Genomic DNA, 69,830 nt, shown 5'->3' on the forward strand with positions numbered 1-69,830 from the left:
TCAGCCCTCCTTCCTCGCACGCTGCCTCTCCTCACATGCAAAGAACAAAGTCTAAGACCTATGACCAAACTCTGCCTTGTTTTTTAACCTTGTGTTGAAGTGGAGTGGAGTTGCCAAGGCGTAAACAAGAGCAGAATTTGGCTTTGTATGATTTATTTTTCAAAGGATTTCCTGTTAACTTCCGTCTTTAAACAGGAACCAACAGCTAACGTTGCCCCACAACCTGCCAACGCAGAACAAAGCAACCACAAATGCCTCCAAACTCAGGAATCCCATCGCTTTAGAAAAGAACAGTTTCTAAGTAGCAGATAGAGAAAGGAAGAACAGGGAAGGCCTGGTCTCGGCTCTGCACTGACTGGCAGCAATACCACAAGCTGTAAAGTAAAAGGCCTCAGATCAGATACCCTGATAATCTCCTCCCTCAGTTCATTCTCCGTGAAATCTGAAGGATTTTTTTTCTCTTTGCAATGCTGCAGACAAGGAGACAAATTTTAAACCAAGATGACTGAGGGCAAGAGAGAAAGCCAAACAATCAAAGAGACTGTGGGACTAATCCGGTGACTTGGCACAACCAAACATAGATTTGTTTTCCTAGTGGAATGAGTTGTAACGAATAAAGGTTCCTGATTTTCAATCAGCAGGGACTCCTTGCTTTGTTAAACTCCCAACTCGATTCTTCCCTTCCCATACGGTTTCCTGTTCCAGATACAGATTGTTTTGAGTGGCAATGGTGAGAATCATGGAATCATAGAATCGTTAAAGTTGGAAAAGACCTCTAAGTCGTCAAGTCCAACCATCAACCCAGCACCACCGTGCTCACCATTAAATCATGTCCTCAAGCACCAAATCCACGTTTTTTTGAACACTTCCAGGGATCGTGACTCCACCACTCCCCTGCGCAGTCTGTTCCAATGTTTTACAACCTTTTCCTCGAAAAAACGTTTCCTGATATCTAATATAATCTCCCCTGATGCGACTTGAGGCTCTTTTCCTTCAAGATTGTGTTTTTAAGAGAGCAGAGAAAAAAAAAAGATTCAGACCGCCCCTTGAGTTCAAGCAGGGACATGACTGTGACATGAAGGATTAGATCTCACGCCGATAGGCATCAGGAAATCCCCTGTCTGAGCTTTTACTTCCCTTCTGGCCCCATTCCTTGATATATTATGATTGCAAATCCTGAAAGGCATCTGCAGCCCTGCTCTCGGGGTGGAGGGAGGATGGAGAGGGCCCCACATGGGATATCTGTCTCCCCCTAGGTGGGAAGGTGGGCCTGGAACAGCCATGGAGCGTCAGGGTCCACTGCTGACCCACTCCTGCACAGGAGTCACAGCGTGGGAAAAGGGCAACCACAGAACCACAGGACGGTTTGGGTTGGAAGGGGCCTTAAAGATCACCCAGTTTCAACCCCTCTGCCATGGGCAGTGACACCTTCCATAGACCAGTTTGCTCAGAGTTACATCCAGCCGGCTTTGAACACCTCCAGGCATGGGGTATCCACAACTTCCTGGGCACACTGTTCCAGTGCCTCACCACCTCACAAGGAAGATTTTTTTCCTAATATTTATCTAAACCTGTTCTCTTTTAGTCTGAATCATTCCCCCTTGTCCTGTCACTACATGCCCATGTAGATAGTCCCTCTCATGTTTCCTGTGGGCTCCCTTCAGGTACTGGAAGGCTGCAGTTAGGTCACCCCTAAGCCTTCTTTTTTTTCCCAGGTGAGGCAAACCCAATTCTCTCATAGCAGAGCTGCTCCATCCCTCTAATCATCTCGGTTGTCCCTCCTCTGGACTCGCTTCAACAGCTCCACATCCTTACCGCTACTGGGGACCTCAGAGAACGGTGTTTGTCCTTCCAGGAGCCCACCTCGATCCCGGGACTCCTCCATCCCTGGGACAACCTCACATCCCTGGGACACCTCCATCCCGGGACACCTCCATCCCGGGACATCTCCATCCCTGGGACATCTCCATCCCCGGACACCTCCATCCCGGGACACCTCCATCCCGGGACACCTCCATCCCTGGGACACCTCCATCCCGGGACATCTCCATCCCTGCGACACCGCCATCCCCGGGACACCTCCTTCCGTCCCCCAGGCTGGCAGGGGGTGGTTTTTTGAGGGGCACCCGCAGCGCTGAGTCTCGGCAGGGGCCAGGAGCAGGGTTCAGATTCCCACATTCCCGCCGCCGGGATCATTCCCATTTCCCCTCGGGGGCGTCTCCTCCCGTCAGGGGGCGGAGCTTTCCCGCAACTTGCCCCGCCCCTTGTCCTGGCCCCGCCCCCCGGGGCAGTGCCCCGCGCGCCTGCGCACCGCGCGCGGTGCCGGGAGCGGGGCGGGCGCCGCCATGAGCTTCCTCATCGACTCCGGCATCATGTTCACCTCGCAGGTAACACCCGCCGCCCCCACCGCGCCGGTGCTGCTGCGCGGGGAGGCCACCCCCGGCCGGCAGAAGGGCGAGGGAACGCGAGGGTTCCCGCTTCGCCCCGGGGTTCCCGCCTCGCCCGCCGCCCCTCCGGGAGCGTGAGGGCGGTGCCTGCGGGTGCGCATGCGCAGCGCGCGGCGCGCGCGGGCCCCCCCGCTCCGCCGTGTGTGTGTCGCGCTGTCGCTGTGTCGCGATATGGACGCCCCCGAGCTCCTGCCCCGTCCCAGTGACCCCCGCGCTCCTGCCGCGGCCAGGTCAGGGCTTCGGTGCATACGAAAAGGTTCAGCCGATAAAGGTCGTAATGGAGCTTTTTTTTTTGCGTGAGTGGAGCTTTTCCTGCGATACCGCTCCACTTATCGAGCCGAGTGTAGCTTTGGTGCTGTTAGCAATTCACCCAGCGCAAACATTGTCCTGTTTTGTTTTTTCTTTTTTCCTTTGGATTCCTAGTTCTGACTTATCTAATTTAGCTTTTCTTTCATTTCTGGTGGCGGCTTTTCATCTTCTCATCACTGTATACGTTTCACATCAATATACACTTCCCTGTGTTTTAAAGTTTCCTAGTTAGTTCAGGCAGGGGAGTTCGTCTTGCTGTTCTCTCTTTAGCACTTGGTTGTTTTCTGGTGTTCCTTAAGGAGATTGGATGTATGCAGTTAGACCAGCTGCTTGTTTACAGCTTTGGAAGGTTTTTTCGTTGTCTGCTTCCAGGAATTTAAAAGGACGCCGCCGTTTTATCCCAAGTGCCTCCTTCTCCGTTGATCCCTCTGTGGTTCAGCACTTCCTTCAGTTTTCTCTTTCTGCTGCCATCTTTCCATTAATCCTTGTTTTACCCCAGCTGAACTCACACAGGAGCCCTTTAAAGCTTTTCATGTTGTCCTGCCTTTATCATATGAAGTGGGTTGTGGGTCTTGCATACTTAAAAGTGTCATGTTGTTTTGTGTGAGGAAACAGTACCTTCTCCTTCCTTAGCCTCCTTTGCTAGGAATTTATCTTGCCACTGTGTTTTCTTTTACCTTCCACTCCTGCTCCTCCACTGAGTGAGCATCTAAATGCCTCTTCTTCCTGGCTGCCTCTTTGGCAACTGAGGTGGTCCAGCTGTTTGTTTCTGCCAAAGGGGGAAGGTTCTACTCCCTCTTTGCTTCCACAGTCACACTCTCTTTGTGCTCCCACCAGTGTTGGTAAGATGAGTTTAAGCGGATCGCAGAGGGATCCGATGAGCTGCTGAGCTGGTGTGAAATTTTTGTTCTGTAGTGAGGAGGGATGAGCTGAGGAAAGAGAACTTTTCACCTCTCAGCAGCAGCTGGTTGTCCTTTACAGGCTTTAATGCACAACCCTAATTCCTGACAGTTTGCAGGACAGGTTTTGGTTGTTTCTTAGAAGTGCAACGTTCTCCTACTTGATAATGCTTTGATTTTTACTCATAACATGCTTTTCCACAGCTTTGACAACTGTTAACAATTCACCCAGAACAAAAACTTTCCCCTTTTTTTTCCTTTGAATTCTGAGATCTAACTTATCTAATAGCTTTTCTTTAATTTCTGATGGCAGCTTCTCATCTTTTCATCATCTTCAGCAGTATCAAGTGAGGTGTTTAAATCACTGCATGTGTTAGATGTTCAAGATTTTGCTGACTTATACATCACTTTAACCTGATTAGATTGTGAACAGTTACAATAATGTCTTTCTGTGCTTTGTTACAGTCCCTAACAGAAGGGAAACCTAATCATCTTCTGTAATTTTCTCTGTTATTATTGCACTTATCTCCTCATCTTTTCTTTTACTCATTTCTTTTTTAAAGCGTTCGACTCTACCTTTTCCCTCCTTCCCAGTGTAAAATGTGGGAATTACTTTATGTAAATCTCATTCGCTATCTTGCTTCTCTAACTTATGACCTGTAGATAGGAGGCTTGTGGAATATCCTTCCTTTTTGCAAGCAGCTGCTCTTAAAGTCTGAAGTCCTCCTCCAACAAGTTTTGCCAGCTGTTGCCAATCATTAGACCTCATTCGACCTCATTCCTATTTCAGTTTCCTCTTTCAAGGCACCTGTGTTTGATCTTCCTTGCCCAGCATTCCAGGTATTCCTCGTCTTGTAAGTCATGTTTAGTCTGTTACCTTTGCCACTGTGGTAACTCCTGATGTGCAGGGAAATAATCCACAGGCATTTCTTTGGTTTTGTCTTTGAAAGTTTCCCATCTCCACCAGAACGCTCTGTCCTTTTCCGTGTGCTCTGGGGAGATAAACTGACTTTATTCCATGATGTCTGACATATTCTGCTCTTTGCCTTGGTCAGAGCTACTTCTGTAAAAAGATACTGAATATCTTCTGAATTCTCTTTTTGCTTGGGTTCTTTTAAATCATTGCACTCACTTTTTCAGTATTATGAGGAGTAGATGGAGCTGCCCACAGGGGGCCTGACAACACAGTCCCCTTTTGCTCTCTGCAGCTGTGTAATTGCAGTTTGGCCACCTTGCTCAATTTGGTTTGTTTCATTTAAGTCATCTGCAAAATGCCTGTGATGTTAAGTTGGTCTCTTCAGGCATGTGCTGAAACTTAAAGCAAGTTTTGTAAAGTGCTCTGACAGCCACAGAAATGCAAAGTGTTATTGTTTTTTCCCCTCTTCACCTGCCTTGTCCATGTGGCTTTCTGCAGCTCCAGACTGTGGCTTGAGGCATTCAGCGCTGCCTTTTCCCTGCCTTAGAGATGCTTGTAGCACTTTTCACTCTCTTTGTGTCAGTGAGTGACAGCTTTGCTGTAAAGACCCCTCCAGAAAAGTCAAATGCACTTCTAGTCTTAAGGAAACAGCAGATATCTTTATAAAATTTACTCATCTCTAGAAGATGTGTACGTGTCAGACATTCAGGTGTTTGCTTTGCCTTCATTACTGTGTTTCCTGTAAAAAAACTGTGGGCTTTAATTCTGTAGATTAGAAGAGTGAAACAAGAATCAACAGTGCAAGGGATCCTGGCAGGTGAGGAACTAAGGAATTCTGAGAATTTAGGAATACAGAACTGGGTTGTCTTGAGTGGATCCTCCATAAGGCCATAGCCTTCTGTATCTGCTACACTTGGATATGTAAAATACCCTTTCTTCCATGGTACTGTGGCAAGTTTTAGTCTTTTGTGGCTCTTGGGTACTTTGGCCCAGCTCTTTTCCTTCCCTCTGTTTCATGTGCGATCAGCAGGGAAGGGGCTTTGTGTTCTGCAGGGTGTTCAGTGCTCCATCTCTTCTGCAGGTGCTGTTCTTTGGAATTTGGGTGGCTGTTCTTCATGCGTAAGCTCTTCAAGGATTACGAGGTGAGAAGGAACCTTTCGTTACAAGTCTGTGTCTTAAAAATTACTCCCAGTTACAGGAACGTTTTTATAAAACTGCATTTAGCCTTATTCCTCTCTTTAAATCTCCTTTTCCTTATTTTGAATTGTGTCGGCAGTTCCTTTCTTTTGATTTTCCTCTTGTGCTTCTGTTTGAAAGGCTCCCAGATATCTGAGGAAACGGCTTCTTCTGGGGCCAGTGAAAAGTTTCCACATTGGCTACTGTTAAATAAAAAGAAATATGAAGGATATGCAGGGGTAATAGGAGACTAGTTTGCTTTTTGCTTGAGTAGGCCTATCTTGTACAATTGTAAATTTTTGAGACAAAATGAATTCAGGGGTTAACTTTAAACTAAGTGAGATGGGTCCATTGGGGCTGAATTAGTTGTGAGGGTTGGATGGATAAAAATGCCACATTCTCTTACTCCTAGACGGGTATGAGAGTGTGGTCTAGGTCAGAGATGGCTTAAGTGCGAGCCAGATTCAGACCCAACAGTTTGTCTGACGTGGGGTTTTGTTTTTAAATCTCAGGTTAATGCCTAAGAGCTCTGTTAGCTTATGAGTTTTCCCTCTGGTTTCCAACAGGATTTTGGTTTCACCCTAATTAGATAAAAGGAAGGGTGCAAGAGACCTGTTTGTGGGCCATCATCATGCCTTGTGATTTGTGTTTGCTACCTGAGGGATATCAGGAAGCCATTCCAGGAATGGAAATGCCTGATGTCTCTGGATCGTTTTCTGCATTGCAGGTTCGACAGTATGTGGTCCAGGTGATCTTCTCTGTGACTTTTGCCTTCTCTTTGTACCATGTTTGGCTCATCATCTTTGAGATTTGGGAGGTGCTGAACAGCAGGTGAGTCTGGGAGCCCCCTCAGGGACTGGCCTACCTTGTGTTCTACACCATCTTCAGGCTAACTTCTGAACTAATGGATTCGTCTTGGATTGGGGGAAACATGTGAGGAAACTGCCAACAACTCAACGAAGGTGTCTGTGCAACAACATCTGTTAATTTGGCAGAACATGAGACTAGAATCCGTAAGCTTCTGATTTTCTATGCAATTACTATTAGTGTGGTCTAGATCCTTAATGCAAGGCTTTGACTTTCTCCATTTGTGAAGTTAAAAGGAGCAGTTTCTTTTATGGGAGTATTGTGAAGCTTTAGGTCATTGCTGAAGAGCACTTTTTACAGATGTTAGAGGACCACAGAAACTTTAAGCACTAGTTTTCTGTGCTGGTCAGAGCAGGGAACAAGATGTGAAGCTGACTGTGGAGTGAAAGCAAGGTCCTGTAACAGCAGAGGATTTGTGAATCAAAGGTGCATCCTCCCTGGACCACAGGGTGAGGACTTCTACGTAAGGAAGGATGTTAAAGACTGTCTGCTTCGAAAGTCAGTAGGAAAGAGGAGATAGAACAGTAACATGTACAGGCCAATTTGGTTTTCTACTTATTCTGTCTCATCATACTAGTATAAGAGAGCAGTCAAAGGAGTTGAAAGGCAAGAAATACAGAGCTGATAAAAAGGTAATATTAGCTCTGAGTGTATGTTATTAGTATGTAGGCCTTGCAACCAGAGAGGTCACTTAGGAGAATGTTTTTATAAGCTTCGGTAAGGGGATAGATGAAAATCTTTGCCTGAATTAGTTAGGACAAAAGTGACAAGGATCCTCATAATTTCTTCTTCCCTGAGGCACAAAGAGGATATGAGTTAATATTGGGAATGGGACATGTGTTTTTCTATTCGAGCAAGGTGAAAAGTTAGTTCAGCCCAAATGAATCTCGTCTGCATTTGACCAATCTCATTTGATCAAAATGATCAATACTCTTTAAAAATCTTGCTTTGCAAAGTCTTGCAGATGAGACAACTCATTCCAAAGGGAAACATGTTGACTTATCAACATTAAATATTTTTAATCTTTTCAATATTTAGCCCTGTTTTGACTCAGCCATTCATTAGAAAATTAATGGCTGCTTATACTTAGTTTGATTTACTGTTCAACTAGATGAGCAGTCAGTCACATGAATCATGCTGGAACCAGCATTAGTCACCACAGAAAATACAGTATTTGATAAAGTAGCCCAATGTGTTTTTAATGTTGAAATACCCATTCTTGAGCTCTGTATTTAAAAAATAAAACCAAACAAAAACCCAAAACAAACAAGCCCCCCTCCCCAACCCTAAAAAATGAAAAAAAAATCCATTAATTCTATGTGCTAGGCCAATATTATCCCATGCATGATGCAGTTGAAAGGATTGTTTGACATGTGATTTTCTTTGAGATATGTTGTATTATGATATGCTAATCAATACCTTGGCTTTATTTCAGCTCTCGATATTTTCACTGGAAGCTGAACCTGGTGTCATTTTGCTCATCCTGGTCTTCATGGTGCCCTTCTACATTGGTTACTTTGTTGGAGCAATATCAGATTGTGTGAGTATTTGGTTTGTGGCAGTGGCACTGAGAACTTGGGACTAGGGATACAAGTGAGAATACCTTTTCTGGGACAGAGAGATATGTTGGTCACTATCCTCATTGCTCCCTCCTTCCTCTGGCTTTCTTCTGCCTCTATAGCTTCTTTTTGGAACTTTATGCTTTAGCCTGAACTGGTCATTAACAGTCAGGAAATGCTTTACATGACCCCAACAATGTGGGCACTTTTAGAGTAGTATTACTGGAATTTGTTCCTTTGCAATTTTAAGCTTGCAGCCAGACTCTGGAACCCTTGACAAGGCTTGTTGTTCTGCTAGGGGGCAAAAGAAATGAGGCAGAGGAGCTAAATAAATCAGTCTTGACGGCAGAAAAGTTCAATAAATTACTTTTTTTTTTTTCTTTTTTTTGCTTTCTACTGTCTGGATGAGGCTTTTTCCATGCTCTAGTGGCCACTAACCTTGAGCTATTGATATTCATTGCTCTTTTGTGTTAAGCTTTGGCATGGAGGGTGTATTAAATGTGTAGTTTTTGCCATGAAGATGAAATATTTAAGTCACACAGCATCAGAAAGACTGGTGGAAGTGAAGGGGTGTGCACACTGTGAGCTGTAGCTCTGTCAGTTCTCACCTGCTTTGTCCACCTGTGCTCAAAGTAGCCTTTAGACCAGTGTGGCAGTTTTGCAAGCTCTAAGAAAAAGCCCAAAAGGGAAAACCTGTTTTAAATGCTGCTTTTTTTTCCCCCCTCCATTAGTGCACAGACAGAAACTCCTTTTTGCTTGTGTTCTGTGGTTGACGTTCATGTATTTCTTCTGGAAGTTGGGGGATCCGTTTCCTATCCTCAGCCCAAAACATGGTGAGTTTCATTTTCTTACTGATTCCTTCCCTCCTGCAAATAGGCTTTGTTATCTCTTTTATCTTGGAGCTATAATTATCTCATCTCTACAGCTGGGACTGTACAAAGTAGTTCTTGAAACTGAGGGTCTGCTCTGCTTTGAAATCTGCAGCCTGAAGGTCGTCAGACTGGCAGAAATGAGTGGATACACCTGGATTATTTGCATGAGTTTTCTTTCGTTACCACAGGAAAACCTGAGGGAAGTGAGTGAGTCCTTACTGAACCTAGACTATGAAAGGACACTTTTTGAGGACACAAAAATCTCCACAGAAAGTTGATCACAATTTTTGTTCACTTATTTCTTTTATTGTGGACACCAAAGCTAGTTTATTTAGGAAGGGAATCATCAACCACCCCTTCACCTGACTTTTTTTTCTGTCAGATTATTGTTTCTTGGGACTTAAATCAGATCAGGTTTATCGTGGATGGCTGTCCAGTTGACAAAACATGTCAGGGCGGAGCCTGAACCACCAGACTGTGGCCAGCAACAGGCCTGGCAGTGTGTGCTGGCTTTGGTACAGATCCATGTACTGCCTGAGGCCAGGGCAGTGCAGTTGCCTGGTGTTAGAGGGTGAGCTGGTGAGTCCTGCTGGGTGCCAGAGCTATTGTGTGCAGGAATTAGCTTGGGCATAGCTGTGTAGCAGTCATGGAACCAATGCAGTGTGTGTGCTCTTGGGCTTGTTTGGGTCCAACAGAGCTTGTTAGCACGTGCCTGGCTGTGCTGAGAATCCTTGAGGCACCCAAGTGTGCCGAAAGACTGTATCACTGAAGAACTACACTATTTGTCACCTGTGTTTCCTGTGGAACTTACATTCCCCTTAAAGCCTGGAAAATCGCTTGTGTGTTGTTCTCAACAGGTGAAATTCACCCTGTTTCCCTCAAATTGTTGAGTTCTGTCTGCATACATAATGGTCAGCTTAGTCTTTCTGTTCTCTAGGAAGCTGCTTCATTCTGTACTAATCTGTAAGAGAAAAAATCGAAGGACACCAGTTGCTGTAGGGGCTGCTCACCCCTTTCATCTGTGATCCTAAAACTTTTCTAAGATGGGAGTGTGTATCCGTGTTTTGTAATTGTGTCATTTGCCTCAGAAGTACAGCAGGTAGTGTACAGTGCAGATCCCCCTGCCCAGTGTTCCACTGCCAAGGAAAAGGTGCATCCACTGTGAGCTGCAGAAGGTGCTTGAGTTGGCCAGAATGGGATAACCAATGGGAAACTTAGCCATGGGGTTTAGGTAGTCCTTTTCAGGTCTCTGAGAAGGTTCTGGGAGGGTACCCAGCATGTGAAGATTTGCAGAACTGCTAGTGGGGTGCTTTCTGTTTTTACTTCTCCTTTCTGGGATGATAACACAAACAGTTGCACAGTGCCTTATCCTACCAGGTGTAGACATAAGGTCAGAGCGAAGGATTCTATGAGCAAAGGATTCCCTGCTTCACTGCCGTTGGTGCTGTGCAGACAGGGCAGCGTGCTGCAGGGTTTCATCCTGACTTTGGGAGCTCATAGTAGAAGGAAGGTTATGCTTAATTACATACTAGTATTCTGATAAAGCTCTTACCTTTGCCTGAGTTGATAAAACATTCACTTTATCTGGCCTGATCACAAGAGGGCTGCTGTGAGTGTTGCGGGGAAGCATTGCTCCAACCAGTGGAATGTCATGTCATTTTGAAGGCACCTCTCTTTTAGCTGCTGTGGTCTGACAGTGTGTGGGGCAAAAGGCCAGTGTATTGTAGCACATTCTGTAGCTCGTGTAAATCTCTGTGCAGCTGCACATGACTGTGTAGTCTCGGTTTCCCTTTGTGAAGTCTTTTTGCCTTGTTTTCATCATTTATTCCACTTCTCTGAAGCATGAAATCGTGGCTGGCGCTTGGCCATCTCAGCTTTGCAATCGTATAAGCTCCAAATGTGCTGTGTGTGGCAGCTGCTCTGTAACTACCTCCCTCAAAAGTGGCTGCTGTTTACTAGGACGTGGCACCGTATCCCGAGAAGGCAGGTTGAGATCTGTGTTGAGAATATATGCAGCTTCAGTGCTTACAGCACTGTGGTTACAGTGGTTACAGCACAGGCTTTGATGTTCATGCTGAATTACGTGTTCCAGAGGTCCACTTGGTGCTCAGGTGGAATACCTTGTTGGCGTTCACCTCAAACAACTGTGTGTGTCAGCCAGATGAATACTGAACAGCCAGGAGCAGCTCAAGCTTCCCCACACTGTCATGCCTCCACTCTGCTACAAGCACAACTTGGATCTGATGTGGAGGGGTCACTTCTAAGACAGTTCACAGAATAGGGATTCCTCTCTGTCTCCAGGCATTTTTAGGCCAGTTTGCCAGGACCAACTGGTTTGGTGACTCTAATCCTAACAATTGCACGAAGTGTCTGTGGAGGATGTCTCTTTCTAGTGTCTGGTGGGTGATCCATGTTCCCACTTCAGCAAAGGGCAATCATAATGTTTATTAATTTGGAACCGAAATTTTGACTGTTACTCCTCTCCTTGTATCTGTCTTAAGTTTCTTCATAGCCAGGGTTTCCCATCCCTGTTCTAAGCATGGTAACATGATTTTTGAGAGAGACTTCCTTTCCTTTCACAGTCCCTGTCTGTCCTTCCCGTTACCTGTGGTGATGGCAGGGAGAAGGCAGTTGGATTAATTAAGGAGCTCTGTACTGTGTTAGGGAGGCACCAAGTGTGGAGCAGAGTGAAGAGAGCAAGGTTACTAATGCCATGGTTTCCCTCTCTCAGGAATCCTGTCTATAGAACAGCTCATCAGCCGCGTTGGTGTGATTGGGGTGACACTCATGGCTTTGCTGTCAGGATTTGGGCTGTCAACTGTCCATACACTTACATGTCCTACTTTCTCAGGTAACTTGCAGCCTTATGAAATATTTGTCCCGCTTTTTGATATTATTCTTCTGCTTTTCCCGTGTCATTGCTTCAAGTTCCTTTGTTGCTTTTTTCCTGAATCTAGCTATCGCCATGTCTGTGTGCTAGAACCATTTCCACTGCTGAAGGATATTCTCCTTGTACAGACTTCTCCCTTCTTTGTTTCATGGGCACGTGCACGTCTCCTCTGAAATGGATAGCAGGCCTGATTGGGGTGCTTCATTTTGCAGGAATGTGACAGATGCAGATATTCTGGCTCTGGAGCGACGACTCCTTCAGACTATGGACATGATTGTTAGCAAGAAAAAAAAGGTGAGAACGCAGCAGTAGCATGAAATTATTTATTTCAAGGATTTTCAGTCAGTATGGTATAAGATGGTTCTTGAAATCACCAAAATTATTGGTCCTGTCAGGGCTGTGTGTTCCAGTGAAACAGGTGACTGAATTGGGGTGAGCTGTGTGGTGTTTTGTTCTGGCCTGATACGTGACTTTGGTTTTTTCCCAGACGTGCACAAAATAGTGTCCTTTGTGAGTGCAGTGGCACAGATTAGGCTTCCAAGACAATTTGTAACTCTCTGGTGGCAGAGAGTAATAGTCTGTAACTAGTAACTAGAGTAACTAGTCTGTAGGATGGGCAGCTTTCTCTCTGCTGAGTCAGAACCCTGAGGCCACTGCAGCTGGCTCTTACTGGTGGTGTCAGGACAGAAATGGTCCATACATAGGGGGCAGTTCCCTGCTGTGTGGATCTGGTGGTTCTGGTCAAAACTGAAGCAGGGCAGTGAGCTGCTGTGGACACAGCTATATTCTTGCAAATGGCAAGGTTTACATTAGGTAAGTTTTGCAGAATTGCAAAATATTGCTAATGTGAATATAGTGTAGTACATAAGTGTGCCCTCAGAACTCTGCCTGTGCTGGTTTGGCTATTCCAGGTACCCCAAGCTAAAAAGCTGCTTTGGAAACAGTACCATTTCATTTAACACTGAAAAGGTTTTTGTCTGCCATTACAAATTACGTGTTGCATGCCTTACTAATTGTGCAGAATAAATACAATTGCCATAGTCAATTCAAAGGTTTGGCTGTCTGACACTGAATTCTCACAGCAGTCCCCATAACTTTACTTTGGTGCCCTGTTGTTTTAATGGAACCTTTTAACATAAACAGGGGAGCTTTTAGATAGTCTAACCTTGCTGAATTTATCACCAGCATGTTTATCTGCTAAACATTATTAGCAGCTGAAAGGTAGTAGTTAAAGCATAACCTCCTTCTTCCCCTTGGAAAATGTTAAGTGGTGAACAACTGTAACTGCATATTTGTGGTCATGTGTGAGATGGTAAGTAGTGAGAGAATTTAATTACTCAGGTCTAATTGATCTAATTGACTGGAAGCATACTAAAATACCAGCTTTGGACTTAAAAGAGGTTGTGTAGTGCTACTTCTGACTCTGTGCTCTTTTGTTTGTACAGTTTTTGTACCTCTGGTCCAGGGAGAGTGATATTGGAGTAAAAGTAGGATGTCTGGTACTTTCAACTTTCTTGCCTTTCTATGGCCATGAAATATTCTGCATATAGCAATTTTCTAACCATTATGAAGAGCCATGTTAACATTATCACTTGGGAGTTATTCTGAAGTTCATATATGTGTTTAAAAACACCCAAACAAGCCCCAAAACTATGTAGTCTCAGAAATGTGCAAGAAGTAGCAGAAGCTGAATTCTGTAGGGTTTGTTCTCTTTTTGCTTTGACAGGGAACAGTGGCTTGCATAATTGGACTGCTCATATAAAGCAGAATTTGAAAAGTTAGCTATCTACCGTCCAAATGCATTGCAAATCATTTGCAGAACAAGTGGGAATAGCAATATTTTACAGTGTAGGGTAATAAAACTCTCAGTTACTTGCTGGCCACCTTCTCAGTGCCACTGATAGTTCAGAACTTACCAGTGCACACAACAGTTGTAAAGCACTAGAACATAAAGCTTTTCTGATCTTTTTGCTGATCTTGACATTATGGAAACTCACCTCTAGGGCGTCAGGTTGTTTATCTCATCCTTGCAGGTATGACATAACTTAGCCTCAGGTTAGAATTACCTAGGTTCTGTGACACCATTGCTTCATTGGGCTTCATGTTAGAGTCAGATCAGCTGCTCTGACATAGATGCATCACAAATCTACACGGACAAAGTGTGTGGGTTTACCTGTGGATCCTTTCTGTGAGGTCTCCAAGACTCCTGACTACTGGGTGGGTACAGAGATCCCTGTCACCTCTCAAAAGAAAAGATTTGCCCTTATATATCTGTAGCCTTCTGCTTCACCTGACATTGCTGCATTTTTGCTGCAGTGCTGTGGATCATGTGGGATGGAACATGTGACTCGGGTTCTGGGAAGAAAGCAAGGATTAAAAATGCATTCCTTACATTTGGCAGCTTTTGGATGAACTGGATTGTTCTGACGATCTCTGTTATTTGTGGTCTGTGACGTGTGGCTTTATGTGTGTTAAGTTGGGTGCCCCAAGGGTGTTTCTTCTGCTGGATGTAAAAGAGAAATGATGAAATAATTTTTTAATTTTTTTTTTTTTTTTAATTACACTGCTTATCAACCTTGAAGCTCAGCACCAAATGTAGCAAGACTGGCTGCAGCTGCAGGAAAGGGCCTGAACGCTGTTCAATCATGGATCACCTTGACAATCCTCTGAATAGTTTTCAGCTTAGGAGTGGATAGCTGGCTCACAAATTTCCATGGGAAGAAGTGCAAGGGAACGAGACCAGAAGCCAGCACTGCTCTTTGGGATCACACTGTGGTGCAGAGGGGAGTGTGAGGGTCGATGGGCAGCTGTGCTGTTGGAATGAGGTTCAGGAGTCACGTTCGGATCGCCTGTAGTTCAGTCCAGTGGTGGATTTGTGTGTTTCTGCTTCATAACAGCTTGTCATGCAGCCCAGTAGTGAGTGACTGCACATCAGAGAGTGCTGTGCACACCATCCAGTGCTCACAGGTCCATGGAGAAGGCGGATGTGATAAAGAAGAGGTGTCCAAAGGGAGAGAGGAACATGAGAGGTCTCCCAGTTCCTGAACTTGAGATAACAACAGTCATGTGTTTGAGGAAAGGAAAGAAACTAATCATATGACTGAGAAATCCATTTGAATTCTTATTTTTAACTGGGCTTAAATCCCCTTAGGGATTGAAACAGGATCCTGATGGAAGACTTGGGAAGCGTCTCATTGAATCTTGCTTGATTAGGTCTGGGCTCAACTCCAGAGCTAATCAGGATAATTTTATGTGGCAAGGTTGGTGCTTAGAGGGAAAAAAAGAGGGCATCTGTTTGCAGTGAATTTAGTTTAGCACTGTCTTTTAAGAAACTGGTGAATTTTTTTCTTTTTTCTCGTTTTGATTTTTCCATAAAAATACTTTATTCCTAAGGACTTGTGTTTTCTCTTCTTCAGGATAGCAGTGCTCACAGGACAATGTTCCAGAGAGGAGAAGTGCATAACAAACCACTGGTTCTGGGGAATGATAAAGAGTGTTACAACATCTGTTCCAGGCAGTGAAAGTATCCTTCATCTGCATGCTGGCACCTGCTTGGAGGCCAATCCAGCTTGCTTTGTTTTGAAAGGTAGAAGGTTAGTTGGGACAGTCACAAAGCATTTGTGTTTCAACACATTTCAAGCCTGATGTCTCCTGGGAGGTTTGCTCTTTTGGCCAGGGCTTCTTGGACACGGTTTTACTTAGCCACAGGCAGAAGTTGTGGTGTTTCTGCCCTGCCCTATAAATGTGCTGTTGCATGACCATGACTGAAGTGTACAGCAGATCAGAGGGCAGATGTGCACACTTAGAGAATCGTTGGAATGGCCTGGGTTGGAAGGGACCCCCAAAGATCATCTGTTTTCAACCCCCCTAGTGGCAGGGACACCTTCCACTAGACCAGGTTGCTCAGAGCCCCATCCAACCTGGCCTTGAACACTTCCAGGGCGGGGCATCCACAGCTTCTCTGGGCAAACTGTTTCAGTGCCTCACCACCCTCACAGTGAAGAATTTCTTCCTAATATCCAGTCTGAACTTGCCTCTCTCAGTTTGAAACCATTCCCCTTTGTCCTGTCACTACATGCCCTTGTCAAAAGTCTTGTCAAAAGTCCCTCTCCAGCTCTCTTGAAGCCCCTTTAGGTACTGAAAGGCTGCTATAAAGTCTCCCTGGAGCTTTCCATTTTCAATGCTGAGCACCCCAGCTTTCTCAGCCTGTCTTTCCAGGAGGTGCTCCAGCCCTGTGATCATCTTTGTGGTGTGACATTGCAGCCATCTGCCCCATCACATCACTGATGTGAGAGTCAGCCTTCTGTTCTGCTGCATCCTGTGCTGGATAGGAACAGGTGAATGGAAGTTGTTCCACCCAGGAGAGAGGAGTAGAAGGAGAGAAGGGAATAGACAAGGGGACTGTATTTATCCAACTTAGTACTTACCAATGATTTCTGTCAGATCACTTGAAGTGTGCAGTTTGCATATTTAAGACTGAGGATTCTTCTTCCTCTTCTTTCCCCACTAGCTGTTAAAATCAGAATTTGGCTCTTTGTAGTAACCACTAATCTCTGGAGGCAGTTACTCAGCAGTTCTGTTTATGAAGCTGATGTGAGTGTGGCATATTGTGAGATGCACGTCAGTGACAAGGGACCTGAGCAGCAGCCTTTGAGAGCTCTGGTTCTATTCTGTGATGTGTTCCCCAGGCAGGGAATATAAAGAGTTTGTTGCATGACTGCCTAAATAGCGTGTACTGCCTACCTTCTTAAACTGGAGCAGTGTGCAGTATGTACATCCTTGGGATTTCTTTATGTACCATGTTAACAAGGAACATGAAGACTGAATCAAAAAGCTTGATCTAGAGCAAAAAGTGCTCAAACCTTTAGACGTGGCCCTTGGTCTGAAGGTGGAGAATGTTCTGTTTTTAGCTAAGAATATGTGATGTTTCTAGCCTTGACTATGCTGGTTTGCCAGATCTGTCCCTTATCCAGCAAGAAGTGGATGCCCTGGAAGAATTGAGTCGGCAGCTTTTTCTGGAAACAGCTGACTTGCATGCAACAAAGGTACACAGCAAATAACTGCCCAGATGGGTGCTGGGAGGTCAGAGTAGTTTGAAAGAGAATGTGGTCTGCAGAAATTGAAGTCTGTTTAACAGGTAATGTTGAAATGTCGTAATACAGTGGAGTGAGGATATGTTTCTTTAGCTTTGGGTCTAGAGGACAGTTTTGTTCCAGTTCTGATACATCCTGGAGTCTGCCCCATATCCCTAGTAGCCATTCAGAAGCTTCTGAATTAACACTTATGAGTTCAGAAACATTTGAATTAAAGGTGTAGAAGGCAGGGCTGTGTTTGCTACTATCTATGCTCCGTTAGAATTTTATGTTGTGGATGATTGTGAAATGATGTATTTTTTTGTGTTCTGTTCCCCTCCCTCCTTTTGTGTTTTCCAGGAGAGAATAGAGTATTCCAAAACTTTCCAGGGAAAATACTTTAACTTTCTGGGTTATTTTTTCTCCATCTATTGTGTCTGGAAATCTTCATGGTATGTACACGTTTTATTGCATTTTATGTGGACTTATGTCATACCCTGCATAGCTGTGTGATACGTGCAGTTCATTGAGTAATGCTCTTAGTTTCCTTAAAATTGGGCTTCTGGAAGTTCTGAAAGAAACTGGCCCTTGGCTGAAATACAGCCTCTGGATCTGTCTTTTGTACAGACGTTTGGCATTAGACAAGCAATTCTTACAAGTGTTGCATTTTGCACCTTCTTAGGACAATCCGACCACCCCCCTGCCCCTTTCTCAGTGATACAACCTAAGCCATGAATTTGTCTCACTGTGGCAGAGAGAAATGCTTTTGTCTTTTTGTTTGAAGGTAATCCATCTCTTTCTCACAGGCAACCATCAATATTGTGTTTGACCGCGTGGGGAAGACTGATCCAGTCACAAGAGGAATGAGATCACTGTAAATTACCTGGGAATCCAGTTTGATGTGAGTCTTGACTAATTCTGACAGCCTTTTCAGCAGTTCATATCTTATCCAAATAAAATCACACTGCTGACAGGGAGAAGGTGGTGGACCCTGGGAAGTGTCTTTGGCTTTTGACTTATTGAGGGGGGAGGGAAATGCACCATGAACGTTCCTTTCACACTGACTCTATACTGAGATGGTGATGTGGGCTTGCCAGAGAGCCATTCATTGGCTTTTTTTTGTTTTGGGGAAATGGAATCACTTTAGACAACTTGCTTAGATTAATACATATCAGCTACAGAGTAATTTTGATTGCTTATGCAAACAGGTGTTCTGTCATTTACACTTTTTAAATATCTCCCTGTGAAAATGGGGTTCTTTGTGGTTGGTGTAAGCTAAATCTGTTTTCTTGTGTGTTTGGAGTAAACAGTGCTAATACATTTGTGAAATTGTCCGTGATGTAAACCTGTCTACAATGGATATCTGTACATTAGGAAATACAAAGACCCTGTGAAGAATTGGCAGCTTTACAATGTGGTGTCAATGGGGTTAGCTCTAAAGTTCTAACTGTATTCTTCTTTTTAAAACAGGTCAAATTCTGGTCTCAGCACATTTCCTTATTCTTGTTGGGATAATCATTGTTACCTCTATTAGAGGGCTGTTAATCACACTTACAAAGGTAAGAACCAGGACTCTTAAGTGGTTTTAGACCTGGAAATCTGTATCAGGTCTCTACCTGCAGATGGGACAAATACTGTGTAAACTTTGAATACACATTTATATTTAAATGTCTGAATATAGGTACTTGCAGAAGGAGGAAGGTAGGAAAAATACCTTTGCAGTAAATTTCCCCACTCAATCTCAGTTATGACTGTCAGGAGGAGATATGTAAACGTTAAATAAGATGTTAAATGTAAGCAAGGGTTCAAAATGCTACTGTAACCAAGACTTATCAGTAGGTTGATGAGGTGGTGATTAAAACCATTTGGATTACTTAATTTGAGCTGCTGGTAGGACTGGAAAGGGATTAACTCAAGAAACATGTGACTCAGTGTCTTGACCTGGCCTTTGGTACCTAAGCTTAAACTTCTCTATATATTGTGTTGTGACTTCTACCACATGGCACAACTGGCTTTGGGAGATTCATGTTTAAGACTTAACACTGCAGGTTTATGAAAGTAAGATACAGGTAACCTTCTAGAATGTATGTTTTTATTGGGTTTTTTTTTCCTAGTGAAAGGTACTGAATGGTATGTACCTTTCATGCTGTCCTAAGGCACGTCAGATTTATCTGACTGCTTATTTCCAGTGTTTTGTTGTTTTTTTTTTTTTCCTAGTTCTTCTATGCCATTTCCAGCAGCAAATCCTCCAATGTCATCGTTCTGCTTTTAGCACAGATAATGGTGAGTACGCAGAGCCGCGGGCACACTCCTATACACATTTACAAATACACATTTACGTATTTATGTATGTGTGCATATACATGTCGTAAGGTCTTTGTGTGCTGACCCCTTTTAGCCACATAGCCTGTTGTGAAGCAGTAGCTGCTTCCCTGTGTTAATTAGCTGTGTTAATTTGCAGGGTATGTACTTCGTGTCGTCGGTGCTCCTGATCCGGATGAGCATGCCCCCGGAGTACCGCACCATCATCACGGAAGTCCTGGGAGAGCTCCAGTTCAACTTCTACCATCGTTGGTTTGATGTCATATTCCTAGTTAGTGCCCTCTCCAGTATCCTCTTTCTCTATTTAGCACACAAACAAGCCCCAGAAAAGCACATGGCCCTCTGAGTCAGAACTGCAGTCAGGCACTGCTCTCTGTCCTTTCAGCTGCACTGCTGCAACTCCTGTGGACTGCACAACGTGAGGAGAGCCAGGACTCTTTTGTGTGTTCCAGCAGCATAACTGGCTCTTTGAACTTCCATACATGTCACCATCAAGCTCTGTGGCTGGTTTTGTTAAGGTGCTACAGCTGGAGGGGAAGAGGGTGCACGTATTGAACATGAGACAGTTCATTGCCAAGCAATAAGGGCACTCCCTGGTGCACCACTGCCCAGGGACATCAGAACTTGCATGACAGGCTGTCTGGGGGAACACCTCTTAATGTTGGAACAACATCTTCATAGAAGGCACCGAGGAAATGTGATTTTTCTTTTGAAAATCAGTTCATAATTGGGATTCAGAGGACGGCAGTCCTGGAATTGAATGTTTGAGTCTGTGGAATTAAATAAGCTTTTGTAATATCTCACGCAAGCATCACCGTTGTTTTTTTGTCAGTCCCAAAGATTTGGCTGGATACCAGCTAGAAAGTGGTTAGGATTTACCGCCTGGCAGAAGTGGAGAGGATTTCACTCTCATTTCTGTCTGGAGTGTGTGCTGGTGTGTATCATTAGTGCCTGCTGTCCTTAGGAGCTGGAAATCAGCTTTCTCTTGCTGAGTCTCAACTTTCTTTCCTCTCTCTGCATAAATTTAACTGAGGCTCTGGATTCCTCTTTGCTGCAGTTCAGTGTGAAGGCAAAGACCACAGCCATGTCTTACTTATGTTGTATGTTACAAATTTTATTCATGTGACTTAAACTCGTAGGTTCCCACTCTCCTGGGCTTTGTTTGTTTTGTAATTGTTCTGGAACATAAATCATAGGGGGTAAGGGTAAGATCTGGAGAGGGAAAAAATAACCACTCTAAACAGTTTATTTCTGTATTGTCTTTGGTGTACAGCAAGGAAGCAAAGTATAACAGCAGCAGTGTTACAGAGCCATTTGTGTCACATCCAGGTCAATGTGGTGTTGACTTGGGGTTAGACAAACCTGCACGACTGAATTATGTTGTGCTCTTCTAACCACCATGATCCACAGCAGAGGAGAGAGAACAGTGCTTAACCACCTTGAGTTATGAATTACAAAGTGAGCTTAGTGTTTGAAAGGAATTTCTGCAGTGTTAGCAGGAAAAAGGAGCATAATGCACGGAGTACATTGGCTTGTGCCACTTCACAGCAGTTGTATTGCTGCAAGTACAGCAAAGAGTTGCCACTGAGATTGAGTTGATGGACTTGGATTAGGGGGAGAGCTGCCTCTCCTGGGAGCTGGGGAGAAATCAGTTGCTCTTTATTAAGAGCTTATCTTTAAAAGGCTGAGATACTTACAAATCTATAAAACGTTTCCGTCTTCTTCTGCAGTCCTTAATTATATCCTTGTAGTTATTTGAGCCTTTTCATCACTGAGTAGAGTAACTGCCCACTTTACAGGGCAGAAAGCCAATGAAGTACAATTGCAGGGTGTTAAATGGATGCAAGTTACACCGAAGTGTTTATTTCAGGAAGAGGCTGCAGTCCTTTACAGGCACGGCACTCCTTGGAATAGCCAAGTTCTGGGAGGTGTAGTAGCAAAAAATTACTGAAGAAAGATTCAGGTGGTTTCTTTTTTGTTGTTGTTGTCTCCTCACAACTTTGTGTCGTCCTCGTTGTAACTGGCAGCTCTTGTGGAGGCAGCTGATTGTGAAGAGGAGGATGAGTCTGCCTGCAGAGGAGTAACAAATGTGTTCTGATTATTTTCAGTTTGTAAACATGGTTGATAGTCTGCAGTGCTCTGAAGGACTCCTCTGTTTTCATTTGCACTAATCACATATTTGTTTAGATGGCAGAATGAGCCAAGAAATATAATTTTTGTTGTCGAAGGGCTGGTTTTGGTTAAGTACATTTAGAGGGAAATTTGGAGGATTCTTGTTGTTGAATTCCTGTATCTGCTGAATTTGAACACAAAAGTGGTGCTAACTTCAGATCTGCAAAATGCAGCTTGGGGACTAAGGAATTCTTGGAAAAAACGTGTAGCTGGACATTTGCAGACAAGGCTAATGAAAAATGAACGAGTAACAGTATTGGTATTATTCTTCCTTGTCTGTCCCTTCTGCATGATCAGAAAACAAGCATTTAAATATTTAAGACTGAGCACACGGAGGGTTAAAAGTGAGAAATACCTTCCTGCTTTTCTGACTTCTGTCATGCTTCAGATTCCTTCTAATGGCATGAAATGAGTAAAATAATTGCGTATCAGCACATTCCCTAGAAAATGTCATCATAACCTATCAGTTGCTGTTCCTTCTCCAAAATGATCAATTTTGAAATATTCCACCTGATTTTCACAAAAAGTTGTTAATGTTTTTGGTGTATTTAAGCACTTCTTCCTGCACTTCCACAATTGTATTGCCTGTTTCCCGTCATCGTTAAGGATTACCATGTTTGGATTACCTTGTTCCATAAAATTTCTTGTATGTGCATTCTTTGTGTGATTTAATCTTCCATTAAAGATACTCACCTGTGTTATGTGTGGGGAAAGGAAGAGTTGTTTATGATAATTAGCAGTTTCTCTTTTAACAACTTGCAAAAACCCAGGCTCAAGGTAAAATTCCTAGCTCAGGAAAAATACACTACCTGAAAAAAGCTGTTTTCCTATCCCCTGGGTGATCCCTCAGCATCTGCCTAATGCAGTATCACTCACCCTTTCCCTTGGTTCAGGTGAGTTTCCCTCTGGCTCTGACAGATGGTTTTCTGTGTAAGCAGGAGGTTCGGGAGTGTCATGGGCTGGCTCTGCCATCGAGGCTGTGATGGGAATGTTCTGGCCCTGGAAGTACCTGTAAGCATCTTTGCTGCACACCAGCAGTGTTAGTCTGTCACCACTGTTCTGGATTCTTGCCACCACTTTGTCGTAGGGGTCGCTGATCACGTTCACTCCGTTCACCTCCACCAAGAAGTCGTCGTTTTCTACCCCTGCCCTGTCAGCTGGCCCGTGGTTTTTTACCTGCAGAGACAAGTTCAAAGCATAGAACTTGGAAAGATGCATTAACAACTAACTGAGGGTTAGCTACACTGCTGTGCTGCTGCTTTCCTTACAGGATGGTGAAATAAGCATGGGGAAGGGGAGATTCGTGGGGCAGGAATGAATTTGGAGGGGCAGTGGGCCCAGATGTAATAGACATGGAGTCCTCAGTTTGAGATTTTAGGATGCATCTTGATTTTGATAGATTTACATTATAGAAATGTGACATGCTAGAACTGTGAAGACGAGTGGAAAAACAGTTTTCTTACTGTTTGCAGGTCTCTGTCCAATAACTTTGAAGTTAGCTTTACTACATTTCACAGATTCCTTAGTGATGAGTGGAACCCCCAGTCACAGGTGTAATTTGAGACTGCAGAATTTTGACTTTCACCAGCTGTGGAATTCAGAGAAGGGGGGCGGGGGGGGGGCAAAGGTGTCTCTGCTATAATTAAGATGTTCTAGAGTCAGAAATACTAATTTTAGTGTGCCTGTCTCATGAATGAAAGCAAAACATTATGCAAAAGCAAAAGCTGGATTCCCCTTCCCTCTGGATGTCTGGAATGAGGAATCTCCTGGTGCTTATTTTTTATATTAGACCAACAATGTCACTGTGACTTAAGTAAGTATAGCTCTTATCTGAGAGCACTGGAGAAGAGATTTTTGTGACTTTTCTTATATTTGTCTGCAGGATGGAAGGGAGGAAGCTGTCTGGCAGACTGCTCGAGCTTTTCCTTGCGCCTCCTTCTTCGTTAGTACCTCACTGATGAACAGTCCAGGCTTGTTCTTGATCATGTTTAAGCTGAAGCCAAATCCACTCAGCCCTTTCACCATCTTGCAGACTCTTGGCTTGTGGTTCACTCTGTGCTCGGTGTGCAACTCCACCCTTTCTTCCACTTTAGCTGGAGTTGAATCTTGTGCTTTGTAGTAGTATGAGAAGGGGGAAATTTGGGCCTGAAAAAAGTGACAAATAAAACTAAACGTAAAAACTTCTGTTGTGAAATCTGTTTCAGGCTCTCATGCTCGATAGGTTTTGTTTGAAACTTTGTTAATGCCTCAGACTTGAGCTGTGCTGAAGAACTCTTCCCTATTGATTTCTGGCAGAATAGGAAGCTACAGTGTTGATCTGTGTGGGAAGGGAATTTTGTTACTCATTTATAAATATGCAGCCATGTAGCTCTGAATTTGCTGTCTTAACAGCAAACTAACCTTTCTTGTTGTGTGTTTGAATTTAGAATTGTCCCAATAGTGTCTATAAAAATCGGGAAGAGGCCAAAGATTTGGGTATTTAGTTAGACTTCCTGTATAATGCAAGGAGAGTTGCTGAAATATGGGGTTTATCTTAGAGACTTCCTGCAAGCTGAAGAAGTGTCTGTCAGGGCAGGTTGGCTGTTTCATTGCTGCACATGTCTCTCGATGATGATAAATTACCAATTCTTAGCAGTAGTTTGCATTTTCTTACCAGTTTATACATGGCATCAGTTTCCTTATCCACGACCAGCAGTGTGGTTTTTGCCTCAGACTGCTTGATTTTTCCCACTACACTCTCGTGGTCCAGACCATCCACTTGCTCTCCGTTGACGGCCACTAAGATGTCGTCGTCTTTGAGACCCGCCGCGGCCGCCGGGCTCCCGGGATTTACGTCCTTGATGACGTGGTCTAAGAGCAGAGAAGGGAAGAAAGATTGATGTGAAGGTGCAGCTCGGTGAGTTGGAAGACATTAAAACGCACGGCAAAGGCAAATTGTCAGAAAGGCGCTTCGGGTTGAGACCAGTTCTCTGGTGTGGCCCTGTGGAACGTGTCCGTGGGGGATTTCTGCCAGGCTGAAGCCAAAGAAAATGAAGCCTGCAAACACTGTACAGGAAGAAGCTGTGTATCAAAGAAGCTGTGTGTTAACTTGGTTCTTACCACCAGTGTTTTGTTCCATCCGTAGGTAAAATCCGTAACCGCTTTTCCCCTTCTGGATCTCGATGAGCCGTGGTCTGAGGGGAAGCAGTCCTAGGCTGGCGCTCTCTTTGCTCAGTACCTTCTTCTGGCTTGTGAAATAGCAGTCTGTTTCTTCATTTGAAAGTAGAAACATAACATGATTTTCAGACTTCTTTACCTGCGATAGTACACGTACAGTCTCAGATGTCACCCCTTCAACACCATGTGGGAATCACAGATACTTTGGTGCTCTGACACATGGTGTGTGTGGGTGCTGCTGATGAACAAGCTGAAAGGGGTAGGCCATGCTACTATAAGTTGATTTTTCCCCCTCACACTTCCAGTCAGAAATTTGGGCCATGATGAGATCCTGGGCATGTAATACATGAGGAAATTTTCTGTATTTCATACTGTGTTCGTGACCTATAGGGACCCATAGAGGGCCATGAGGGTGGCATACAGTGCTGTAGAATCCAGTGAGCCTCAGGAGATAGTGCTTGGCTTACCTAGATGTGAAACTCTACAATATACACTTACCATAACATCTATACCACTATTTTAGATTATTAGTGACAAGACTCAAGTTTCTGTCACTTTTGGTCCTTTTCTGTCTCCTTTACTTATTCTGAAGTTTGGATTTTTTTATTTTTTTTTTTTTTGTCTGTTCAACCACTCCAAGTCCATCCTTCTCCTAATCCTTTCTACTCCAACGGGTGCCCTTTTTACTCATCTTAACTGAGGTCAGTCTGCTGCTGATGTTGCAATAGCTCAACAAAACTTGAGTGTTGCACAGTTCCATAATGAGTTGCGTGCACTGAATGATGCTGGAATGCCAGAGTATGTGCTGCCTGTCTCATGGCTCTCTGAAATCTCTTCAGCTCCAGCTGTGTTTTGGCAGTGCCAATAGTGGAAAGCTGGAAGCTTCATTAGCAACGTTCTTTGCAGCTGAGGCCGGTTAGTGAAAGCTGTTGCACAGTAATTTTCATTAGTTTTTGGACTTCTTAACAGGAGAAAGGAGCTACTGTCTAAAATTATGAATTTTTCCCTGTTCCGTGCTGACTGCATCATCAGAGAGTTTCCCTCTTCCTGCCCTGAAAACCACATTGCCCTCTTGCCACTGGAAGCATTTCCAGGACTTCTAGGAACAGAGCATGATTTATTTAACAGGGTTCCTGGCAGCAGTGTGGTTCTGTTATTTGAAATTCTTTGGCCTGTCTTGATGGCAGTATTCACTGAGAGGCAGTTTGAGAGGCTGCTTGATGACAGAGCCAAAGCCAGAGCTGTGCTGCTGCATTGATGATACAGGAACAGCAGCTCCCAAGATGTGCTGTGAAGCGTTCAACTGGGCCAGACCTGCCTCCTCAGTAGCCCTGATAGGTTGCTGTGAAAGCAGGCCAGAACAGAAGATGAATCAATACCTTTTCCACCACTTCCTCGTGGGTGTAATTTTCCACGTTTTCCCCATTGATTTCAATCAGGCGATCGTTATTTTGGACACCAGCCTTTGCAGCTGCTCCTTCTGGTGAAAGCTCCACTATGAACAACCCCTTCTGTCCTAAAATAGATGAAAACTCGTTACACAGGGTAAGTCACTGCAATATGCCTGAATTTAATGGTTAAGGAAACTCAGCACTGATGTCCTCAGAGACTCTTGCTCTCTGCTTACACGCTGATCACAGCGGCACCACGAACCTTCCACCCTGTCTCTTACTCTGTCTTGGAAAAATCACTTCCATTGGAGGGAGGGAGGGAGACATTTGTTCACTATCTGCAGCCCAAGCAGTCGTTTATTTCCCTACCAAGAGTGCAGGCGGGCTGATTAAGGTACCTGAAAGGGATTTGATTCCTGCCCCCACCCAAATCCCTCATAATTTTGGAGAGAGGAGCTGCTTTTAGGTCTTTCCATTAGATTGTATTCCAAAACATGCTCTTTAGAGGTGATACTTTCCAGAGGACTTCCCCGTTCTGTTGACTGGCCTTGGAAGAAAGGCTTATGTGGAAGAGGTTCAAAAACCTTTTCTTTCTTAATGAAATAACTTCCAAATCAGTAAAAGTGTTTCTTGCAGCTGCCTAGAACCTTGTGTGCTGATTCCTGAGGTGATTTGAGGGAATGGAACAGGTCTTAATGTAGCATGTTGAATATGTATCTGGTATTTCAGCAGGGACTGCAAACTTGGTTTTGTTAAGTGGGCTTAGATAACAAGCAGAAAGTAGCTTATTATTTCTATCTCTCTTTTTTTTTGTCTTTTCTCCACCCAGTAAGAAGCACGGTCCTCCAAAAACCTTTCACTGCATATGCTGTACAGAGATGGATCTGAACTCATCTTGCAGCTTCCCGCTTGCTTTCTGGTAGTGAGAACAGTTTGTGTGTCCCTATTAGCCCTCCTGTGTTAATTGTGTTTGCTTCTGTCCCTGCTGCCAAATATCTGTCTGTCTGTCTGTCTGCCTATCTATCTATCTATCTACCTACCTATCTGTCTCTATCTCCCATCTCTTCTCCCAAGGCTCTCACCTTCTGTGGTTTTCAGGGAGAAGCCGTAGCCTTTCTCCTCCTTCGCTAGGTAGCAGAGCCGGGGTTGTGGAACTGCAGTGGTTCCTCTGTTGGCCGTGGATGGTGGGGGCTGCTCCTGCTGCTGTCCTGTTTGTGCCTTTTGACCCAGCTCTTCCAAGTTCACTCCCTCCTTTTGTGCCTTGTGATAGGATGTGTCATCCAGAACGAGAAGTACAACGGAATTCCCGCTGTTTTTGATTAACTCCACCACCTGTAGTGGACAAGGGGAAAAGGCAGGCAGGCACTAGAGTGGTTGAACTGAAAGTTGTCCCCAGGAAGGGCTGCACTGTCTACTGTTTTTGTTGTCTTATCCCCCAGCTTATGCACTGTGGAGGCCCCCAAGAGATGTTTCATGGCCTTAGAGAGTAATGTATGATGCAGGGAGATCCTCAGAGCAGTTGATTTCCTACCCAAAGAAGCCTTAAAAACTGGAAGAGAAAGCTTCACAGAAGTGGCCGTGGGCCTGGGTGATGGGGGCAGCGTGGGGTAGCGTGGATCCCAGGGATGTACCTGTGTGTGTTCCTCCTTGTCTACAAACACACCATTGACCCTGAGGACTCTGTCTCCATCCTTCAAGCCAGCCTGTTCAGCTGGGCTGTTGTGTTCCACGTTGCGGATGATGTGCCCTGCCGTGTCTCTCTCAAGGCGCAGGAAGAATCCGTAGATCTTCTGGGGCTTTTTGGTCACTTTGCATTCTCGGGGCTGGAGCACGGAAGTCATCTCTGCCAGACATGGTGGAAAAGATATGTGTAAGTAAAACCAGTAAGCTTACCTATATATTCCCTCTAAATGTGCGTTGAGAGAGTTTGCTTCAGAATTCTTGGGATTTTGTTTCCCAAGAAATCCAGCTGTGCGAAGTTGAAGTTGGTCAACAAGGCCTGGGAGAAGAAACCAATCCCTTTTCCCTCTCCCTCTTCTTTTCTTGTCTCCCTGTATCAAAAGAAGTTAAGCAAGTTGCCTAATTGAAAAACAAGAAGTCTACCTGTGAAAACATAGTGAAAATTGAGGTGAGGGTTTAGTACCTGCATTAAGTGTTACAAATACCAGACCACTGTAGGAAATTTATGTGGCAAAATGGAATTTCACAGGATTGCAGACTGGTCAGGGTTGGAAAGGAGCTCTGGAGGATGTGTGGTCTGACCTCCCAGCTCAAGCAGGGCCACCTACAGCCAGTTCCCAAGGACAAAGTCCAGACAATCCAGACAACTTTGAATATCTCCCAAGGAGGGAGGCTCCACTACCTCTCTGGGCAACCTATGCCAGTGCTCTGTCACTCTCATAGTAAAAATAGTGTCCTTACATTCATTCATGTGGACCTTCCTGTGTTGCAGTTTGTGCCCATCACCTCTTATCCTGGGCACCACTGAAAAAATCCCAGCTCCATAATCTTTGCACCCTCCTTCGGGTACTTTTGTGCATCAGGAAGTTTCCCCTGAGCCTTCCCTTCTCCAGGCTGAACGGGCCCAGCTCTCTTTTGTAAGTCTTCAAGGACTGAGACTCTACAACTTCTCCAGGCAACCCCTGCAGATGGATGAGCAGGTGGGATCAAGGAAGGGCCTCCTTGTCTTAGCCAGGCTTTCCTGTTCTTAGTTATGCCAGCTAAACAAACTCAGGTTTCAAGAAAAGCCCTTGCAACAGGAGTGTTACTGTTAATGTGTGCAGGGTTTGCATCGGAGGGTGGATGTGCTGATTTTCATGATACCTGATGACCTTGATAACTTTACATGAGAAACAGACTGGCTCTGTAAAAAGGAAAGGCAAAAAAAAAGGAAATAAATCTGTATCTGGACCATGCACAGCTGTCTGCTCACAAGCAGCTGGCTGGCCAGAAGGCAGTGTTGCTGGACAGCACCCAAGTGTCTGAGTTGGACATGAGTCCGTGGTGAACCTTTGAAGAGGGTCATCTTTGCACTGAGTGGTGTCAGAATGTAGCCAGCAGGTCAATGGAAGGGACTGTTCCCTTCTCTTTGGCACTTGGGAAGACCACATGTGGGTACTGCCTCCAGTTTTGGTCTCCCCAGGTTATTGACATATTGGAACAAGTCCCGAGGAAGGAATTAGGTTTTGGAGCACACCATGTTTAAGGAGACTGAGACAGCTGAGTTTGTTCAGTCTTGGGAAGAGAAAGTAAAGGAAAGATCTTACTGCCCTCCTCCAGCTGCCTAATGGGATTGAGTAGAGAACACAGCCAGACTCTTCTGGGAAGTTAACAGTGGTGGGATGAGAGGCAGCACACACAGGCTGCAGCAAGAGAAATTCCAACTAGACAGGCATGAGGACAGCCTTTCCTCTTGGGGGCTGTCAGGTACTGCTAGAACAGGTGCCCACAGAGGCTGTGAAATCTTTGTCCTTGAAACACCTGGATTGGACTCTGAGCAGCCTGATCTATGGGCCTGTTTTCTATGGGGCATTGGACCAGACAACCTGCAAAACTCCCTTCCCACCTAAAATCTTGCATGGTTTTATGTTGTAATGAACACTCTGTTTTGGGTGAAATGTGTCGTGCAGGAATACCTCGTGCTGAAAGTAAACAACAGGTTGACCAGGGGCACCTCCAAAAATAGTTGTCTTAGGAACTCCTCCCAAAGATCCACGAGGACCGGAGAATGAGACAAACAAGACACTTCTTCCAGTTTGAAAGTCCAGGTAATTAGCAAAGTTGGTTTGTATTTTACTGGTAAGATTTTTTTTTCTGCCTCTCTTTACTGACAGAAGTCAGTTTTTTAGATGTGCTGGCAGTCAATCATTCTGTGATAGAAACTCCATAAAGGGATGAACTGCCCTATTATTTGAACATTGTTTGGAACACATCAGACTGTATGATTGCAAGTACAATTCAAGCAGTTTTTCTTGACAAATACTGGGAATTTGTGCTAATTCCTGAAATTAACATGGCAAAACCAGTGCTACACAAAGCTGAAGAAACAGTAGGCTTTTATGGGAAAGATATTTCTCCATATTTAGAAAGGGAGGGAAGGTTACAGTGCACTGCATACTACTCCTTTTAACCCATGAAAGCTTTACGTGCAAAGTTATTTGGATTGCAAAAGGAGTTTCTAAGGGAAGAGGGATTTAGGCAAAAAGAATTTCTTACCTGTATATCTAGGTAGAGTAGCCTTCCCAGGAGTTCTCTTTTAGTGTTTCTCCCCGTGGCTGTACCTATAAGTAAGGCTGGACTTTGATTGGGCAAAGGTGATTTAAAAGATTATTTATTTAACAAGTTTCACTGAATGTGTTCAACACCTTGATAGGTTGTCTTGTCCAAGTGGGCAGAAGTGCTAAAACACATGCATTTCTCAGCAGCTTTGCATTTTGTTTCTGCTGATGTTACAGTCAAAAACTCAGTCAAGAGGTCACCTGAGGCAGGCCTAGCCTTTGCTCTGGGCAAAAGCCTTCCCCAGCTATGAGAAATGTCTTAAAGGTGTGGGTTGTGATGGATTGACCTGAGCCAGCAGCACTTGACTGCAGATTGGGGCGTTGCTGGTTGAAATCTCCCTACACCATGTCGGGTTGCCAAAAAAAGGCCAGCGGTGGTTAACCTTGCCCAGCAGCCAGATGCCCACTGAGCCACTTTCACCCCCCTCCTCTACAGGACATGGGGAGGAAACAGGATGAAAGTGCTTGAAGAATTCAAGATAAGGACCATAACTGGGAGAGTTACAATGAAAAAATGGTCCTGTGATTGAGGAGTGGGCCCTGACTGTTGAGGCCCTTACACTGCAACCAAGTGACCCACATGGATAAAGTCTCCCAGGAACAGAGGGAGGGAGCTGTCTGGGATATCAATATGGTGAGGCCTGGTAGATTGACTGTTCTGGATCACGGCTCTGAACCTGCCAAGGCAAGTGCTACGTGTTTGCCGTGGTGGAAGCATCTATTGGGTGGCTGGAGACACACCCTTTAAACCATTCTGTTGCTTCTAACGCCACCCTGAGCCTTGGCAGTCAAGTCCTGTGTCGTGGTATTGAGCCCATGTTCCTGGCCAAGAAACATGGCACTGATTGGTGCTTCAACATGTCCTCTCACCCCCAAGCCTTAGGAAGGATTGTATGATACTGTCGTATGGCTGTTATAGGCTATGCTCAGAGCATAGGGCACAGGGGAATGGATGCAGTGGAACTTAAGCTTTTGATACCAGAAGATTCACTAACCGCCCTGGTTCTGCCCAAAATAGGCCCCTACACACTGTGGGTGGAGATGAGGTCCCCATGGTACAGGTAAGTGACTGGGAAAGGCAGTGTGGGGTTGCTCTACCCTGGGGAAAAGGAAAGTGCATTTGTGGCATTGTTTTCGCTCAGAGACCCAGGTGCCCTTGGTGGTAGTGCAGGAAAAAGTGGAAATCTGCCATGTACCTCAAAGAGGTTTGTCCCTGGGGCAAGATAATCCGTTTTTTTTGACTTGTATGGTACAGGAAGTAATACAGCAGGAATTATCTGAACCAGCGAGAAGGAGCCTCCACAAGGAACCATGAGAGTGCAGCGCTGACCCACCCCAAATGGTCTTGGTGCTCAACAATCCAAAGTGCTGCTTCTCCTGTACTGAGTGATCTCCTTGACAGACAGGACCAAAGTCATCAACTGTTCTTATGGAGCTTTGGGGAGGGGGAGCATGGAATGGGGGAATAATATCTGATAATATACTTATGTCAAGGAACAATGTATAATGTTCATAGAGGATGTATAAGCCTGACTATGGGATATAAAGATGTTTTGAGTATGTAATGTAAGTTGTAAGTGTTGGTAAGAAGGAATTTCAGGAAAGAGAAATAGATAAAATGAAAAGGTTTGAGTAGGGTAGAGTAGAAATTAAATAATGTATGAAAGGGACAGAGGATACTTTGATAGATCATTCTGAGGTCACACATGATGTGAATGGTATGGAATAAGGCACTGAGATTGTACTGGGTCTGGCTGGGTTGGACTTAACTTTCTTCAGGGAAGCCTTGATGGTTTTTCCCCATCCTGCAGGAAAGGAGTGAGAGGAGTCAGGGTGAAGGTTTGACTGTTGTTTGGGGTCAGCCTGTCACAAGGTCATATCTTATCCACTATCCATAAGCACGTGCAGGATTTGCTTATAGACAGGGCCTGACCTGATGGTGTTTCTAATGTAAGAGGAAGCCTCCAAATCTGAGATCCCAGAACACCAAGACAATTAATGAATTGACCCATGTGAAGTTCTTATTAAAAAATCTAATTCAATTGTAAAAAGCTTTTAAACTACTTATTTCTCTCATTAACTGGCTGTGGAATTGGATTATTAGAAATAACACCTGTGTTTTCCTTGGCTGTCCGCTCCAACTGTGTAATTCAAAGGAGAGGTAATAGAAATAAGAATAACCTAAATGTGCTGCAACATAACAGTCATTGATGTTATAAAAGCCTTACTGTAATCCACTTACTCTAAGTGGATTTGCAAGCCCGTTGTGACTAGGAGTTGTTCCTCTTTGTATAACATACAAAAAAAAGCCTCAGTGAGCCACCATGTTGTAAAGCACCAGAGAGTCATGGAATAGAATCACAGAGTGGTTTGGGGTTGGGAAGGGACTCCAAAGATCATTTAGTTCCAACCCCTCTGCCAAGGGCAGGGACACACGAAGTCAGACCACGCCCTGTCATCAGTTTGTAATCTTTCAGACAAATAGGACAAAGACTGGATGAGGAGGGACACCACAGTGGTTCTCAGTTTGGTGGCCCAAGCACAGTGCAGATGGGAAATTCACACTGTAGTGGCCACTGTGATAGTCCACTTGAGGTGATCCTGGGGCCCGCAAGATTTTTCAAGAATAGGATGCGACACGAAATGTAAAAGGCTAGTGAAAACCTAGAAACATTTTGTGTTTTCTAGAAGGGAAGTGTCTAATCACGTTCCAAATGGAAGGAGGGTGGAGGCTGTGCAGTTAGTTTCAAAGGCTTTGAAAAGCAATTGGAGGGGGACAGGTCTAGCGGTCAACAGACTACTTAAACTTCTGGTGTGGTGAATTATGACATGTTAGCAATACAAATTTTGAGGGGAAGGTTCTCTGAGGTGAGGCTGGAGGCTCGTCCTAGGGCTGTGACAGGAGCTGAAGGGGCTGCTCAGTGCAAGGAGGATGTATCTCCAAGGCCCTGCATGTCTTAGGGCTGATCTTTGCACCTGTGGGGCTGAGATGTAAGTTGTACGGAAGGTGTGCTAATGCATCCAACGCTGACACGACCTAGAGGCCAAAGCTCAAAATTCTCCTATCCTTCCACAGTAGAATGAAAATTATTTAAGAATCTATCAGAGTAAAGGCAGCTTGCAATATTTTCCTCTTCTGTTTCTAGAGCCTTTGGAAGAGTGTTCTCAAGCATAATCAATCATACAGCTGCAAAATGAGGAACCTAACTAAGGAAGATATTTTACCATTTAACAATTGGTGAAAAGTGATAAAACCTGAAAAAACCTCTCAATTCCCAGTATTCTTATATTGCAAGGAGTTGGCCATGGTAAGTAACTTCTGTTAACACAGGGAGTAGACTTAAGGGGCCCTGGTTTCTCCAAGTGTATCCCTTTTCATCTATAGGCTGGTTGTAGTAATATGTGGGCCTTTGTTCCTGTTGTCATTGCATTCTTCTGTGGGTTAACACTTATGAAATATTTTCTGTAATTTCCTTTTTTTTTCCAAAGCTTTGCCGATTTTTGGTTAGAAAAATTCCTGTGAAACTCACCTGGGTTAAAAAAAATGGTCAGAAATAGGGAGATTTTCTAGTAGCTTTAAATGCTCACATGGTTTCCTCAGTGAGTGAATGGAGGGAAGCACCTGTGTTTTTAACTTTGGCACTGGCTAAAATTCAGTAAATTCACAGGTTTTGGCAAGTCCTAGCCTCTTTTTCCCCAGAGCAAACCCACTGAGCCACACCCTGCACAGTTGGTGGTGTGCCAGGGCATAGTTTCAGTAAGTGCCATTTACCACATTCTTACTCTTTCCCGGAAGTCTGTGGCTCAGGTCAGCTCCTGGCCCTGTTCTGAACACAGACATGAGAAGAATGTGTGCCCAGTGGTGCCAGGATGATGGCACTCGTGAAGCTTATTCACATCTGAAAAAGTTTATCCAGCTTCAAGTCTCAGGTTTGTTTGTTTTGTTTGTTTGTTTGTTTGTTCCCCTTAAAAAAGATAGGGGGAAAAATGTAGCTAGCCTATGGACCACTTCTGTTTGTTTGTTTTAAATTTAGTAGGTTTTTAAAAAAGGTTTACTCACCCAGGTGGTGTTGAGAAGTGCTGAAGAAACTGCTTTCATGGCCATTCCACTGGGGGAGAGGAGCAGAAAACAGAGCTGTTGAAGACAGATTGGTGAAGTGGATCTTTTTAATGTTTTTAAAACAAGTCTGAAGATACAAAGTTCAGTCGACTGAAAGGTGCCTTTGTTATTAACACAGTTGTACAAGGAGTCCAACCCTAAAAATGAAATGTTCATATATTTTGTCCTGCAAACAAAGAGCTCAAATAACCTGTGACGCTGCCAGCATTGTTCTCCTGACAGAAGGTTTATGTGGCTATTCTTGGTGTAAAAATGTTCCTCTTTATGATGGCAACTAACTTTCTTGCCTGGGAGCACGCACATCCCTTCAAAATTGATGTAATGAGGGTTTCTAAGTAGTTCTTGCTTGCCTGTATTGCTCACTGTACACTTGCTGACCACCAGCTCACTGCTCTCCTCGCAGCACCCGTTTCTGGCCCATCCAAGGGGGCAGCAGCTTCTTCAGTGAAGCCTTTCCTTCCACTGCAAGTCTGACAGGGACTGGGAAATCAGAGCCTTGGAGTGTTTTAAGGTCTCCTTCAGCAGAGTAATGTGAAAGCACGTTTCTTGTTCCTGTGTTTAAGCTGTTCAAGATCAGCACAGCCCCTTTCCCTTTGCCCCTTCTTTTGCAAGTGATGGGTTTTCCACTCTGGCTTGGCAAGTGTTACATAAAGCACCATGTGATTTGGTAATAGGAATGCTGGGTTCACTGAAGTCCTCCTTAATCGTGGGGCAAAGTCCATTTGAGCTACCAAATGAATATTCATCAGTCATCCTGCACAAAGCCAAGTGGTAATTAATTCTTTCTCTTCTGGTGACCACACATGCTCCTGACATGGTAAAGAGAGAGAGAAAAAAAAAATTTCAGGGAAGCAAACAAGAATGACTTGGCAATCCTGCTGGTTGCAGGCTTCCAGAGGAAGGGGAGAATAACCCTCCTTCTAACATTTTGGGCTTAGGTCTTCCTGAAAAACGGGGGAGGAAAAGAAATCACATGCTGTCCCCTCGTTTGCAGCAAAGGAAAGTATTCTGTCCCCTGGACCTGTCAGTAAGGAATTATAATGGCACTCCTCTTGCCTCAGGCTTTGCTCTTTGTGCTTTAAATATTGAATTGTTTTCCCCAACGACCTTTTTACTGGAGAATATAAGCTATAAACAATGCTTTCTTCTTTGGCTACTCAACAAATATTCCGTACTGATCAAGAATTTGGGCTTTTGGGTGCAGAATTTTTTACTGAGTTAGCTATGAGGTGTTCTGTGCAGCTTCTTTCGCTGTCACATCAGGCTGAAATCGGTGTTAAAGCCCTGGAAATTTCTGTTCAAGCAAGAATTCAAAGGACTCGAAAATGAGGAATTATGTGAACTAAGAAGCCTTTTTGGTGGAGCTATGTGTTTGTTAATAGTATTTGGCTGTAGCCACACGTATATATGCACATGCATGCACAGCAATCAGGCTCTCTGCAGGACTGTTTGGATAACTGCAGCTGATGTTGGTTGATTAATGCTTTTCAAATGGCAGTGCCTTTGGAATTCTTGCCTTCCCTCTGGCACTGGTAACACCTGGGAAGACTTTTCATTCCAGCTCATCCTGTTGGGCATTTTCTGGATGTGTTTCAGTTCTACCTTTCAGCTGCTCTATCATTCAGTACTCTTTGGACCTGCAAGATGCTGAGACATAAAAAAATAATATCCTATATCTACAAGTCTGGCTTTTTCCACCCAGCACCTGGAGCTTTCTTTTTTACTAGAGTATGTACCCTTATGAAACTGGTTTTATCTTGACCTATGAAAGAACAGAGTAAGTTCCTTACATCTTGGTTGTATGTGCATTTCTTGCCCTCTGGAGATAGATTTCTGAATTTGACAGTAGACTGTGTTCCTTTTCTTTAAGACTTTGAAATGTATAAATAATAACTACTATGTCTACTTCACTATTTTCCTCAAGGAGCAGGATGAAAAGGGCATGTACAATCACCAGGGAAATCACATACTCTTCCTCAAAAAAGTACAGCTCAGTGAGACAGGAAGTATCCAGGCCTAAGGCAGCAGCAGCAGCAGCAGCAAGCATGAATCTCTTTCTCTTCCCACCTTCTATTCCTCTTCCTGCTACCTGTCCCACCTCATCCCACCCCCCAAGTCTGTAATCCACCCTGGAAATGTCCCTAATTTCTGACTTAACCTCTATATTACTGAGCTTTTAATTTTACTTTGTCAGTAAAGACACTATTCTGAATTTTTTCTTACTCTAAGATGAGGCTGAATTGGTGTTTTGGAGGGGTAAGGTGCACTATCCTCAGCTAATTAGGACCAAACTTTTGCTTCAGATTTCTATTGTGCGCATCCACTCTTGCTGCAAGGGGGATTCAAATTGGAATAGCATTCATTTACCTTTCTGAGATAGTGACACAATAGAAAGTCTGAATGTAGCCTGGAAGGCAAAGAGAAACACAAAATTTCTGCAGAAGTTTCCATCTTCTTGGTCACCTGCGTATCTGCTTTTGTGTTGGAGAAAAACTATTTTGTTCTGCTCTGATGAGGCTTATGTGATGCTTATAGAACTTTTAATAGAAACATGAGGGTGGATAATGCCTGGTCTTTATTAGGTCTTGTCACTTTGTGGCACTGGCAGTCTCGTTATCTGTTATCACAAAAAGGAAATGGCTACTGCTATGTTTGGCACTGCAAAAATGCAGAATGTAGCCCTTTTCCTGTGTAGCTATTGAAAACTAGTATTAGAAGCTTTGGGAGGGATATATATCTAGACCCTATTTGAACCCAAGATTACTTTAGTATGAGAAAAAAAAAAAAATGTAAAATTAAATTATTTTAATATAGTGTAAAAGCCAGTAGAGTTTGTATGGGCTTGTATTTAGTCTTTTTTAAAATTCCCTCCAAACAAGGAACAGATCCTACCAGGAAACCACACAAAAGTACTAAGGACAGGATAAATCTCCATAAAATGCATACCTGGAAATAAGGCTGGTTTGGTTTGTAGGAGTAAACTGGTTTTGAGGACAGCAGACCCTGATTTACCTGGAAGATGACACAAACTTCTAGAAAATATGCACTTGCATCTTAGCTTATTGCTTGTCTTGAAAATCGTCCTGATCACCCTGACATGGCTATATCTGGGCCTAAAAAATGAAATGATCCTGAAATCCTGAAGGGGATCCAGAGCTGGAACGAGTAGGACATGCCTTCCCAAGAAGTAGAGACCAGAGAAGGAAGAAGAAAAATCCTGTTATCCACAGGCACAGCTGAAGTTACATTAAGCTGCTTCCTTGGGCAGGTCACCCAGCAGAAGAATTTAAAGGTCTGTGTGACTGAGGGGAGCCAGCATAAGCCTGAATGGAACTTGTGTGTGTGGCAGTAAGTTCCACAGTGGCTGAGTCCATATAACCAGTGACAAGGTCCCAAGAAGTCAAGCAGTAAGCAATTTATCCTACTCTCTTGGGGTTCTTTTTTTTTTGTTGTTTTGCCTTTGCAGGGGGAGTTACACTGTTATCTCTTGGTTTTCACTTGTCTGTGCACACGAGAGATTCCCACAGAATTTCTTTAATGATTTCCTAAACTTATACCACATTTCTCACTGACTCAGATTCTCTCATGTTGATGGTTGTATTTTAAGCTGCTGCTATGCTTCCTTAAAGCCCATTGTGTCCTTCTGAAGAAGGGTATGATAGAATATGATTCCTCTGTAATTATGTTTAGTGACAGTAAGCTGTAAGGGAAAAGTAGCTGGTGGACACTTCCTTACTTAAGTAAGGAAGTGGAATTTGAAGGATATTGTCAATGTCTGAAATTCTCCTAGGGCTAACTTAGTGAGTGGCAATAATCTATTTTATCAGTTTAAGGGGTTTGATCACTTGACTATGTTAGTCTGTTGATTCACTGTAATACTGTGGAGTTATACATTCAATTAGCTTAGATAACAGCGGAGTGTTGATTTCTGAAGGTTTGCTTGCTTTTGTGTTATTTGATTGGCAGTATTAATTTTGTTAATTGATTATTGATTAAAAAGGGGCATCTTTTCACTACTTGGTACCCTCGACCTATTTCTCTTACAGTTACAGAATACATATCTTGAGGTACAAAATTTGCTAGCTCTTTGTGTTTCTCTTCAATTTTTCTTTGATTATCATGAATATATTATGTGGGATGCTGATAGTCCAAAACAGTCTCAGGACATGGGTTTTATTTTATTTTTCCCATGATGCTTTTTTTTTTTTTGTGAACAAAGTAGGATAAAATATCAGGATTTCAATAGCTAAATTTTATCACTTTTTTAATCTTTTGATTTAATATAAACACACACCAGAGCTAAAAACATCCTTTTTTTTTTCATGAGGAACGTAGGCTCTTGAGGCAGGAAATGCATAGAATACAGGAGGACACTGGAGAACATACTGTGTGATCTTGTGATCTCTGTTTTTCCTAGACCTGATTGCTTTGCAATCTTGTAATGAAAAATTTTTTAACTGTTGTATTGAATCTGATGGATTTACTCAAGCTGAGCCACCTGAGGAGATCTCACTTGCCTTAAAACAAATGGGCACATGTTCACATTTACTCAGAAAGAGGGACTTTGCTACTTGCTTTTATTCTTTTTTTTTTTTTTTCCTTTTGTATGGTTGAAATAGGGGATTTTTCTCCTCTTTCAAGCCCTATTTTAGGTAACACAGTGGGTGTGCCGGGGGTGCTCTACTGCACCCTCGGTGTTCTCCTGTGTCACTCATCTCCAGCGCCTGTTGAGAAGGTACATGCAGCTCACAGAGCTGGCTTCAAGCCTCCCTAGGCCTTCTCAAATGAAAAGGCTGTTCACTGCCCTGTTCCTGAGCAGAAACCTCAGAGGCACGTCCAGTCGCGTTTTCTCGTGAATATGTATCCATAGGCGTCACTGTGAAGGCTGAGTAACAAGGATTGCACTCCCCTGACAGGCCCAGTGCTCAATGGACTTCAAAGAACACGTTGCTTGCTCTGCAGGAGAAGTGATTGCTTTGGGATTGGCATGAGAAAGTGGAAGGAGAAGAGAGAAGAAACTAATCTTGCTCTCTGAACTGTGCACACTTTGTGAGTGGCTGGTACATGTGCCTGAGCTCTCAAGCCAGCACCTTTCCCAGATGTGGTGTCTTCTTAAGGAAGTTTGGAAGCAGCTCTGGAAGCTGATGTCTTTTCTCACACAGAGTGTGTACATTTTCGGTAAATATGTCTGGGATGCTGAACCTTTTGCCAATAGCAAGGATTTGGATTCCTTCAATGAGCTACAGAGACTGAACTGGCAGCATCAATTATTCCCCTATGCTCTGTGCACCTCTGAAGCTCTTGAAAGAGCCACTGAACTCATGCTTGTTGTCTGCACTCTGAAAATGAAACCTCTTCTGAGTCTGTGAAGTGTCTGAAAATTACTGGGTCATCAGGAGAGGAAATGTTAGCCAAGCTAGTACTGCCTTAGTAGAAGCCAACAAAATCTCCTGGTCCTGGGTAGCTGACCCATAACTGAAAGTTTTGCACCAGAAAGTGTGTGGGGACTCTTTTAGAGTCTTTCATCATGAAGAGATGAAAGATAAGAATGCGTGAAGAACATATATTGTAGTTAAAATAACACAGAAACCAACCATAAATTCAACTTCCTGCAAGTACAGCCTACACAGGAATTCCTATGAAGTAGAGAAAAGTACAGATAAATGCTTGGTTGTCATTTTCAATCCCCCCATTTCGCTGTCCTCCCCTGCCCACAAGATCAGATCATACCCAAAAGAACTGATTGAGCTCACACAGGACACAAGCACATAGGTTACAAGCACTGGGCACTGTGCAACAAGCAGAAGTTCTGCCCTGGCTAAATTGAGAGGGGGGAAAAACATCAATCCCCAAGGAAACAAAATTCAATTTTTATTTTTTTTTTTTTTTTATTTTTAGCTATTTTTTGAATCTCAGAATCTCTCAAGGCACCTACCCTTTTGGAAAGTGGAGGCCCAGCAAAGCCCTCTCGTTTTTCTCCTTCCCAGCAGCGTGCCATGTTCCACTTGCTGTTCTGGTACTTAGAGGTGTTTCTAAAAGACAGCTTTGTTTCACTGGGAAAAAAGGAAAATCTATATTTTGAAGGAAAGAAAGAAGCTCTCCTGCCTCTAATGTTACTCTGAAAGAGGAGGATGTTGTGGTAAGGACGATTTTTTTTTCTTTCAGATTTTCTCTATTTTTTGCTGGTGCTCACACCAGAATTCTCTTACTGGAGTACAAATTAAGAAAGTAACAAGAATTGATTTTTTTTTTTCATCATTGAAAAAGAGATACCAGTAGCCTGTTGTACATTCATTTTAGTGTCCTGAGACAGTTTTCTGGGAGTCAGGCTCTTGACCTGTGCTAGCCAAATAATTTGACACAGGTGCCCTCTTGAGGAGGAGAAACAATGACAAAGGAATTTTGCTAGCTTTCAGGAATTCGTTGTCAGCTGTTCAATTCACTGTAGGCTGCAGCAGTAACTAACTGTGTGATTGTGTCCAAGCCCTAAACTTCAGCTGTGTTAGCTGGTGCCCTCTGAGCCTCAATTAGCCTGTTGCTGCAACTTGAGTTTACTCATAGCGGTGGATGTGGGTGTTCTGGCTTGTGACATCTCTTGTCTTGTTGGGGTTTTTTGTTTGGTTTCTTTATTTTTTGTGGTTTTCTTTTAAAGACCTCTGTGCTTTCCTGTCGGTGTCCTGTTTAAATGCAGTGGGTTACTTTGCCATTTACGAGATCACTTCAGGGGAAGGTCTGTGCACGTTTTACTGCTCTGTAAGTGCTAGGGCAGGTTTGCAGCACCAGGTTGAGTGATAGGGGCTCTTCTCAGTTCCATGACAAGAAGTCACAGGTAATGGCCTCTGTTTCTTTTCCCTCTCTTTCCATTTCAGTGCAGAAGATGACTCTGATCCCAGGGTTCCTCCCTAGGGCGAGAGGCAGTCCTGTCCTCGTGTTCCAAATGGCAGCTCTGGCAATGCTGGCATCAGGTAAGGAGGAGCCCTGGCAAGGCAGGGCACACTGTTGGCAGTTTTTCAGTCCAGTTTAGGAGTTACTTGGTGTGACCAGGAGATGCTTCCTGAATTTTAGAAAATAAAGAACACCTGTTGCAATGAGCTTTCACCGAGCCAGGCTCTGCAGGACGAATTTCCAGTCTTTTGTTTTCTCTATGGTGATTTTTGACTAGGGAGCTGGGAGGTGAAACCTGATCCCAACAAAAAGTAGTATTTTGAGCCAATCGGTATTTTTAGGTTTTCTTTCCATGGAACAGTTCAATATTGAAGAAAGCACAAACCTTCAAGTTGAAGAGGTAAAAGCAACAGCCCATCCAAATATCCCTCTCCTCTGATGCTTTCACCTTCTCTTTTGAAGAGAGGATGCTCTTCTTGTCTTCCATTTTTATAAAATTAGCGAAGATTATAGAGAATATTCTGTTTCATAATGCCTTTTCTGCGAGATCCATGATAAGAAACAGATTTTTCTTCCTTTCTTGCAAGGGAATTAATATTGTTTTCATTGTGGTACCTGTTATCCTGGCTACTCTATGCACCCCTGAAGCATAAGATAGCCCCTGCTTTCACAGTGCAGAAACAAGTGGACAAATATAGGGGTGGAGGAGGAGTTGGCCTGGCACAAAAGTCAGTTCAGCTAGTGTCTGGTCTCTCCCACCACAGAACACAGCATGCTGGAAATCATTTATGCACCTACCACGGAGTACCTGGAAGAAGGCGAGAGCCTGAATTTGAACTGCCTCATCAGGCACCAGCAGAATGAATCGTCCCAAATTGAGGCTCACTGGTATAAAAGAGCAGATAAGGAAATGAGACTTGGGCTTGGGGAGGAGATGGAAAGCTTACACCTTTCACAAAACTCGGACCCCGGGGCGAAAGTCACGTCCTGGCTGCTGCTGCAGATTCAGAAAGTCAACCAGTCAGACAGCGGCCGCTACCAGTGCAGGGCCAAAATAAGAACACTGTCCTCACTGCTGTGGGCCACTTCATCAGGGTGAATGTAACAGGTAGGAGCTTGTCTACAGAGGGAGCTGGGAGATGACATGGTTGTGTCTCAAGTGAAATTTCTGCATGATAAGAGCTCTGTTTGTGGAGATGTATCCTCTCCTCCCAGGGCGTGAAACTAGAATTGATCGCTGCCACGCTGTGACACGTGGAATAAGCTTCATGCTCCTCTGTCTCCATCTGTGCATGCTAAATGCAAGACTGACACGTGGAAAGTGCTGGGGAGTGTATTAGATTGGCTGTGGGTCTCTCTGAGCTAATGGAAATAGTTTCCCGTGGGATTCTACTCTGGGCACCGTTACCAGAGCTGAAAGGAACTGGGTGGAAAAAAGCAGCATGGGAAAATGTATGTTAGTCTGGGTTAGGTGCAGGTCTGCCCCTGTTCACCTGGCATCTGTTCTGGGTTTGCAGCCATAGCTGCATTCACAGGCAGCAAAGACATTTTCTCTAAAATGGAGATCTATGCGTTCCTTAGTGGAGACTTTTGTGTATGTAAACAGCCTGGCCTTATTGCCTCCTGAATTCACCGCAGCATACACAGACCTCAGGGAGGATGGTGCTCTGGGGAATGGGACTTGAAATACAGCAGCCAACACTGTGAATTGCTTTGTTCTTATTGAGGCGAATTTTATTCTCTTGCTTTGTTGCTTAGAACAGAAAAATACTGTGCAGAAAGACTGGAAGGCTGAAACACACAGTGGCAGTGCCCCTGTGCAGTCATTTCTATGTGGGACTTAACTGATTATATGGTATTGTGTCCTCCACTTGTGCCAAGTGACTTCAGCTCCAGAAGAAGGGAATATCTATTTGGCCTCATTAGCCAAGGTGGTGAGCTCCTAGAGCTTTGTGGGTTGGTTCTGATCTGGGGTAGGCTGGGAAACCAGTTCATGTTCCCTCCAAGCTGTTCCCCAGCTTTGTTAAAATGTAGGGATTACAGTCATTTTTTTACCTTCTTTTCTCGGAAATATTTGACTAAAAAATGAAATAAAAATTATGCCTCCAGTCCCCTTTTTGGCAGCAATTTCATGTAAGGAAAGATGCAGTTCTGCAGACTTTTATTTGCATATTGGTTGTCTTTATATCAGATGTGAACATCGTCAACTCCACAGAGAGGACAGAGGTTGACCTGGAAGAGAACAAAGCTCTGAGGGTGGATTCTGGGCTGGAGAAGATGTGGGCTGTGGTCACAATATCTGGATAATTGTGTGTGTCAAAGGTAAGAGTATATGCATTGATATTTTTCTGAAAATAGGTTTTATGATCGATTTTATACAATTACAAGTCGCTTGGGTGGATTTCTGACATGGGCCTTATATTTAATGACATCCCCTTTCCCCTTGTAATAATCCCATAGAGGTTAACAGGGTCAAACTCCCCAGGCAGGAAGGTGAAGTGATCCCAACTAACTTGCACTGGTGTTAGTTTTGAGGGATTCTGCAGAATGTGCAGCTGAGCTGGATTCCAGCCAACATCCAGAGAATTCATCTGGCTCACTGTCCTGTTCTTAGTTGTGCCAAAACAGAGAGCACTGAATGAGCCCAGGAACATTGTTTCATGGACTTGAGGTGCCTCCTGTATGGCCCTAGGGGAATGTGGAGTTGTGTGCTAATTTGGCATAAGGTATCTTGCAAATTAAATACTGAGCCTCTGAGCAGTCAGTTGATTTAGATGTGTGAAAATCTTCCTCCTTGGCCAGATGACCCCTCAGTATAAACTCTGAGATATGATCTTCCATTACTAATTTTTTGAACATATCTTGTGCTTTATTAATTTGGATTGGTCAATTAATTTAATTTGGTTTTGCTCCTGAACATCAGTAATTTTTTTTTCCTCCTTTATGTGTGTGTCTTTTTTTTTTTTTTTCCCCACCCAAGGACTCATACTGTGAAGGCCCTGTGAAGTCTGAGCTTCTTTGCTTAAACAAGCTAATGTTCCTGAGATGCTCTAAGAGCAACTTCACTTCATTGCACGTGATTTGTCTGGGATTCATGTGTTATTTCATGGACCACTTCAAAGTTCTGGGGGATTTATTTCTGGACTTCCTCATACTGGTCATTTGGATTATTCATTTACCCGTTAAACCCCATCTACCTCCTAGGGAAAGAAGAATAATTTCCACATGACTTTTCTAGTCCTAGAATTGAAATTTTCTGACATCAGTGTCAGTTCTTCCAGGTTTTCCCTTCGTTGAGGCAACAGATTTCTCAGCATTGTGCTCTTTGAAATGAAGAGATGGTTTGTTTCCAGCTGTACTTTCTGGGACCTGCCTCTCATGCAGGGAGGGTTTTCCTTTCTTCTGTGCTCTCTATGCAAGGAAGGATATTCTGTGTTCCTCTCTCCTCTGAAACATCTCCTCACATCCTTCTAGTCCATTCTCTGTGCTCTTCAGTTTGCTCTGAGAAAGATGCAAATATTCTCATTGGTATGAGCTTAAGGCAGGGGAGAAGGAATGAAGTCAGTGTCAAACTCACTGTTCTGAAAACAGAAACCAAAATCAGTTGTGATGTTTTACCCTAGCTCTGGGATGTTTTGAAAGGTTATTTTGTCTACAGTCTTTTAACAGTGCTGTGTCTCTCTCCTCTTTTTCAAGTATTTATATAATTTGCCTTTTGTCAAAGGACTTCTCTCCCAGGACTTAAAATTTGGTACCAAATGACAAAGGGAAGATTGTGACATCTGTATCTGTTTCAGTGGTGACTAAAGCTTGTCTGATGAGCACTTCTGATCTCTGCCATGTTTTTCGTACTTGGACATGTTTGTAACATTTTTCAGTGTTAAAGCAGACACATATCTTTTAAATAAATAAATCAAGTGAAGATTTATCTCCTCATCACTTTGCCAGATATCTGCTCAGTTCTGAAGGGCTGCGTTGGCTGCTGCTGCATGAGCTTTTCCATCAAAGCCAGCCTGATTTTGGATTCTTGTTGGAATAATTGTGTATGTCACATCTGACAGAAGCAGCTGCTTAAAAGGGCATCTGTAACAAGCCGTTAAGATTTCTTGCTGGTTGGGGAAGGGGGACCTGGAAGGGCTCAGGAAGAGCATTCTATGGTCCTATGTTTCGGGCTCCAATGAGCCAATTCAGACTGCAGATATTTTTAGCACTATTCTTCAGCAGAGGCAGCGTGCTGCACAGTTGCACACCGACACGGTGCTTCTCCTGTAGGTCGGTGTAGCTATGTTTCCACCTCCTGGCAACTATAAGGAATAGCTCAGGAGAGACCAAGGAGAGAGAATTTCTGGTTTCGCGAGGCGCTAGAATACGAAGCAGGAATTTTAAAGAGGCGCTTCTCTTGAGCTCAGAGAGATTTTTAACTCTTCAGAGTCCTTCATTCTATGCTATGTATAAGCACAGAAGCTGTTTCCAAACAGCTTGCTTTGCAACTACGTGTGAAAATGAGTGCTCGAGCTGAAAGGTCGTAAATAAAAGATGCTTGCAGCAGGTCTGTAAGTAATAAGACACCAGAGAGACATTTCACATTGAGGGAGGGAGAATCAGTGTATATCCATGGTAACTGGGGACATGAACACACCTGGTGAAATTCCAGCTCAAAATACCCACACATTCTGTCCATTAAGGACAGCTGTTGTCACAGAGGTGCACACAGTTATGGAGGACACACAGTCAAGGCTAAGCATTCTGTAAGGTAAGTGGCCTTGAGTAATAAGAAAATGCTAATTTTCCATCAGGAATGAGTGTTTTAGCTTGCTCAAAGAATCACCAGCAAAGGAATCAACAAAAGCAGGTTTAATATTAAAGTGAAAGCGCGACAAAATTCATTGGCAAAGCTCGCTTGCTGCTTACTAGATGGTTAAGCACACAGAGAAAAATCATAGTAAAATGCAAAAATCAGTCAATCTAAAACTAAAATCAGCAACAAATGGTCTACATCGAGGTGGAGGATGGAAAAATCTGATTTTCCCAAATACAAAACTCTTTCACAAGTCAGGATGAACTCTCCCTGTCCTCGACAACAGCGTAGCCAGAGCTGGGTTTTCTCTCAGGACCTGCTCAGTAACCTATAGTGCCCATTTCCTGCTCTTTGCCAGGCCAATGTCATCTGCCTGTTTCACAGGAAAGAACAAAAGTTCTTTTGGTAGTCCTCTCAGAACTGCACTGTGTGAACAGGAAAAAGGCATTTGAGAAGATCATGAAATGCATACTTCTAGAACCCATAAGAACTACAAACTGCTAGCCCAAATATTCCAGATGAAAATATCTTTTTCAGTGAAAATGGATTTTCAAGCTGACTGTCCGGGTGTGCATTCAGCCAGGATCCCCTATGGGCAGAATGAGATCACTGTTCCCTTTGCCCTTGTTAACCACATCAAAGGTAGGTTAGAGAAGTTCTGTAGCATGTGTACATAACCCTGGTTGAGTGGAGGTGCTGGGCTTTGAATGAGATTGTTTTCTGGTTGGGTAGAGGTGCTGGGCTTTGAATGAGATTGTTTTCTTCATTGTTCAGTTGCAGGTGCTCAGTTGTCCATGGCTTGTCTTCTTCTACGTGAGGAAAAATTTACCCTTTTGCCTTACTCGGGAAAATCACTCTGTGCAAAGGGCCTTGTTGGAAGCCTATATAGTTCCAAGGTGCTTCTGGTGAATGCATTTTTAAAATCCTTTAGCCAGGGTCTCTGTGTCGTTACAGAAGTCATAAACTAGCTCTGACAATAAATCATGTGGAAAACGGTGTGTAATCGGTGATGCAACCTCATCAGCTGAGCACCCCTGCATACCCTGTCACTGAAAAGCAGCAGCTCTTAAAGTGTGTGCATAATGTTGATTTTTTTAAAATATGTATACAGGTAGCAACGTGCACACACAGACGTGGCCACAGCACAGACACTTAAGGCAAATTAAGACGTTTCAAGTGTATTTTAGGTGGGTCCTCAGCTGTGTGTGGACACAGCCATATGGACATAGCCTGTACAGGCCTGTGGCCAGGGGGTGGGAAGAAAGCTGTGGCCTGTGTCATGAATATATGCAGCCAGGTCCTCGTGGTGGGGAGTGACAGGCTTCCTGTGTCCCCTCCTGACAGTTCTGCACACTGTGTGCTAGTTGACTTTTTTGTTTTTAATTTTATTTCCCTTTCTCTCATTTGTTTTGTAGTGCCGTGCCTCAGCTTTTCGCACGGCATCTTTGGACACTGAATGAGGAGCCCAAAGTCCTGGTGTGCCTGTTCTCCCAGCCTGGAGAAGCTCTACCATCCCACCTTCAGGAGCTTCCCCGCTGTGCTCTATTTTAAGCCACGCTGGGGAGGTGAGAAAATGAAGATCTTTTGTCAGCAAGCCCACGGTCCCACGACAGTATTAACTTCTGTAGGAGATGACCTGACTTCGAGTTGTGTTTTCCACCTGCAGAGCACTGGTCTATAACAAAGTGGGGGCAGTTTGGGCAGCACAAACCTGAACGAGGACGTGTCATAGGACTTCCCCTGGCAACTCCACTCCCCTGCATCATCCTCCCTTGCGTCGAGAGTAAAATCTACCAGTAGTGCTGGTAACCAGGAGAGAAAGGAGGTGAGAAGTTTCACTGGAAACCACTGTGGGGAATATTTCTAAACCACTGACTGATGCAGAGTGTTAACTGGCTTCGTGAGAAAGGGACTTGTGACAGCAAAGAAGCCTTTATGGGAGGAAGGAAACAGGTAAAGCACAGCGTCCCCTTATGTTTATTACACTTGCAACCAAAAAAGTGTAGGCAGTGCTAAATGCATCCTGACTCTGGTGTCATGACTTCAGTTGGCATTTGAGAGGTGGGATGTGTAGCTTTTTCCAGTATAGATATGAGTTTCTATTCAGGTATGCTTTGTTACACAACCAGTTTGTTCCACTTACCAATCTCCCCCCCCCCCCAAAAAAAATTACAGAAATGGGAAGCCCTGAAAGAAAACTATTGATTGAGCCTGTCCTTTGCCATATGGTAACAGAATGTATTTCATATTTGGAAGTGTTGATCTAGCTGCACTGTAAACATGGCAGACAAGCTTTTCCCTTCCTTAAAAAATATTTGGAAAAATCATCTTCTATGTGATGACTCTGGAGCAGAAGGCCTACAAGGGGTAGGGATTAAAGTAGTTAAGGCCACAAACATCTATGTGGTAGATAGATTTGGTTGCTGGAGTATTGGGGCAGGGTGAGAAGCCCCTGAGGTTAATGTCTCACGAGTGGTAAGGGGATTCTCTAGGCCAGGAGCAGAAGCTGCTGAGCATGGCCATGCTGGCCCAGTGACTGTGCAACTGGGGGAAAATCAGCTACTCCAAAAAAGGGGTATTTTTCCTTCACCTCTGAAATCTATAATCTCTGAAAAGAAAAATCTCTGAAATCTATCTCTGCAATATAATTATCTCAGCAATAAAATTATCTCTGGATATTTTAACCTGGAAGTGTCAGGTTTTAAAGATTCCGTGTCCTCAGGCTTTCCCCCATCTCTTTGCTGACATTGGTGAGTGCCACAGATGGTTCATACAGGGAAAGTCAAGCTGCTAGGTACAAGAATTACTTTCCCCCCCCCATATAATGAAAATGTAAAGCAAATGTCTTTTGTCTTTCTGAAAGGAGGAGAACAGGCTACCAGGGGGGTGGTGTTCTTGTTCATCTTTTGCTCCTATTCCCCATTCCCAACACTAGGTGCTTTCTGAGGGAGTGAGGTGTACACCTTGGCCTATGGAATAACTTTGTGGGACTATTTACTTGTGTTAAAAAGGTAAATATCTCAGAGAGAGAGGAGATGCCCACCTGTTTTCTTGAATTACAGCTACTAAAGATAAGGGGAAAAAAAAGCAGACAAAATATTCATCTTCTGTATGGCAAATACTTTTTCCCCTGGGGAGAAAAACCCCATACTTTGTAATGTTAATATTGGTATTATTCTAAATATTGATATCTTGATTAATTCAGTGGACAGACACCACAAGCCTCTCCTTGCCGTGGAGGAAATTTCAAACCTATTTTCTTCAGGTATACAATAGCAAAACACTGTAATTTTACAGTTGTTTTGTGGAACTTGTTCATAATTGAAGCTGACACAGATGTGTGCATCTGCTTCCTCTTCTTGCCACCCCTTCCAGCCCTTCCTTACCCAAAGACACAGGTCTTACAGAGAACAGACTTCTGAGGCTGGGTCTTTTCTACCCTTTAAAATGTGCTTCCACTGCAAAACAGAACCATATTTTGCTGAGTTAATAATGGGAATGGCTATGTGACATATGTGACATACATGCTGTAGAAAGTTGTGGTGATGACCACTGCACTGATTGATCCCTGACCTTCTCCTCTCTCATACTGTGTTAACATATATTTTAAATGTGTTGGACTTAGCTTTTGTTTGTGCTTTGTTTTAAGTTGTTGCCTTGCATAGCTCAAGGCTTGTAGCTCGTGTTTGGTGTGTAAGAGCAGGCAGCTGAGGTTGTGATTTGTTCTTCGTGTCAGAAGTTCGTTTCCCTCAATTTAACCGTGCCACATCCTCTTCAGGGGAGTGCACAACTCGGCTCTTTTGGAGGGCGTGGGGGCTGTGTCTGTCTGTGAGACAAATCAGCTGCATGCCAAGATCTCAGGAGCAACAGTGAGAAGAAATCAATGAACTGGGACAGCTGAAAACAGAGACTACCTGGGATGGATGGTCCTAAACCGGGATAGTTCTCACTTCTTTGCAGTTATATCCGGGTCCTGAGTGAGGACAGAGAGGGAGAGGAACTCCACGTACATCTCTGCAATTCCCTGCTGTACAGGAGCTGCCTTGTAAGCAGTCACTGGGACCAGCATCCACGTTGGACCAGCATCTGCATTGGACCAGTACCCACGTTGGACCAGCATCCACACTGGACCGGCTGTGTATGCCGGCATCTCCCTACTCATTCCCAGAACACTGAGGGTAGGATGCCCGGAGCACACTGGCACTGCTGTTGAATTCCTGTGCTCCCGAGGCTGGAGGGCTCCCCTCCAGGCTGAGAACTGGGTAACTTTCCTCCAGCATCAGTGCTCCTTGGGTTGAATCCGAGCGTGAGCGGTGCCGTTCTCCAGCTGGAAGGCTGAGGCTAATGGAAGAGTGATGCACACGTTGCATGGTCTCGTGCCAACCACCACCCATCGAGGCTGAGTAAAAATTCTAATTTGTTTTAAATGCAGTTGTTGAGGCATTTTAATTCCATCAAAGCGAAAAACACAAGCTACAAATATTCATTTGCTGCTTTTAAATGAATTTGATTCAGCTGTGCTTGGTTTTTCTTTTCTGGGTTTTACTCTGAGACTTCCTTCTCGCTCTCAGGCACAAGTGTTCGAGGATTGTGAACCTTAAAAACTGCAGACTAAATTCTGTGTTTCACACATGAATATTTAAACAGAGTAATACACTCTGTTCTTTCTGTAAGGTCCCATTTTTAATCATTAAAGCCTGTTCTTTTGAGCAAATAAACCTCATATATATGAGACTTGTATGCATTTAAGAAAAAGATAGTTCTCTGGGACAAGTTCCAATATGACAATGTATACTGTTGTGAATATTTATAGATCCATCAAAATTGGTGAATACTGAATTTGCTGATAAACATTGTGGAGGGTTTGGGGTTTTTTTAACTTTTCTTTTGAAAGAGACTGAGAAATTATTTGCAAATTGGGTCAAACGCAGTACATAATTCTGGGCAAAATATATCTTTTTTATTTTTTTGGTTAAAAAAGTTCAACTTTCAAAGTTTCAAACTTCTTTGATTGAAAACAACTTTTGCAGGCATATTGTGTCCAAAATGCAAAAAAAAAAATCCCAAAACTTCTGACAGCATTGAATGAAATGAAGCAAAACGAAATATTTCCTTAGTGGAAAAGATTTTATGTGAATGAAATTAAATTTGAGATTTTTTGCATATAAGAGTTACATTGTCTGTTGTACATTAGTAGCAGAATACGGATCAATGGGGATGTATTGGTGTTTTTTCCAGACTGTAATGTAAGCTTTTCATCCAGTTGTATTACTCTGTTGTTAGAATTGCGAACAAAACAATTCTTTGAGGAAAACAATTCTGTTGAGGGTGATGAGCTGCTGGCACAGGTTGCCCAGAGAAGTTGTGGATGCCCCATCCCTGGAAGTGTTCAAGGCCAGGTTGGTTGGAGCTCTGAGGAACCTGGTCCGGTGGAAGGTGTCTCTGCCCACGGCAGGGGGATGGAAATAAATGATCTTTAAGGTCCCTTCCAACCCAAACCATTCTGTGTCTAAATGTACATACATCCTTCCCTTGCATTTAGCTCATGACTGTGGCAGCCTTTGTTCTTCCTGTGCCACAAGCGGGGCAGTGTTGTGGTTTTTCTTGTGTACCCCAGGCATCCTCACCTGATATATTTCACATTTAAAATGAAATTGTTAGTGCCCCACAATTGGAGCTGGTTAGTTACTTTTAGAGCAGTTGACACCAGATGAGGATTTAGGTCTCTGTGTGCACAGTGAACCTTGGCTGCCTTTCCTTCTCCTCTCAGCACACGCTGAGAAGCATCCCTGTGTTTGAATACGGGTGTAAAGACTGTGTGAGCTAAATAACTCAGAAGTAAAGTCCTCTTGTGATTGCACAAAGATATTTGCCTGTCTGGTGCATATTGGGTTTTGGCTTGGGGAGGAAAACAGAGTATCAGTATTTCCCTGGGGATGGAAACACGATTTTCCAATCATCTCTAGCTGTGGGTGACTGATTCAGAAAGTAAAATATTAAAGAGATAGAAATGGCAGCATGAAGGGGAGAATGACAAAGGGTCTACCAAGAAGACAATTAGAGGGAATGTGGAGAGGAGTGATGGAAAAAGAGACAGCCTCACGGGCAGGCTGCAGGGAGCCCCGGGACAAAAGTGCAGCCACTGATTTCGGACAGTAACATCAGAAAACTGAAGTCAGGCTGTGGCTACTGTAGTGTTGTGGGAACAGGCACACACTCCCAGGCCTGGGCTTTATCCCATATGTATTTATGGGAATACATAAGTGTGTTGTTCAGCACAGAGCAGTGCAACTTTACTGTGCCAAACTGGGGTCATTTATATGTATGATATCTGACCACAGGAAAATATCAGTGATGTTCTTAACCAAATTCACCCTCAAGAAACAGCAGAATGAGTTTACATCAAAACTCTACACTGAGAACCGCATATATTTTGTTTGGAAAGCTTTTGGGTAACATGGAGTTCTGCTTTCTTGTGTGAACCAGAAAACAAAGTGTTGGGATTACAACACTGCCTTAGTCTTACCAAAGAACCAGTGCCATTTTGCCAAAAAGGAGCTAGAAATTTGTAAGGTATGGTTTGTTGAAAAGGTATATACAGTTGTAGAACAGCATGAGTTACTGGATGCCTCTTTAGTTCACCGTGTCTATGAAGGCAGGAAACAAACTCACATGTTTTTTGTCTCTTGCAATAGGAAGGTTGCTCTTTTTGTTCTATGACAGAAGGAGAGTTAACTTTCAAGAAATTAAAAGCCTGCAAGGGTTAGGAATAATTTCTTTGCCCAACAGTTGATGAAGTCTAGATCCTGAGTGGTACAAGAGATCCTGGATTTTTAAAAAATTTGTTTGTAAACAGTAGTGGGTAGCTTGTGTTTTGTTGTTGTTTTTAATTTTCAATCCTCTTTTTGCCTTGCTTTCCTCAGTACAAGAATGATATTTGGCATGGCATCTTATTCACAACCTGTGTTTTCAAAGGAAACAGAGGTTTTACTACATGTACTCTTTGAAGAGATTTGCACAACAATTTGTGGCTGCATGTCATTCTCTTTGCCTTCACTTTCTGCAGTGCTGACTCCTGCTGAAGATGTCTCAGAAATGGGCAGTCCTGGCTGTGCTCCTTTTCTTGCCAGTCAATCTGATTGAAGGTAAGTGAGAGAGACCCAAGCACTCCCTATTTCTAACTTGCAAGTACACCCAAACCTCATAGTTCTCCAGAGAAAATTTTGCTTATTGTTTGATGTGAATGCAAAGAGTGATGTCACCTCAGCTGGCAAAACAATCGTGTGCCCTGCAGAGTGGCACAGGGTGATATATCTGATAGGAATCCAACACAAATCATCTGAAGACACATCTCCTGTTCAGCTGGTAGAAAAGGGATCTGCATGCACCCCTTACTAACCTCCTGCACCAAGTGATCTTGGGTTTTGACTGTGCCACAGGTGTACATCCCACAGCTGTCCCTGGTTTTAGTTGCACTTTAAGAAAGGCACCTAACTCAGTAGCACAATGAAATTTTTAAAAAAGTAGTTTCCTCTCCCCCGAGAGGGAATTTTGCCCCCCCCCATCAGTCTCTCAAAGCCTATGTTAAAGTGATAGAAACTTGTTGCCTAAAATAAGATGGAGGACTCGCAGCTCCTTTGCATTCATCACATACCTGCAGAAAGGTACCATCTCCACTGCATTTCCAGACTTCAGGAAGCTGGACCTGGAAAGTGAATACTAACACGTGCCCACACACAGCAATTTGTCCCCAAGGCTGCCAGTACAGTGAGGGAGTAGAAATTTTTAATGGTGTGATGAAGCCAACAGTTAGTTTCCTGTGCTTTGATGGTGGTGCAGCATCTTTTTTTATGTCTTTTTTTCTTCTTGTGTAGCTTACAACACGGTGAGTGTGGAGGCTGGTCATGAGGCTGTGCTGAGCTGCCCTTACATCTTCAACGTGTCTTTGCTGATGGTGACATGGAAGAAGAAATGCAGCAGTTGCTGCGTGTTGGCCTACAGAAGTGACCACAACGAGACAGGGAAGACAAACTGCACTGAGAGGATCATGTGGAAATATTCACCCCACAGCGACCCCGCCCTTCGTATCTACCCCGTGAACCTTGGGGATGAGGGAAATTACAGCTGTGAAATTGTCAACAGCGAAGGGAATTTTTATTTTTCCTCTTCTCTGGCTGTGATGGGTAAGATCGCATCGTTAAAATGAAAATTATTAAAAAAATTTAAATTATTAGAAAAAAGTTATGAAAAAAGTCAGCCTATTTTCAACATAGGCAGGAACAAAAGAATATTAGGAAATGCAATGAATACATTGAAACATCTTTTTCAGATGGTGAGGTAAACTATCCCTAATTTCCATAAATTAAAAAAAAAAAACCAACATTGGCGAAGATTTTACGTTCTGCACATTTTAGTTAAGCCTTCTGAATATAACTAAAAATTATGAGAAATGAATTTTGGAACTCTGTAATTGCTACTACTAATTTTAGTCACTTGATTTTTTGGGGGTATTTTTTGCTTGGTTGGAGGTTTTTTATTATTTTGCTTTGGTTTTGTGTTTGCTTTTATTTTGTTCTTCCCTGCAGAGTCTTACCTTTCAGATAAAGGCTTAGGTGGTATGTGAGCCTTTCCCTGTTCTGTCAAATGCAGAATACGAGTTGTTGGACTTCAAGCAGAACGTTTTTGCCTGGTTCCTCTTTTATTTCCCTGCTACCAAATTTTTGATTCTTCATATCCAATCTCCTAAATGTTTCACCCGGAGCTTCAGCAAGCTGCATTTTCTTCAGAATGTGCACCTCTGTGCTTACAAATCTTGATTTAGTTCACTCCTCTGTGTCATCTCATCTCCTGTTAGTCTGTAGTCACCTTCTGGAAAACGGGAGGAAGCAGTATTTTACATCCAGGTAGCTAGTTTTTGATGTATTCACCTCGAACTTTTTTTTCCTCTGAAGATAGCTGGTGCTAATATTTCAAATTATTTAAAAATCTCGCAAATTGGTCACGCAAACAAAAAAATACCTCTCGCTTTTCAGCTTCGGTTGGCGATTTTATACCGAACTAGAAATAATGGCTGTGTCTTTTTTTTTTTTTTTTAATTATTTATTCCTTCTGTAGTCCCTCCTAGAGCGACTCTGACCTACGACAAGAGCAGGGGGGCCGTCTGCCGGGCGTCTGCGGGAAAGCCGGCTGCTGACATCTCCTGGATGCCGGCAAGCAGCGCCAGCACCGAGGAAGAAATCCAGCACGCCAACGGGACGGTGACCAGGGTGAGCTACACAGGCTGGGCCAACGGCACGCTGCCCACTGCCACCTGCCTGGTGACCCACCCAGCCTCAAACCAGACCCTGTCCATAGACCTGACGAGTAAGTACCGCCATAAATGCCCTTCATCCTGCCCTTGGGCTTCTCTGTGATGCTCTGGGCAGCTGTTTCCACAGAAGGAAAGCCGAGGCTCTGTGGTTTGCTTAGTTATAAGCTGGAGTCCTGGTGCACGTTGGGAGAGAAATTAATAACTCTGAGTTAGTTGAAACCCAGTGTTTTGTGGCACCGTGTGGAGAAGTTTTCGGTGCGTGCTTCTTTCTATCTCTGTTCCGTTTTACAAGAATTCCTCACTCTGTTTCTAGAGGGTAAACCTTGGCTGGCTGTCTGCCAGGTGTCCACCAAGCTGCTTGATTACTCCCACTTCTCAACAAGACAGGGAAAAAAAATACAGTGGAAAGCTCATGGGTTGAGATAAGGACAGGAAGAGATCACTCACCAATTAGTGTCGCAGGCAAAACAGACTTGAGGGAAATTAATTTAATTCATGGATAATCAGATCAGAGTAGGATAGCGAGAAACAAGAACAAATATAAAAAAATCTTCCTCACAATCCTCCCCTTCTTCCCAGGCTCAGCTTCACTTCCAACTTCTCTGTCTCCTCCCCCTGAGTTGTGTAGGGGAATGCAGGCTGTGATCAGTTCTTAACACTTCCTCTCTGCTGCTCCTTCCTCCTCGTTCTTTTCCCCTGCTCCAGTGTGGGTTCCCACCCACAGGAGGCAGTCCATGAACTTCTCCAACGTGAGTCCTTCCCGTGGGCTGCAGTTCTTCACAAACTGAAGCTGAATTTTGTCCGGTGTGACAGTTTGGAGAAAATTTCCTTGGAGAATGTCTGTCTGTGACTTTCAAATGTTCTTTCCGAGAGCCAGAGGTAGTAAAGGGTAAAATTCAGCTTCTCAGCTGGCTGTTCTGGAGCTATTAGAAGTCTCTATTGCATGAGGATTTGTAAGAACAGCTAAATAAGTGCTCATATCACTAAAATATCTCAATAGAGGCATGAAGGACAGAAGTCAGCATAGACAAGTCATTAATAACAGCATTTGCCAGGGACAGCTGGTCAGTTCTGTTGCTGCGGGGCTAATAATAGTTGAAGAAAAGGAGATGAGTTGAAAGGTAGATGAGTTGAAAATGAAAACATGTTTGTACACACGAATGACTGGGTGTGTGGGGCAGCTTCCTATTGCTGGTTGGCATCCAGAGAGCTCATCTGTTTCTCTCTGCTCCTTTGAGCTGTGGAGGCAGAGGATTAGTTTTTCCTGGGGTTAGTAACAGTATGTAGTCAGTGGATGCTGATGCCTAGCTCTGTAACTTGCTCTCAATCTCTCATCTCCTAGATGCTCCCCCCAGCCTTCCCTATCTCCTGATAGGGGGATCTGCAAGTGTTGCTGCTGTCACTGGTGTGACTTTATTCTTGATTTTCTGGTGCAGAGGTAAGTCCTTTGATGAACCTGAAGTGTGTTACAATTCCATTGCTGACTTCATGCAGGCACAAGGACTTGTGCTTTGTCACATGAGAGTAGGGTGAGAGGCAAGGCTTGAGGAAAATGTCCATGTATGATGCATTGTCCTTCTGGAAAAGTTCTAATAAAATAAGGGCTGGAACTTTAAAACAAGTTAGGAGTTTTGTAAGAGCCGCAGGTATTATGATATTGATGTGTTAAGTATATGTCAGAGAGTCATCCAGGATGAAAAGGGTTCTTTCTGAGAGTAGGGTGAGTTTTGAGTTTTTAGAACTGTCTTGATCTGCATATACTGGCATAAAATTCTACACATAAGAACGGCAGTTCACCAACCAGACACGAAGAAGCTCTGTTTACACCAGCAAGTGTAAGAATAGGCCAAATGTAGCTACTTCAGTATCTTTCAGATGATTCCCCCTGCACAGGGCATGTTAACATAGCAGATTTATTTCATGAACCAGGTCTGGACAAATATGGTGAAAGAGGGCTGGCAAGAGAGGACAGTGAGTGGAGGTGTGCACTAAGAGAGAAAAGAAGGGAAGGTGAGGAAAATGAAGACAGGAGAAGAAAACAGAGGGGCAGTTGTCATCAACAGTGGCAGCACTTTGATGGGAGCCTGTCCCTGCCACAGGGTGATGTGTGTGTCTTTGGAGCAGGTGAGGGGAAGAAAAAACATGCTCAGATGGGTTCCTTGGCCCAGTGTATCTCTGCAGAGCTGAGGAAAAGTGCACTTAACAGAGTCAAACCTGTCATGTGCCCCGGTGCTGTGGTTTAACTACAACTAAGTACCCTGCAGCCCCTCACTCGCTCCTCCCCACCCTGCCACAGTGGAGAGGAGAGCCAGAGGAGAAAAAGTAAACCCCATGGATTGAGATAAGAAGGGTTCAATAAAATAAATAAATAAATAAAATAAACAAAATGTAATATAACAGTACTACTAATACTAATAATGATACTAATGATAATTGTAGCAATATTAATAAAAGCTGTGGTGAAAATGAGAGAGAGAAGGAAAGAAAACCTGAGAGAAACAAGTAGTGTATGATGTAGCCTCACCATCCATTGATGGATGCCCAGTCCACCCCTGAGCAGTGATTGGTGGCTCCTGGGCAGCTCTCCCTGGTTTATGTACTGAGCATGGCTTTCTGTGGTGTGGAATATCCCTTTGGCCAGTTCAGGTCAGCTGTCCTGGCCATGCTCCCTCCCAGCTTCTTGTGACTCTCCACCCTGGCAGTGCACGGGAAGCTGAAAAGTCCTTGGCTCGGGGTAAGCACTACTTAGTAACAACTAAAACACCAGTGTCTTATCAACACATTTCTCATATGGCACTGTACCAGCTACTAAAAAGAAAATGAACTCTATTCCAGTAGAAGCCAGGACACCCAGAGTGACCAGAAGTTTCTATGAAGGGAAAAATGAAACAACAGTGTATTCAAGAGCAGGACATAAAAAATAGGAACTCAACCTATGAGTATATTTTGAAGAAAGTCTTTCAACAGCTGAGGACAGCTAGAGGAGAACCCCTGATAGAGCAGCCTGTGTACCTTGCACCATCAAACCACTTTAATTTCCTGACATTCTGCTTTCAGCTTTCCGGTTACGACAATTGGTGCAGGTGCCAGCAGAACCATCTGCAGTAAGTGGCCTTCTTGTGTGTGTGTGTGTGTGTGTGTGTGCTTTGCTGGTTTTGGTGTATTCTTCACTAAAATGTGTCATTTAATCACAATGTGTCTACTCTGACAAAACTCCCATTTGTGTCTGTGTGCATTTGGAGGGGGGATGAGGAACTCTGCGTCTAGGAGGATGTCTGTTGCTTGGATGGCCCTGTCTTCATGTATGATCAAGGGATCTGAGTGATTGTTTAAGCACTAGGAGTAGTGCATTTCCTGCCTATAGATTACATTTACCGTGCTGAATGTCAACTGTCCCAAAACTTAATGTTTTCATATTTCTGCTTCACAGAGTAACCTTAACTCTGATGTTTTGCTTAAGAATGTGTGTTTACTCTTGACAGCAGAAACCTGCTTGATTAAAGATCAGATGAAACCAGACATGCATTTTACAATGAGGGAAAAGAGTCCACTTCGTTTTCATGAAACTTTTACTTTTTGAAGTAAAAGTTATGAAACTTTTACTTTTTGAAGTTGCAGTTCAAACACCCAGGAGCTAGGAAACAGCAGTGATAAGTTTGCCACTGCAAATTTTCCTTTCTCTCTAATTCCAGTGTGTCATGATACATATTTAACAGAATATGCTGCTCTTCCCTCAGGGCTTCTGCCTCACTTAATGCACATTGAAAGAGCAATTATTTCATATTTTGTTTTCTGCTCACGGTTTAATTAATGGTCGTGTGCCTTGTTTGTTGCAAACGAGTCAGAGCGCTCTGAAGTTGGAATTAATTTCCTGATAAGCTCTTCTGTGGCTTTCAGGACAATTTGACTGACGGGAGTGGGAGTTGCAGAAATCAAAGTCAAAGGCTTATAGTAATTTTAGTTGCCTAAATTGGATTGCTTTGTGGTCTGCCTGTTTGTTTGTCTGGTTGGTTTGTTGTTTGTTTGGGGTTTTTTTGCCAGAGAAGCTGGCATTGCTCATTATCATCTATTTTGTTGAAAATGCCAACATTTCAAAATTTGTTTTTGACCACATTAAGAAAATTTTCAAAGGCTGTCCTGTTTAGGCTTTGTGAAGGCTGTTCTTGCATCTCTCTGCCAGTTCAGGTTTCGCCCTTTGTTCCCTACCCTTTGGCTCAGAGAGTTCAGAGAAGTAACTTCACAGTTCTTTTGCAAAAATAACATTACCTACCAGGTTTCTTCAGCTGTTTTTTTTTTTTTTGTTGTTGTTTGGACTCCATAGGAATGATGATTCCACAAAATCTTACAGTGTAACGTAATGGTACGTGTTCTTCTTTCTATTGCAGACTAGGAACTCCAAGTCCACACCCTCACATGCCTTACCAGAGATTATCTACGAGAATTACTACCCAGGATCTATATATATGAACCAATACCAGACACAGGTAGTCTGATTCCAGCTCAGCTACTAATAATACCCAGTTACTTGAACTTCAACTAATAAACCTCAGACCTTACCCACAAAGGAAAGCCTTTGTCTTTCCTGATGGTGGGGGAGAAAAACCATTTTAGCACACGTTGTTTTTCTCTTTCTCAGTGTGTCAGTACAGCTGTTGAAACAGATGAAACTTTTAAAGACTGACTTGGGAAAATACCTACCTGAATTTTGTTTGAAAATGGGCTCTGAGGTACATGCTGCCTTTCCTCAAAACAATAACTGATGTGTATCTGTGCCAGAGGAACAGTGTGCTGGGGAAAACATAGCACTAGTTTTCCATTTTAGCAACTGGATTCTCTTTGCACTTTTGTGTTGGAAATCAGAAAGAGACACGGGGGACCCTGAAACATAGAAGGTCAAAGAAACACATCCAGAAGAACCACAGAAATAAGGGAGTTTATGATTTGGTTTTGGGGGGTTTTTGGTTTGTCTTTTCGTTTTGTTTTGTTTGTTTTTGTTTTTTTCTGGGTAGGTAGTTGCATGTGACAGATGACAATCTGATATTTGTCATCTCTGTTTATTTTTTAACGTATTTCTTTTTCAATTAAGCTTTCTGTTTGCATTGCTAGTTGATGGGGAAAAAACCAATTTGGAACTCTACTGGATATGGAAATGAGAAATAACAATGGACAATTTTTGAAGATTCTTTTTCAAGGAAATGTGCAAATACTTACCCGAAGGATTTCTGTGGCTATTTTGGTGAACCTTTGTTGACCAGTTTCCGAGAAGCTGAGATCACACCACGGTTTTACTGAGAACAAGGGTGTTAAGTTGGGTAAAATGCAGGTGGTGTGCGTGTTTAAAACAAAATAAAAACCCCCCAGCCCTAACCAAACCATTTATTTCTTCTCATCCTCGTGTCCCCAGGCTGAAAAAAACCCACACAGACCAGTTGTTTATTTCAGTTTTCTGTAGGTCAGATTTGTCAAACCTTCCAAACACTAATGCAGCAGAAACTGTGCTCAGATGTGTGTTTTGCATTGCCTTTGCCTTGCTCATTGCTGCAGGAAGTCACCTCTGCTCCATCAGTGTCCTCAAGGCTTGAAGGTCTCCCAAGTGCCTTTTGACTGCACTTCACTTCATCACTTCTAAATAGCCATGGGTGGGCACCTACTGGCATCACTCCAGCCTTTCCCTCTGGTCAGAAAAGTGTGAAGAAATGACTCTGCCTTAAGGAAAAAGGGCTTGGAGAAGGCAGGCTGGTTACTGTGCCTGGTAACCGAGTGAAACCTTCCTTGTGGTGTTAAATGTCAGTGATGGCCACTCTCAGAGCACTGTCCTGCTCCCTCGTGCCTTCCATGGGGAAAGAGAAGCACCTTTTCAGGCGTAAAACCTCTGGGAGAAATAAGTGACAGGTGGCTTGGAATTAGTGGAAACGTGTTTTCAGTGATTCTAGCTAGGAAAAGCATTTTGGAGCTCTAGTGAAATCCACAGCAGTGCCTTAGTCCAAGGAAGTGGTTTCCCAGTTCTGCTGGCCCACAGCTGACAGCGCATCATGGGCATGATCCAGCCTCCTCTTTTGTCTTCCCTTTCAGCTGGGATCTTTCACAGCCAGGGTGCTGTCAAGGGTTCTGTTGTGACTGGAAGCTTCTGAAATAGGGCGAAGATCTCTTGTTGCTTAGGGCATTGCCCAGTTGGGTCCAAAACTGGGTTCCTAAGCTGGTGTTGCTCTGTGTGGCAAGTGAGCAAAGGCTTGTTCTTGCAGACAATTACAGCAATTTGGGCCTGTCTCATTCGGAAGTTGGGCCATTGCAGCCAGACCGAAGGATGACAGGGCTGTTAAAATGAAGAGAATTAGGCAGAACCAGGCTGTGTAGCAGTCTGATTTTGGCAATCAAGGTGCATGTGTGTTGTGATTATTAGGGTGTAGTGCGAGAACTTTTCATAATTCCTTTGCTCCGAGTGAAACGTTGAAGAGGCAGAAAAAAATGGACAGGGAGATGATGGTGTGTATGGGGAAAGCTCTCTGGAGAAGCATCCCTGTCACAAATGGCCCTGGCTGAAAATTATGTTTTCCATGCTCATGACTTTTTCACTCCCTTTTATTTTGTATTTGGTGGAATTTGTCCAGTCACCTGCAACGTGTCAGCATTTCCATTAAGCTAGGAATTCTGAGCAGACTGTTTGCTGAAACGAGGTGCCTCTGGCAATGAGAGAGGTCCATTGGTGCTGCAGGTGCTTGGTGAAATGGGCTTTGCTGGTGGTTCCACAGCTCCTAACAGCCATGTGGACTACAGTTTGCCTGATTTCTTATTTCTGGGATGGCCCAAGAGCCAGTCCTGCTGCAACTTCTCAGAAAATTAGCTCATGATATCACAGTCAGACTTTGAGTATAACCAGTTTACTGCCAACAAAAAGCTCAAGTTATCAACCCAGAGCTCAGGCAAACCCACATGTCGAACTCATTTAAAGGTTTCAGCTGCGTAATTGTTGTATCTTAACTTCTGCAATAAAATTTGCCCTCATCCTTTTCAAGCTTGTTGTGCATGATTAGTAAAACTTATTAGGCCAAAGAGAACAATGTGGCTAGTGGGGGTGGTTTTAAGAAAGGCTGGGACATGAACAAGGCTTCTAGGCAGAGCGTAGTCTTTGAACAAGCTCACTTAATTTTCTGCTCACCTTTTGTATTTGTTATAATACCAGCACAAATGGCAGCTGGTTCAGACACAGAGTTGGCTTCTTTTTCAGCTGCCTGCAATTCACTGGAGCTGCTGACCACAGGAGTATGTATTACATTCAAGCTGCCAACAGGTGATAACAATTCTAGTGGGCCTGTCAGCCCTGCTGACAGCCTTTGGAAGGAGGAAAAGAGGATTAGCTGAGCAGGGGCCCATGTACCTACTTGGAAGGGAAGGCCTTGGTGCTTGGGATAAGGCAGATATTTGTGAGTTGAATGATTTTGCACAGAAGCAGAGAGAGGAAAAAAGGAAAGACTGGCAAAGGGGGCTGACAGAGAGAACAAGATTAAGAGAGCAAGCACGATGTTGGGTCATTGCAGCTTAATACTTAAAAGTGTGACTAATTACTGTTTCCATTCTCACTGCCTGTCAGTGGGTACCTTCACTGTTGGCACTGACTGGTGAAGGACAGGTTTTTGTCACACGGTGAGCTCTTGGTGTGGGCTTTGGTGGTTTCCTCTCTGCCTGCCAGCGCCAGAACAGCGATGTCCTGCTTCTTGGTCTGATGGGCTGCACGCCACAGGGCTGAAATTTGTGCCACACACACTTCAGGGGGATGAGAGAAGGGAGGGAAAGACCTGGCAGTGCCCCAGTGGCTCAGCAGGGCTTTAACTCCTTCTCTGTCAGAGAGGCTCGAGCTGGGTTTGCAGCTCCGTCTGCTTCTGCCAACTCTCTCTCTCCTTCCCAGGAGCAGAACTGTGGGGCAGGGCAGCAGGGTGGGTGCTGCAGCCCCCCCTGCACTGCCTCAAAGCTGCCTACAGGCAGCCAGCTCCTGCCCCAGATGGGTTCTCCCACGCTGGTTGCTGGGGAAGTGCCCTTTTCCCACCTGGATGTAATTTTGCAGCTCATCTGTTGAGTCTATCACTGAAGTATTTTCTGTCATGCTGCTTTTGTATGGGATAGGAATCTCGGTGTAACCCAACGAACAATTCAAATTTTTTGATTGGTCTTGGATAGGAACTTGGTCTGGAAAGTAAGTAACTTGAGGATGTTTTTATGAGTATATTTACTGTGCTTTTTTTCCCTTAGTTGCAAGAACAATTTTGGTGACCCTATACTGTTTTTATTTGCACTGAAAGCAAATCTAAGCAAGGCAAGTTTTTTAGTCTGCAAACTTCTCCACATTCTTCTGTGTCCTTGTCAAAATGTCTAGGAAAATGCTGACTGTTTGTTGAATAATCATTGTGAGAGTTACTAAAAGGCAATGGGAATTGGACTGAGTTATTTGCACATTGTCACAAAAAAAAAATTAAAAAAAAGGCTGGGAGCATGACACTGCTGTTTCAGATTGACTATTTAGTGAAATGCACAGTTGACTGAATGTCACTTGAGCTTTTTAGCACCAGATGTGATTATAGATGAAAATGCTCCTGTTTATTGTGTGGATTTTCACTCACAATGTTCATAGGGCAGTCTTTGTAATAATGATGATGTCTGCTTTCTGATTAATCTAGCAACAATTTATCTTCTGGAAATAGCAGGTGTTGTGATGCCACTGAACAGTTCTTTATTCTCTTTCTCTTCACTGAATATGGGAAAAAAAGGTGACAAATAGTTATGTTTAGAGCCTCATAAATTGGAATGTAACTTCAGAATATGAACAATATTTGTTTAAAATTTCACATTTCAACAGCAGGAGTGAAATGAAGAAAGTAAACAATTTTACTACAGACTTTGGAAATGGGGCAAACATCCAGAGGGTATTTTCCAGTTCAGTGAAAACCTCGGTTTCCTAAGTTGGAAATTGTAATTCTTGGTCTACCCCTCTTGACATCAATTTGTCATAGCTTTTCTTCTCTGATGAGAAGATAATGCTTTTTCTTGGTTTTCCTCTAGTAGCTGTATCACTTGTGATATCTTCGTGACTTGCTCTTTCTGACTTTGTGAAATCTGTGATGTTGATGATAACTTTCCTCAGCTACCCGACTTGGTATCCACAATCTGTATGTCCCTGTCATGTGCTGGAGGAAGTGAAGAGCTCATGATTTAACCCAGTGGGACTTATATTACATTTTCTATCACTTCTCTGTCATGGAATAGTTCGTGTTTTTACTCTTAATGGTGCTTCTTTAGGCAATATCCATTTTTCTTTTCTATTTTTCCTTAAAAGTTGTCTCCCCAGACCTCTCATGCACTGGTTTTCTCAGTTTATTGATTTTTTTCTTCTCCAAGTCTTTTATTACCCAGTTCTCTTTCCTTCTCTTTTTGGCGTCAAATGCAATTTTATTCTTCATTCAGTTGCTTTATTTTATTGTTTTGGGGTTGGATTTTTTTTGTGTGTGTGTAACTTCTTCTTAGAAACATATTTACTCTGGGTCTCCTTCACTTTTTTTTTTTTTTTTTGCCAACACATAATGGAAAATTAATCACTCTTTGCTATAAGCCTCTTCTGTGCTTCACAAATCTAAGCTCACCTACAAAATCCAAATGCAAAGTACGCAGCATTTTATTTGTTGTCGGGTGACAATCTGTCTTACAGAACCATGGAATTGTTAAGGTTGAAAAAGACTTCTAAGGCCATCAGGTCCAACTGCTAACCCAGCACTATCGTGTTCACCATGTCCCCAAGTGCCCCATTTACATGGTTTGTGAACATCTTCAGGGATGGTGATTCCAGCACTTCCCTGGGCAGCCTGTTCCAATGCTTGAATGCCCTCTCAGTGAAGGAATTTTTTCTGAATATCTAATGTAAAACTCCCCTGGTGCAACTTCAGGCCGTTGCCTCTTGGTGTTGGCGCTTTGGATGTGGGAGGAGAATATTGTAAGGGACTGTAATGCCTTGCAAACAAGATTCAAAATCTCAGGAGTTATCAGCTGAAGTAGCAACTCCTCTGAGAATTCAGTGGCCCTTGGCTTGAACACTGACTTCTGCTTGCAAAGTGCTCTGTCAGTGCTGCACACAGAGGGACACACTCCTCTGCTCTGTTCCTGGGTGCCATGGGATGTGCTGCAGGATAGGATTAGTAATCTGTGTCTGCAGATTTAGGGTTGTGCAGCACCCTCCAAGTCAGAGTCAGGTTATTTCCTTGTAACTGAGCCTTTCTTTCCGTGTGTTTTAAGTCACAAAATTGTATAGACACTCCTCGTCCTTGCTTTAGCTGAGTGTGTCTCAGTAGTGCCTCAGCTGAGCAGGAATTCCACATTATTTTTGAGAAGACATCAGGATAGGAAGATACCTGGACTTCAAAAATATTTACAACTTTTACCTATTACCGAAACTTTTAGAAAGAAACAAAGCTTAAAAGAATAAGAAAGTGTATTGGGCTTACATGGCAAATTTTGGTGGTGGGAGGGCTGCAGTGGTGGTTTCTGTGAGCAGGACAGCACCCCTTGGAAAGGACCCATGCTGGAATGGTTCATGAAGGGCTGCAGCCTGTGAGAAGGCCCCACATCAGAGCAGTTTGTGAAGGACTGTATCCCAGGGAAAGGAACTCGCTGGAGCAGGAGGGCAGAGGGAAGAAGGAGCAGCAGAGGTGAAGTGTTATGAATTGACCCCTGTTCCCCATCCCCCTCACTGCTGGGAGAGCAGGGGTTACAGGTGAATCTGGGAAGAAGAGGGAGTGGGGGCAAGGTTGTTTTTAATTTTGATTTTATTTCTCACGATCCTACTCTGTCATTAATTGGTAATAAATTAAATCCTTTTCCCACGTCAAGTCTGCTTTGCCCATTCCACTGACTGGTGAGGGATCACCCCGCTGTTATCTTGACCCGTGAGCTTTTCCATCATATTTTCTCCCCCTATGCTGCTGAGGAGAGGGAGTGAGAGAGCGTCTGGCTGGGCAGGTGGCTGCCAGCCAAGGTCAACACACCACGCAAGGCTTAGTCACTAGCAGAGCTATAATAGGAAAGAGGATGCTGTAAACATCGGATTCTAAACTATTAAGGCATTTTATGCTGATGTTACATCTCTGGGTCTTCTGGCTTTAATCTTACCACTGCGTACTGAGCTCTGAAAATTTCATTTCCACTCATTCTATTCTCTCAGCTGTCAATAAGTACTGCTGAGCAAACAAAGGTAAGTGCTTTTTGGATTGATTTTTGTCTCGCTTCTGCCACAGCCCAACAGAGTTTATATTGTCACAGCATAATGTTTGTATCTAGTTGTGCTTATATTTTAGATTTCCATGAGTACATCTGAAAAATAAACCATGGACAACCCCCCTGAAATCCTTTTGGTGTTGGATTTATGATTTCTGAAGAATACAACCCCTTCTTCTGTGCAAAACAAGAGGCCACATGCAGAACAACGTGCTTAATACATAAATGTCTTGTTGTACTCCCTTCACCTCTTGTGTGACAGGAGTGTTGTGTGGAATAAACAAATGAGTGAGCCAACTAGTGAAGAGCTCTGGCCTGGCTCCTTGCCTTTTTCTTCAACTTGCTTGAAATATTCAAATCAGGAAGATTAAAATCAAACACCACCAGTCAGTCTGTTGTTAGGGCTGCCTCCTTAATCAGGCAACAGTACCTGCAAAGCTATGATACTTTCAGGAGCTCTGCCTGCTCCCAGGTGTGAATATCTACCAGCTGCACTTAGTATCACATTCTTTATCATTGTCACTCTTGTGTAATCAACAGTGGCTGCCAATTTCATGGTGCTATAGATAGCAAAAATAAAAACGTACACACACACACACACCTTGGATGCATGTGTACATTGCTCTGCGTGTGTGTGAAGCTGTGAATATATACAGAAAAAAGTTATGTGGGTTTTTTTCCTTGAGAAATTAATTTCTTAATAATTTCCCATCAACAGAACATCTCATTATATATAAATGTTGTGAAAGACCTTATAAGATAGATAGACACATGAGGGATAAAATGAAAAGTTGCTGTGGAAACCATAACCTGAAATAAATCTTTCTTTTGTGCAATCAAAATCTCAGTCTTTGTCTTCTTTTAGAATATTGTTTGCATATCATTTCTCCCTTTTAGAAAGAATCTGAATTGCTGATATACAAATGGAAATCCCATCTTGATTGTGACTGTAAAGTGCACCTCAGACTAATGGGATTTTTTTCCCTTTCCTGTGAGTATTTTAAGCCTCTCCCTGGTCTTGGTATCAGTCTGGTGTAAGGCAAAAAACCGTGTAATCCCTGGTGGTCAGTACTGCCCATCTAAGACCAGCTGTAGCAGTTTGGGACTGATGATGTTATTGCCTTCACCAGGGCTAATTTTGATGTAGGAAACAGCTTGGGGTAGGGCATAGAGTAGAGAATAAGAAAGACTAAAGAAGATGCTAAGGCACGGAGGGAATGTTTTTCTAAACACAAAGCATTCTTTAGCTCTCAGCTGCAGCTGTCATCATCCCTCTGTAGCACATTTTTAGAAAAACCCGTCTCAAACAGGGGCTGTCAAATGAGCAAAAAGCGACTCGAGCTCCGTGTGCACCAACCGCTTCGGGACCGAGGGGTTGGATGGCACCAAAGCGTCCCTGTTGTATCCCCGGGACTCCTCTGTGGCTGTTGTTTCCTGCAGTCATCTCTTGGCAGGTGCATTCACACCGTGTTAGCCCGGGTCAGGAATGTGCTTTTGAAAAGAAACTCCCCCCCTCGTCCCTCCTGGCTCTGCTGGGTTCCTATCGCCGAGCAGCCTCGGAGCACGCAGCAAACGCTGCAGCTTTTCTTGGGGAGCTGAAGCAGAATATACACCTCAGGGGTTCACCTAATACTCTCCAGCTGCTAACGGGCATTCAGTTCACAGGATCAGGCTGGAACTACCCTAAAATTAAATCCCCCCCAACCCATGCTGTGCTCTGTCGAATCACTCCTGCTGAGCTACACAGCTGACGAGATAAACTTAGCTTTTGTTAAACAAGCTCTTCCTGCAGTGTGATTTTTTTTTTCGAATCTGTTTTATATGCAAGAAATAACTTGAGCATCAGCTCCAAGAAGGCGCTGGAAAATGCCAATTTGCAGCGCTCGTGTATTGAAGATGTCTCTTAATGATTACACAGAGGGTGTGCATGGAAAAAATGGGGCCAAATACTGAGTGTGCTCCTGTTGCGTGATCCTTGGTCCAGCAAGAATCATTAGAGACTGATTCCTCTGCTGACCTGCTAAAACTGGATTGCTTGGCAAGAAAATATAGGAACTGTGGTTGCATGAGGGCATTATTACTGACTAAGCCTCATGTTTTCTTCACAGATGCTGAAGTACCACAGGAAAGGATGTGAGATCAATCTGCACAATTATGTGCAAATGCATGAGCCCCATTTCACTTTTTCAGTAGTTATATATATATTTTATATATATATATATATGTAAAGCTGGCACAGAATTTCTACTGTTATTGCACAACAGCTTGCATTTAAAAAGCCATTGTGCTTAAGTGCAAACTGAGAATTAACATATTTGGAAGGGAAAAAAAAAAAAGGAGGAGGCGTGTGTCAAAAAAAAAAAAAAAAGCAAAATCTAAATGCTTTTAATACATCTACTAGATGCAGTCCAGGACCTGGAGTTCACCCTCAGCATACATTGAGATACAGACACTACCTGGTGGGCAGGCAATTATTTTCCCCTTCCAGTTCTAGTGCCATCAATGCAGAGTTCAGCCCAGTAGAATTTGATCGAATTTTTTCTGAACCAGCACTTTTATGACTCTATGCTGCATTATGCCCCTACCTCTGGCCATGGCAGGGGGGTTGGAACTGGGTGATCTTCAAGGTCCCCAAACCATTCTGTGATTTGCATAAGGAGTTGGCTGTGAGACAAGCCATCCCAGGCATTGTGAAACCCGTCTTCCTTTTAGGAATACAGAGGTGACATCCTGGCAATGGCTTGAGAATGTGTTAACTCTCTATAATATTTTACAGGATGATTCAGAATGGCAATACCAGACAAGAACATTTTTATTTTGAAGACAAAGATTAGGTGACTATTTACAAGCTTCATTTCAATTTATTTAAGAAGGCTTATGGACTCATTTGAATCATCTCTTAATAGCCACTGATAAACCTGCCCCCCATAACGACTTCAATCTCCATTAACCACTTTTTTTGTGTGTGTTTTTAATCTCTAAAATTACCTGCAGCGATGAGTTATGTGAAAAAATACTTATGCTGGTGGTCTTAACCCAATTTTTTGTGATTTACATATGAGTCTCCCAAAGAAACTAAACAGCCTGAAATGAAAACAAAGAAGTGAAAAGGCAAACAGGGTGGTTTGGGGGTTCTCCT

The 69,830-nt window shown here is 43.6% G+C and overlaps 3 protein-coding genes and 1 long non-coding RNA gene across 5 annotated transcripts; 3 read left to right on the forward strand and 1 right to left on the reverse strand.

Annotated features, from left to right (window-relative positions):
• Positions 1–2,345: 2,345 nt before the first annotated feature.
• GPR89B (G protein-coupled receptor 89B) lies at positions 2,346–20,137 on the forward strand. Its single transcript, XM_032679504.1, is given in 21 exon segments — positions 2,346–2,387; positions 5,653–5,667; positions 5,669–5,713; positions 6,475–6,578; positions 8,050–8,078; positions 8,081–8,134; positions 8,137–8,154; positions 8,905–9,006; positions 11,777–11,854; positions 11,857–11,896; positions 12,148–12,229; positions 15,352–15,404; positions 15,406–15,458; positions 16,892–16,980; positions 17,368–17,463; positions 17,814–17,868; positions 17,871–17,908; positions 18,478–18,502; positions 18,505–18,566; positions 19,225–19,290; positions 19,469–20,137. Coding segments are annotated over 21 exon segments (1,353 nt in total). The 3' UTR covers positions 19,676–20,137.
• Positions 20,138–20,557: 420 nt separating this feature from the next.
• PDZK1 (PDZ domain containing 1) lies at positions 20,558–34,404 on the reverse strand. Its single transcript, XM_032679503.1, has 10 exons — positions 34,386–34,404; positions 30,264–30,322; positions 27,680–27,891; positions 27,131–27,380; positions 26,037–26,173; positions 24,601–24,796; positions 24,155–24,351; positions 23,452–23,646; positions 22,378–22,677; positions 20,558–21,399 (listed from the first exon to the last, which is right to left on the reverse strand). Exons 3-10 carry the CDS (start codon positions 27,887–27,889, stop codon positions 21,322–21,324), a joined length of 1,563 nt encoding a protein of 520 aa, XP_032535394.1. The 5' UTR covers positions 27,890–27,891; positions 30,264–30,322; positions 34,386–34,404; the 3' UTR covers positions 20,558–21,321.
• Positions 34,405–40,364: 5,960 nt separating this feature from the next.
• LOC116783454 lies at positions 40,365–45,242 on the forward strand. Of its 2 annotated transcripts, none has more exons than XR_004355690.1 (5): positions 40,365–40,584; positions 41,315–41,410; positions 42,095–42,438; positions 43,522–43,652; positions 44,311–45,242. It is a non-coding gene; the product is annotated as an uncharacterized LOC116783454 (long non-coding RNA). The 2 variants fall into 2 exon arrangements; XR_004355689.1 differs by lacking the exon at positions 40,365–40,584 and adding an exon at positions 41,021–41,198.
• Positions 45,243–47,608: 2,366 nt separating this feature from the next.
• Positions 47,609–60,302, forward strand: LOC116783453 (cell surface glycoprotein CD200 receptor 1-B-like). The gene is made up of 8 exons (XM_032681024.1): positions 47,609–47,693; positions 47,795–48,081; positions 53,195–53,273; positions 54,003–54,311; positions 55,243–55,491; positions 56,781–56,876; positions 58,496–58,542; positions 59,824–60,302. Exons 3-8 carry the CDS (start codon positions 53,213–53,215, stop codon positions 59,929–59,931), a joined length of 870 nt encoding a protein of 289 aa, XP_032536915.1. The 5' UTR covers positions 47,609–47,693; positions 47,795–48,081; positions 53,195–53,212; the 3' UTR covers positions 59,932–60,302.
• The last annotated feature ends 9,528 nt before the right edge of the window (positions 60,303–69,830 follow it).

This window comes from Chiroxiphia lanceolata, chromosome 2, assembly GCF_009829145.1.
Source record: "Chiroxiphia lanceolata isolate bChiLan1 chromosome 2, bChiLan1.pri, whole genome shotgun sequence".
NCBI classification, from domain to species: Eukaryota; Metazoa; Chordata; class Aves; order Passeriformes; family Pipridae; genus Chiroxiphia; species Chiroxiphia lanceolata.

Bases quoted from the DNA above. Each gene is read 5' to 3' on its own strand.
- PDZK1 (XM_032679503.1), bottom strand. From the start codon at position 27,889: ATGACTTCCGTGCTCCAGCCCCGAGAATGCAAAGTGACCAAAAAGCCC. The intron at 24,352-24,600 runs GTAAGAACCAAG...CTCTGCTCTTAG, and splicing joins GATGGAACAAAACACTGGTG to ACCACGTCATCAAGGACGTA. The intron at 23,647-24,154 runs GTAAGAAAATGC...CACTTTTTTCAG, and splicing joins CTGATGCCATGTATAAACTG to GCCCAAATTTCCCCCTTCTC.
- LOC116783453 (XM_032681024.1), top strand. From the start codon at position 53,213: ATGTCTCAGAAATGGGCAGTCCTGGCTGTGCTCCTTTTCTTGCCAGTC. The intron at 56,877-58,495 runs GTAAGTCCTTTG...TTCTGCTTTCAG, and splicing joins CTTGATTTTCTGGTGCAGAG to CTTTCCGGTTACGACAATTG. The intron at 58,543-59,823 runs GTAAGTGGCCTT...TTTCTATTGCAG, and splicing joins TGCCAGCAGAACCATCTGCA to ACTAGGAACTCCAAGTCCAC.